The following is a 70693-nucleotide window of genomic DNA, read 5'->3' as shown; positions in this document are numbered from 1 at the left end:
AATATAACAGAACCTCAAAATACAAATGCAGTCTCATGTTTTGAGAAATTTTGAAACTGGCTTACCTCCAGGACATTCAGCTTGATTATTCCATCTCCATCTTTGTCAAAAGCATTGAAAGCTCCTGCAAGAGACACAACAGATCAGTCTTCATCCATCTTTCTACAAAATTTGAGCGGATGCAGTTGGACAAAGCTGAAAAAAGGGTAAGTTAAATTGCCATGCAAAAATTTATAAAATGAGTGAAATATTCATGATTTATATCAGCAGTGATCTGTCAAAACACCAGAGTATTGCTTACTAATAAGTATGCAGATCATATTTTTAAATAATGCTCAACTAAAGTGTGACTCATGATGATTTAATGCTTGAATTAATGCAGGATGTGTCATTAATTCCTGTTGCGTGAGGTAAATCATCACACCGATAACTTCTTATCTTTTCTTTAAGGTTTATAAGCTTGTTTTTGTTCGACAGGTCTCTTGATACGACACATCAGCAGGCTGTACTTACTGAACATGCCCTCTAGCCTCACAAAACAGCAGATGTAACTGTCAAAGTCGATGTTGAGGTGTTCGTCTGCATAGCGCATGGCTATGATGTCATATAACTGGTTGTTGAGGTGAAACCCTTCGAATGTAGAAAACAAAACAGATATCAGGTTCACAGATGAACAGTTGACCAGGCTGGAGAGTACGGTGTGATTTCTGCCAAATTTAGGACAAAGCTGCGAGCAAAATTTAGAATTTAACCATTATGCAGTCTTATTATAATACTTTATGCTAATGTGCAAAGCTAATGTGGTTTAACTTCAAATTACGTTGCACCAAACTTTAAATTGAGCTTCAAATTAAGAAAGATTGACTTTAAACCTGTCTTTAAACCGAACTTTAACTGTTGCACCAAAACTTTAAATTAACAAACAATAAAACCTTTTTAAAAAGTTTTAGTTAACTATTAAACAATGCAATGTTTTATTAAGGAATAGAGAGCAGCTGAAAACAAGCACGTAAAGCATTTAATTGCACTTTAGCTTGCATCACTAATCTTGGATCTACTAAACCAAGATTAGTTTTTCATTGGGAAACAGAGCTCTACTTAAGTTTAAATCTGGATTTACTCATTTTAAATGCAGTTTTGCAAAACTCTGATTAGAACAAAAAAAAATTCAAATTCAATTATTTTTTGTTGGTGCAACCCAGTCTGAGAGTCATGAAATTTACATTTCTAGCTCTGGACTTCCATTGACTCTAAAACTGGAAATAACACAATATTCATAGAGAAACATCCAGCAGGTGGTTCTTTCTTTATGGTATTTCTTATATAGTGCTCACCTGCATCATTAACTGCATTCCTCATCTCAAAACTACTGATGGTGGAGGTTTTGTCCTTATCGTACCGTTTGAAGATCAGCTGTAAACACACAAGGAAATCAACAGCCAGATGAAAACTTGTAGGTTTATTAAACATAAGCAGAGGTTAAGGTCGGTAAAACGGTCCTACCTGCCACGCCTTGATCTTTCTCCACAGGTGTTTGAACTCCTGCAGGTTCAGCTTCCCTGTCCCATCGGTCTGACAAAGAGTCAGTCATGGAAAAACCAACACAGCCTTGTGCCGTGCCAGGTACATGTGAATTTATGTGTAGTACTTTATTTCCCCAACCATTGGATGTGGGTGAATTTGACTGTGTCATCAACAATAAGTTAATTTGTTTTTTAAAAAATTGTACAAAGGTATTTCCAGTATTTCCACGATAAACGTTCAATATTTGAAAAGGTGGCCTCTATGTGGAACAGACCTGGGCAAAAATCTAGTTAACATCTAGACAGTCAGTAGCATTTTGGTTACCATCAACAGTTATCAGACTTTTATTTTGCTTTTATATTCATCTGTAACGTCATTCACTCAGTGCTGCACATCCATGTTGTTTAGTGTGTTCTTCTTCTACTCTTGCCACTACTATAGTTGCAACCTGTATGCATGATTTATTATAGAACATCAAGTTTTGGATGTTGCCAACTAAATATTAGCCCACCATTATAAACCACTGACCATTCCATTATTAGAAATTTGGTCATTATTAGGACCTTATATCATTTGTGTCTGGCCTACAGCAGCTTGATCAACTTCTCATGTGGCCCCCCATGAGACATAATTGCCCACTCCTGATGTCAACTGACTGTTGACCATCTGTCTCCCACTAAAGATCCTCTGTCGCCTGTGTTTATGGTAGGGAGCGGTGGAGTAGCTGCTTTTCTAAAGTTCAAGTTGACACACATTCCTCCAGCTTTAACCAACTGAGAGGATACATCCATGAGGGCGATCATACTCCGACACGTCTCGAGGCTGAAACCCTCTGACTTTATTTCATTATCTGTGGAAAAGGACAGCTCGGTATGAATGATCAGCACAGACTACGGACTATAATAATAATTACCTTAACGTTCACAGTGCGCTCACGTTTGGAGAGCACGTTCTTCATGACCGTCTTGAGTTCGTTGGCACAGATCTGCATGTCCTGATAGAAAGAGGGTGTTCAAATATTACACTCAGACATCAGCATCTGTCCTGTCTCACCCTGATTATCTCTGTCAAACGCTCCCCTCTCCTCTCTGTGCACTCACCTCACCAGCAATCTGTTGGTAAATCACTCTGAAATGTTTCTCCTCTTCAGTCTCCTCCTCAGGTTCCAGTAATTTTCCCTGAGGGACAGATAAAAAGCAAGTCGTTTAAACTGTACACTTATTTTTGAAGAGTTAGAGAAAATTCATCATTCAATATTTTCTAAAATATAAAGAATCAGTCTGAAGATCAATTCTACAGTGACAAGCAGCATTAACCACAGAAGCCGTGAATTTGAAAGAGGGTTTGAAGTTTGAGGGCTTATTGGAAAGTGGAAGAGGTGAAAAGTAAAGACACAAGACATGAAGTATATTTATTTAAATAGTCTACGATTTTGAGGTACTTTCTCCCACTTTATACCTCTACTCTGAAAACATTAATGTGCTATAAATAGCAAAATTCGGGGTAATAAGTAAGGAATAATATACAGTGATGGTGATTAAAAAAAACTTAATTTCACACGTCAGTGTCCTGCACCACACTGTTGGGGTTTATTTCACAATAGTGGCTGCGTTATGTATATTATCCTGAAAATAATAAGGTTATTTATTTACTAAAAAAACAATAATTTGACACAAATATTGATAAAAAAATAAATTTTATTGATTTGAAGATTAGTTTGTTGTTCTCCAGAGTCTATGTTCAGCCCATATAGGATCAACCCATAGCAACAGTCTATTCTTCATAGCAACGGTTTAAAATTCTTAAATTCTTTCTGCACTATAAATAACACTGCATTTAGTGATTGATTATCTGTGGATGCATTTCCTTAAAGCACCAGAGGAGAGCAGCACATTAGAGGAATCCATAAACAACTTGGCCTGTGTACACTGAGGTCTTACAGGAAAACAGGTGCAGCTGAGCCACATGAGATCTATTGGCTTCAAACTCATATTGTTTTATTCCCAGGGAAGTCATTTGACCTCATCGAGATTGCATTTCAGAGCCGTCAGTCTCCAGAAGTTAGGACAGGGCAAAGGTCACCGTGAGCAATTTGCTGTGTGGCTGCACATTTTGTCTCAACAACGGCAGTTTATCTGTATTAGATTACCTTTGGTTTCTTCCTCTTCTCCCCCTGAATGCCGTCATGCTCGATTTCTTTGTTGGCTCGTGCTCTGTCTGACACAAATACAATAGGCTGGTGTGTGGGTAATGGCAGAGAAGACAAACAGAACAGAAAGAGAAAGTTAATTTAAAGTTATTATACTGCAAATAATCTACATATGCAATGATGGTACAAACGGTAACGACCAACACTAATAGCCATATATGATGGAGAGAAACAGTGGGAAAAGCAGAGTTTTAAAAACAATCTAACAAGGCTATTGCCACATGTATGCATTACCTTTTCTTTCTTAATCTTGTCTTGCTGATGGCCAATAAGACAAGGAAAGACAGAAGGACAAAATGAGATGAAAAAGGTGGAAAACACGCAAGTCTGTTAGTTACTTTTGTAGGAAGAACAATGAGTGAATGTACAGTATGAAGTGGGACAAGACAGAGACATTTCAACAGCAAGGGTTGAAGAGATATGTATGTTGCACAGTTGGGGTTTACAATATATCAAACTGAGACTAACACTGCAGTTTGAAAGTGTAGTACAAGAGAGGAGCAAGTTTGCGGCTCAGTGTGATTGCCTCCTTAAGGATAATTGATGCCCCCTCTTCAAATGAAAATACCACCTCAATTCCAAAAGAGCTGAGGCATTGCGTAAAGTGTGAATAAAAACATTATGCAATGATTTGAGACAGGTCTGGACTGCAGGCATGACAGTCTTTTACCTGAACTATTTTACTATGAGTTACTGTTGTGACACATGCAGAATGTGTCTTGGCATTGTCTTGCTGAAATAATAAGGGACATCTCTGAAAAATCACCTGGATGGCAGCATACGTTGCTCCAAAACCTGGTAACAACCTGGAAATTTCCTTGAAATTGTGCATTGAGACATGTTGTCGTTAAACTGTTCGACTATTTGCCCACAAAACCGTGATTCTTGATCCCATCCTTGCTTATGAACTTTGGAAGATGCCCCTTCCATATCCAATCATGACAGTATCTGTTACCAATTAACCTGTTTACCTTTTGAATGTCCCAAACAGGTTTACTGAGCATTCTCCAACTTTTTTTGAAATGTCTATATTAGAAAATAATAAATAAATAAATAAATAAATAAAGTTAAAAATATAATTATAGTTTATCAGTTGTTTGTACTGTATTCAATTGGAGGAGTATTTGAAAATCACTGTATTCTGTTTTTATTTATATTTTACACAGCATCCAAACTATTTTAGAAAAAAATACTGACATTACAATCCCACCATCAACAAATCATAAAAAGTGAACCTACTCAACTGTTTTTTTTCACCACTGCAATATCAATCAGAATTATCAACATATATTTTGACCCCTCTGTTTCCTCAGTCTTGTTGCAAACCTGCGTGTGGTCGGAGCCGATTTCACTCTCCGTCTCCCTGTGAGGAAAAACAAACGCGTTAAGACTCCTGGAATTCATTGATGGGCTTCATGTAAATGCTTCGCTGTATCTTGTCATTTTACTGTCAACAATTCCCCAAATAACTTCAGCTGCACGGCCACATGCAGCCGGTGACCCTCTCAGTGATCCTTACTCAGACGTGCTCTTCTTCTCAGAGAAGACCCTGAGGATGAACTCTCCCTCCTGATGGGGTTCAAAGGTCGTGGGGATGATGACATACTCTCCCGGAGGCAGACGGAATCGCTCCGTCACCTCCCGCAGGTTAATGTAGGTCTTGCATTTAGCTTTGGAGGCCGTGTACAGGAAGAAATCCTTCGACAGGTGTTGGTTCCGTCCACGCATCTATGGATGGAAACAAATCAAAGACAGTGTGAAAATAGTGACAGTTGGTAAATCGTCCGTACTGAAAAAGTATTGAAAGATAAGGAACTGTTGAAAATTTTTGGAAAATACACTTATTTGTTTTCTTGCTGAGAGTTAGATGAGAAGATTGACTCCCACTTTTATATCTGAATAGTTAATATGAAGCTGTTTAGCTTAACTGAGTCTGGCTCTGTCCAAAGGCAACAAAATCTGCCTAAAACTCACCAATTAAGACATTATGTCATGTTTGTTTAAGCCTGTACAAAGACCTGAATGCAAGTAGTCTGAATGCAGTAATTTCTTGTAGTCTTGTTATCACCATGTGGTTGGCAGGCAACTAGTGGACACTCCTGGATGTGACTATGCCCTGCCATGAAATACACCATGTCCAAAACCATAAACTACACACTACATACCCAAAATGTTCAACCGTTCAATCATTCGACATTTTTTTGTGTAAATAAACAGCAGTGTGTATCTTTCTGGACACGCTGCTCACCCTGTCACTTTCATCTCATTACATCTACATTTAGGAGTAAGACCAATATTGATAGTGTGTTGTACACCAGGTCTCTGAAACAATGTGTTAACTAATCAATCAACTGAAAATTTCCAGCCCCAAATTCTAGTAGTCGATACAATCAGTTTTATCATTTGAATCATTCATCATGCCAAAAAAATGAAAAACAAACTTCATACAAATTCTTCTTAAAAATTCTAACAAATTTCATATCAGTGGAAAGGGAATATCTTTGGGTTTTTAGGCAATTAAAATAATCCTGTTATTTGTACACAAAAAGTAATATGGTTTGTATTATAAAGTGTAGATTAAAGTTTCACAAGAGCCTGAACTAATACTACTAGTTAGTAAGTGACTTGTTAAATTTTTACAGGCGGGATGCCCTGACCTTAACCCCTAACCGTATAGTAAAAACTATATCTGTAGTCATGTCTTCTCTAAGATATTTTGTTACAGAGGTGTTCTGGGAGATGTGTTTTCAGCAGCAGAGACGTTACTGAATGATCAATGTAACATCTAGGAATATTATAGGAATACTAGCAGCAGCAGCAGTGTGTCTTCCATGACTGCATGCTGTTACTTGTCACTTTGATCATGAAGGTGACACTACTCTATAGAGTATACAGACAAGAGGATATTATAGATCCAAGACAAAAACAGATAGAAGGGCAGGACTGAAAAGGCTCAGCATTAATCTGTTTGCTAATTCAGCACCATGGACAGCGCCATGGATTTATCAATACACAGCAGCGCTGCCTGATGGGAAATTTTAAAGCATCGTACCAGAGGCTTAAAATAATCATGTTTTGTGGAAAATGATCACACACAACTCTTAACCGATAAAACAAATGTGTAACTTTAGAAAACACGGTCTGATGCCACTGGTTGCGCTGGCTGCACTTTAAAGATGCACGGTCACACGTGACTCAAAGAAACATTTATAAATTACTAATATAAAATATCTTCTCAAAGGAGGCAAATCAAAGAAAAAACATACATTTTAGAAGCTACTGTGATGTTTAAATGTTGTTCTGGAAATCTAGACTACTGTTCAATTTGTTGTGACTTTCCTCTGCCCTTTAGATGTGAGTTTTTCATTTCCCACAGCACTGGAAGGCAGCCATTGTGCAACTTGTGGAACGAAGCATGTACAGGTTGCCCTATGCTCATTTTAAGTATCACAAAATGATGATCGATTTATTGTACAGTATGGGACTTTTTGTCATTGTTGATCACATTTCAGAGCCATGGTCAGGGCCACAGATTCTGACTTATACAAACGTCAGCCAGATAAAGGATCACTGAGGCAGGAAGACTTGACTAAAATATTCAAATAATCAAGCCCTCTGCTCTGTACTATAATAGAGAGGAGGGATGGAAGGGTAAAGAGGAGGACATTTTTTGTTTTGTAATTGTATTACACCACTACACACTACACACGTACTACTGATTCAAACACACACACAAACTCGACTCTCTGGTGCTGACAACATCAATCTAACGTCCTTCTCCAAGATGGTCATACCTCCTTTGGCACCTGCAGACAAAGAAGATAAAGTTCAACTCTAGTGAATGTTTGTCAGCTTATCCACTGTCAGGTAAAGTTGTGTATCATGTGATCAGTACCTCATAGATGGAAAATCCAATGGTCAGGAATTTGGCCCCTTGATGGCGCTGCTTCCTTCGACCTTTCTGCATCAGAGCCACAACGAGAGTGCACGCCACCTGCCCGTCCTCCGAGTCATCGTCCTCCTCGTACAGCTTCAGCCGATACTGAGGGTTGGTCCAGAACGTGTCTGTGAAACAAAAAGAAAATCTGAACGAGGGGGGCATATAATACATCCTGAGAAAAAGAATTTAATCAATATTTGTTTTCAGGAGAATAAAAGCTGCAGTAAAACCTGATTAGAAAAAAAAAAATGAAGGTCTACCTGGGAAGTTCCTGCAGCCGCCAGCAGAGCTGCCTCTCACCCAGCGACCCTGATTGACCGACACCGTCCAGCTGTGTCTTTCATCACCCTGCAGCGTGTCGGGGGTCAGGTTACACATCTCCAGCTTTGTGAAGTGCCTCTTGAAATCCTCAAAAGACATCCTGGGCGGGAGCGTTAAAGAGGAAACTTGTAGGAGACAAAGACTTCCTCTGTCGTTTTTCATCATTAAAGAAGTTTTCTGGCTGTGCTGTTTTGTTTGTTTGTCATCTGAATTGAAGGTCTCAGGATAGAGGGTGCAGTGTGTGGTACAGATTGTAAAGCCCCATGTGAAAATTTTGTAATCGGGCTAAATAAATATAAATTCACTTGACTTGACCTGAAAAATAAAATGTGAAGAACATAAAACACGACTAAAACTGCATAGTGGCCATGTATGGAGGTAATCATCTTCTTCGCCATACAAAGCAAATATGGCAAAAATAAGTGAAAATGAGGAGGTTTTTTTACTAGTAGTGGTGGAAAAATGTAAAGTACCTGCGAGTGAATTGTATTGTTTCAGCCTCAAGTGGGATTGGAGCTAAATGCTAACATGCTATAAGTCTTGATTGCTACATCTTGTGTGAGGCAGCGACTGGCCAGCAGGAAGTCCAGTAATTTTCCAAGTAGGCAGGTCTTGTGAACACCTACTTTATATAGCGTATACACAGATATTCAATAGGTCATCTTAGCTGCAGAGACAGAAGGACACACTTGTTGCCAAAACATGGATAGAAATAGAAAACCTGTTCCTGGCAGTGCAGAGAGAAAGAAAGAATTTGTTGGTGGACGCTGCATAGCTTTATTTAAGCTGTCTGCAGGCGATGACAAAGAAGTGGAATTGATTCAACTTTATTTTATTTTTATTAATTAATGATTAATGAGCATGTTGCGTCAGTTTGAATTAGATGCATCAAATTTGGGCTGCTCTACACTAAATTTCTGGTGGGAGGCATCTTCTATACTGGAGAAAAATGTAATTCATATCTTATTATGAGAAAAAAAAACACAACGGAGCATGTCAGACTGAAAACGTGCATATAGTTATTAGATAATGTTATTACAGAATTAAAAGTGCAGCTGAGGCTGATGGTCTGTGGTTTGAGGATTTCGAGTGAAGCAGAGATTTTGACTTGTCTTGTGTGGCTAAATGAATGTTGTGGTTCAATAGTTGTGAGATTTCACTCTGAACTAAAGCACTGAATTAAAGATGTGAAGACGAGTGTCTCACAGAGGTTTTACTCACCAGAACTCACTCTCCTCGACAGTCTGTTTTTTTAGGTTTTCCCTGTCTGCGATGGAGATCGTCGACCATTCCTTTGAACTGTGGAAAGACCAAATCATATCAATACACACTCAGCGTAACATATAGAAACACTTTGCCACAGTACAGCATCAATCAGATCTGGGTCGCATAAAATTTCTTTTTTTTTTTTTTCAACATCAGGACAAAAGCAACACTATCAGCTATTGTTAATTCTTTCATAATAATACAACATCTATGAAGCTGGCAGATGCAGAGACATCCTACGTCTTAGTTTCACATACATGAGGAGAATTATTTGCAAATGTTATATATTTTTACAACAAGATGAAAAGCTAAATTGGCATTTCTCCAAATCTTACTCGGCAGTCCATGGTCCCTTCCACAGCACCCAACCCCAGGGATTCCTCAAGCGAATCAGGCGAACTTTGGTGTTCTTTCCAACCTCGTCACACTAGAAACAACAACCAGCCTGTCAGCATTACCTTAACATGTCTTCTCTTACAAAGAATACAACACATGCATTCACAGTAAGTGGGCATTTAAGTGTACCTCCGCCAGGCCAATGATGGAGTAGGCATGACCCTTAACCAGCCCCTGTTCGGTCCGAGCCTCCATTTCACTGGCTGAGAAAATCTGACAAACACACATCAGAGCAAAAGTCAGACGGGATTTTGAGACAAAACATCTAACTTTCATTTATAAATTTATTCAAATTTATTTATTCTGAAGTCAAGTTTTAAAAAAAATGTACTAGTGGGATACAGGCAGCGTTGAAATGTAACTAAGTACATTTACTCAAGTATAAATTTGAGGTACTTCATGACACTTCTACCTCTGCCCCACTACACTTTCAAAAATAACTGTTCCAGAAGGGTTCTTCCTGAGGGGCTGGGGTTCTACCTAGAACCATTTGCTTCTGAAGAATCCTTTTTTGCAGAAAGCGTTCTTTGTAAGACTAAGGGCTCCATTAAGAACCCTTTTCATCCAAAAGGACCCTTTTTTAGAGGAAAGAGTTCTTCAAGAAGAACTTTTTCATCAAGGGTTCTTTGTACTACAATATAAAAGGATTCTCGGTAGAATCCCCCGAGTGTGTTCTAGATATAACCCTTGGAATGTAAAAATGTTCTAGGTGGATCTCCCTGGGTCAGTTACCGTTAGCATACTTAGAGGGTGGAAAGGTTTTGGATAGAAACCCCAGAGAGAGGTCTTGGTGGAACCATTACACCACAGAAAGGTTCTCTGTAGAGCCTCTCTTAGGGGATTCTGGGTTAAACCTTTCACAGATGGTTCTGGGTTGAACCTCGAGTGTGTATCGGTCATCGAGCTGCTCTCAGTGCAGTGTCTCTCTTGCTCATCTTTGTTTGTTTTACTCTATCCAGCGTAAATCTCTGACACCATTCCTCACATTCATCCATGCACACACAGTCAGCGCTGACTGGACTGACTATCACATGTACTGACACGTCATAAAATCAAGTTGCGCCACAGTTGCAGCTGTGACAACCTGTCACGAAACATATGTTTTCGAGCCTCGTTGGCGCAGCAGGCAGCGCGTCAGTCTCATAATCTGAAGGTCGTGAGTTCAAGCCTCACATGGGGCAGGTGTTTTAAAGCCAGATCACGACACAACAGCAGGGATGCATGGTACATGTCAACAGTACGGACTGCCCTGGGCAAGTAAAACACCATATCAGGCTAGTGAGTATAGCAACTCACCTGTTCAATCAGGTAAAGACTAAAACTCATAATGTAGACACATCCACTGTATTATTATTTCTTTGTTGTAGTCTATTGTGTGAGTTCTAGGTCATCACACAGCATCTGAGGCTGATCAAAGCCTTTGTGTGAAGATTTTGGCGTGCAGATTCCTTTTCATTGTTGAGTACAGATAATGAACTGTTATTCTTCCATAATTGTTGTTTATGAGGTCACAAATGAGCTGTCTTCTTGTCTTTGCACTTCGATTTTTTTGTACCTGGGTTGGTTTTTAACTGTTCTGTTTTTTTGTCTAGTGTCTAGTGACAGCAGGTCAAGTTTTTCACTTGAGATAAAATGTCTGAACTGAACTGGTGTTCTCTAACTGGCTTTCTGGCACAACAGGTAGACATGAAAAAAATCAAGTTAAGCCACACCTGCACGTTACAATTTCCGGCAATCATATGTAACACGCTTTTCAGGCCTCGTTGGCGCAGTAGGCAGCGCGTCAGTCTCATAATCTGAAGGTCGTGAGTTCAAGCCTCACACGGGGCAGGCGTTTTAAAACCAGATCACAACACAATACAAGAGAGGAAACAAAGGGAATCACTGCTCAACAGGGATTACCTGGGTCAAATAAAATGCCATGTTCAGCTAAAAACTAGCTGCTCACTTGCTTGATCAAGCTAAACCTAATCTCTGTCAAACTGATCAATGAACCAACATTAACAAGCACTTCATTACTTCTTTGTTGTAGTTGTGTTCTTAGTCTAGACTCTGCAGTCATTGCTTTAGTTCTGGGTCATAACACAAAGAATGTAACGTTGATCACAGCCTTTGTGTGAACATTTTGGTGTGCAGATCCATTGTTGTTTCTGAGCGCATAGAGAATGACTTGTTATTCTCTGACTTTTTTTCCATAATTGTTGTTTCCGAGGTCAAGAATGAACTGTCAAGGTGAAAAGCTATTGATAACATTCTAATATGTAAAAAGGACTCTAGCTGCCTTGTTGGTGCAGTAAGCAGACATTTAAAATCCACAGCTGCGAATGCAATAACTCCTCTTAATCACGATACATATGTTTTCAAGCCTTGTTGGCGCAGTAGGCAGCGCGTCAGTCTCATAATCTGAAGGTCGTGAGTTCAAGCCTCACACGGGGCAGGTCTTTTGAAGACAGATCACAACACAACACAATGGGAGAAATACATGGAACACATCAGGGGTCAACTATATGGACTGCCCAATCTCCAGGAGCAAGTAAAATACTACTTTAGGCTACTAAATCCAGCAACCTACTTGCCCAATCTGGCTAAGCCTACATTTTTGATATTTCAAACTCATCCATGCAACTGATTGTCACATGTACTGTATGATAATTTGTTGTAATTATATTCTTAGTCTAGTCTGTTGTCGTGGCTTTAGTTCTGGGTCAATAAATTTTCAGGTTGGATGGTTATTGATCATCTTTCAACATGTGACAGAGTTCTGACCGTCTCGTGAGCACAGTAAGCAGACGTTGCAACAAATCGACTTACTCCACAGTTGCAACTATGACAACTGCTCTCACCCTCAAAACTTAAAATTTCAGGCCACGTTGGCGCAGTAGGCAGCGTGTCAGTCTCATAATCTGAAGGTCGTGAGTTCGACCCTCACACGTGGCAGGTGTTTTAGAGCCAGATCACAACACAATGGGTACATATTGAAGTTAAATAATGAGGGTGCAGTTACACAATCAAGGGGAGGGGCCATCGCCTACTGAAGTGACTGACACTTGCGGTGTTGTGACCAGTCCAATTTCACCAAAGCTGAACCCCATGTGAAGTGAAAATGCAAATTTGTGCATGTGACCCTGAAATAAGGAGAGGCCTGGTCAATCTAGCAACTCACTTTGGGCAAGTGGTAAATATGAAGTGTTTTTTTTTTCCAGAGCTGAGAATTTAAGCTCAGGACGGAGCCATCTCACTTCTCATGCCGTATCGATCGAATGGCAGGTAAAGACAAGAGTATAAGCTGAAGCGCAAGCAAGCATTTCAGTCAACAGTTTAGTTGGGTGGCAGATAAAATGAGGCGTAGACTCTAGAGAATATTTTTACAGAGGGGGACTGATTGAGAGCTGAACATTATGATGTCACAGTGACGTTGACCTTAAAACATCATCACCCTATCATTTTATTGTATTAGAACTTTGCGTGAAAGTTTTAATTAGCATATGAACTCTTGAGCTATAGCCAAAAACATCTTTTGTAAAGTCACAGTGACCTTTGACAGTTTGACAAAATACCCTCATGGCGTTCTTGAGGTTCCCAACCCGGGAACTCAGCTGTTTTCTTGCTTGCGTGTTCGCTCCTGTAATGTTGGGAATTTCATCTCTTTTCCGTGCACTTTATTTTACTCTTTTCACTCACATCTATGGAGCAGCCCATCAGCGAGCCTCTCTCAAGCGCCTTCCTCATGATGTTGCCGAGCTCTTTCGGGGCCTCTGACAACTCAAAGAACTCGGTAACTCCTCCCGTGAAATCCTCCATGGCTTCCAAGGTGTTGCCCCCTTTCAGTGCCTCATAAGACCCGTGCAACCTGAGAGAGAGGTCAATCATTCTGGTCAATGCGCTGACATGTACGTTCTGTAAGGCTTAAATTTTCACAGTGTCTGCAGCCAAGTTGTGAAACATGAAGACGGAGGAGCTGTGTGTCTAGGTACACTGCAAAAAATACATACCTTGACAAGACATTTGGTTCAAAATTGGATCTTAAAACCTTGAAATAAGGTCAAGAAAATTTGTCTGTGAGGTGAGACGTTAGTGGTTTCAGGTTTCAATCATTGTGTTTGATAGATGATCCGAAAACCATTTACAGTGGATGGATATGAAGTCCGAACTTAGCCCGGTGAATTATTAGTAGCATTATGGAGGTGACGATGTGCAGAGCTGCATGACTTAACTTTGCAGTATTAATAAACGGTGCTTACTTTGCATAAGCTTTTTCCAGAAGAGCGCTCCAGAACTCGTTGTTTCTGAAAGATTTGGTGAAAACCAGCTGGTTGTTGCAGGTGGGGATGCGGTCGTCCACAATGACATCGACCCATTCGCCATAACGCCAGAACTGAGAGGGGACATAACAGAATTTAAAACAGGAAATAAATAGGAAATAAAACAGGAAAAGATTCATATCTGTTAAGCAAAGTAAATTACTTATTTTGTTTTGTCCCTTCAATATTTTGCCTGATATTAAAGGAATAGTTTGACATTTTGGGAAATACATTTATTTTCTTTCTTAACAAAAGTTAGATGAGAAGGTTGATACCACTCCCTCGTCTGTGTCGTAAATATGATGCTACAGCCAGCAGGTAGTTAGCTTAGCTTAACATAAAGACTATAAATGGGGGAAACAGCCAGTGCCAACAACCTATAAAGATCACTAATGAACATGTTATATTTTGTTTATTTAATCTGTACAAAGCCTAGTTTAAAAAGTACAATTTGCTGTTTTTCAGGGGATCTTGGCAGAAAGTGTACTTCCAGAAATGTTGAACTATGTCTTCAATATATTGAATTAAACACTAAAGAGGACATTTCACAGTTGAAAAACAAACTCAGTCACTGCTCTATAGTGGACATCCTATCAAACAATAAAAACAAACAACAGGCACATACATATATACATGAATGTTCAGTTGTTTATTGCACAGTGTGTCAAATATCCATTGAAAAACCTGGAAATGGAAGATGCCAGCATAGTTCTCAGTGAAGCTCTGATCCGGGGGAATCACTCTGTACAGCAGCTTCTCGTTCACCGTCAGGCAGGCGATGGCAGCCAGCAGCCAGCAGTCACCTGTCAACAGCAGATTCATGAGCTACGAAAACACTTGATCCACGCATACGGCTTCATAAAGTGCCGCAGTTGTCACAGATTAAAAAGACATTGCTGCGGCTGTCAGTCAACAACAGTGAGGTTTATCGGTAAGGTTAAGGCTGATGCTCAAAGTCATTGCGGCTGAGTCAAGTGGGATGTTGTCAAAATTAAGCAGAGCGGCGCACACTTTATTTCACATGTTATGACAGGTGTGCGAGTGTCAATGTCGCTCTGCCAACTGTAGCTGGCTGTTAGAGATATTTACCAGCTGCGACAGTGTAGCTGGTATTAATATCACCTTGTGTGTCATCATGGCAAAATGTGTTCCTGGAGACGCCCACTGTAGCAGGAACTACTGCTGAAGTGTTTTTGAGTACTTGACCAACCCACCCATGTCCACCCCAACTTTCTATATCCTGCAAAGTGGTATGACCAGCAAAGGTTGTGTTGTGGGGTGAAAACATTTAGTAATTGACACACGTGCTGATTGTCCCTGTAGATTTAAGTACTGTAAACCACATGAGAGCCTTAGTGATGGTGTAACTAAAATATGAGCCTACCAGAAAACACCTGCTTATAGAATGGAGTTTGGTTTAACACTCTGTCCACTTGAAAGACCACCAGGAGCAGAGGGTATTTCACTGTGAATAATTCACATACATTGAGCTGACCTACCTCCTAATAATGAGCCTTGTAAAGAGTGTTTTCTACTTCTACCAGAGGTGTGAGTAAGTCACACACGTGTAAGTCACAAGTTTCAAGTCACAAGCAAATTCCAAGTCACTGTGGTGAGAATCGAGCAAGTTGAGTCCTTGTAAATCAGTTAAAAGACAGTGGTCATGAAAAGTTACGTTTTATTTTAAACATTAACAGAAACTGTTGCAGCCTGCTTACACTGTAACAATCTTACTGATATTTGACATTTTATGGCATCAATAACAAACCTCCTAAATGAACAACAATGGAAAGTGTAGCTCTGAAATTAATGAAGTCCTTTCAGGTCATCAGTCTTAAGTCTAAGTCAAATCTAAAGTCATGAATACTAAGTCAAAAACATGTGACTCAAGACAACTCCCTTTGCACCACATGCAATCCTGAATGATTGTGACACTATAACATCTCTGTCGACAGACAGACAAATAAACTTCTGGAAAAATACTCAAAACCGCCTCTATGCGGTGGCCTGGAAGCTCAGTTGGTAGAGCATGTGTCTCATGTACTGAAGCTGTGAGTCCTTCACAGCGGCCGCAGGTTTGACTCACATCTGCAGCCCTTCGCTGCGTGTCATCTACCCCCGCTTTCTCCCCCTTTCCTGTCATATCTTCAGCTGTCCAAACCATAAAGCCATAAAAAGGCCCACAATACACCTGTGGTAGTTCCCACTACTGTGGTTGTTTCCAGGACCACATTTTGCCATGATGACAAACATTTCCCCCGCAGGACTGTTTCTGCTAATAAAGAAGGTATAAAGAGCCGTCTTTAGCTGAGACACATTTGTCATTTTTCACCATTAAAAACTTAACTTTACAACCTTTTGTAGAGCATCCATCAGGCACCAAAAGCAGCTGAATCTGAAACATTTTCCCTGTTATGTCCTTATTTTCTGTTGTAGTATTACTTGCCGCTTTGCCAGTGTTAGCCAGCTGGCTTACACTGGCACATTTACAGAAATGTTGATTAAGATGTGTTGTCCTTATAAAGATGATAAATGAATATGAAATTAAATATAAACATGCAGGCTTTTATAAGAAACAAAATGGCAACATCTTGTCAAAAAAAGGTCCGTGTGTGCACCATAAAAGTTTGATATGGAGGGCTGGTAATCAAGGAAAGTAAACCAGTTATTTTATGTATCAAATCATACTATGTCAGCCAATTTCACATTGCCAGGCAGTATGACATAGTTTTAGATCAAAAGCGGAAATGGGTCAAATGTTACCCAATTCTCCTTGACAGATGTCGGTCCTGTTGGCTCCTCCGACAATGAACTGGGGGTTTTCACAAATTTCCTGTCATAGAGAAAAGAGAGTGTCAGGGCTTTATTTCTGAGCATGTTGCAAAATGTCAGAGTGCCAGAGTTCACATCATTATTCTCATTGTGAAATACTGTGTAAGATCAAATGAAATATGCATTATTACACATTTTAGGTGTATTGATTCAATCTGCTATTTCCCATAACAACTCAGAATGCAATGGTTTAATTGTCAGGTAATGTTGCTCCTTGGTCAAAAAAGAGGAAAATGAATTACTAATTAACTGTCTTTTTACATCAACTAAAATCTGTAAAAGTTGGCTTTGAAAGAAGGAGAATACATTCTTCATTTACAAGTAACATCATCAAGGAAACTAATTTTAAGTTCATCCATAAATTCTATCTCAGTCCCTTAAAAATGCCTAACTGTTAAATTGAATAAGGAACATTCATGCAGATTTTTGGCAGTGTCAGTCCTTGGTGTATGACTCGGCACATTCGTGTTTATTATTGTATGACTCTGCACTTAGGCGTAGCACTTTATAGTATTATATCCAGCACTCATTGTATTTTTGAACTTTAATTGTATTATTTGTTTTGTGTTGTTGTATACTTTTGTGATGTGTCGTTAATTCTGTCACTGCTTTTGTACTTTTCTGTTGTTATTTTTTCATTTCCATTATTTGCTTTTTTTTCTTTGCCTGTCTGTCTGTTTTGTTTACTTGGGCATATGGGGGAGGGCAGGAATGAGAGACATGAGGAAACTCAGTCCACTCTGTTACGATTGTATGTTTCAGTATTGGTGCTGGTTTATGGTAAACTCATTGGAAATGAAAAAGATGTTGAGAAAAGGTTGGTTTTGAGTTCATAGTCTTGTTGCCTTATTTGTTTAAAACAGAACTGCCATGATAAGAGATATTATATTTAATAGATTTTAGATTTATTTAGGCAAAACTCTTGAACGGCTGTTTAGACAACATTTGACATTTGGCCTTTTTTCTTAAATGAGATATGCATAAGAAAATATTTATATTTATTTCTGAAAGTAGGCTATAAGTAGGGTATCGGTCAACATTTGTGTCCCATAACAATTCAAAATCTGTATTTACAAATCTACAACTGACATGATTGACAATATGAGGATTTGACCCTGAAACTGGAAGCGAGTTAGAGAAATTTCTCTGACTGAGTCGGATCTGCTGGGACCGTGAAACCCCCTCTGCATTTGCTGCATATTTATGTGGAAGCAGCTGCTGGAGGTCCCCTGGTCACTACCCTTTAACCGTCTGAACAAGTGATAATGTTGTGCTGAATACAGAGAAGCCCTCACCTCATAACTACAGGCCTCTGTCATGGTGGAGTGATTGACTGTGTCTTATCATCCATCTATAATATATATTGACACATTTACTGAAGGGATTTAATGAGTCAGTTTGACTTCAGGAAGGTATTAATGATCATGATTATGCTCCAACTGTGGAACATCTCTTTTGGAACATATATTACAAGTTGCTGTGACTGTCCCTTTTTTTAACACTTGGTGTGGGACTAAATAGACAAGGAACTAATGAGACACAGGTGGACAGACAGGTGAAACCAATAGCAATCAAAAAGAGCGGGAAAAGGACAAAGACAGGAAGTAAAGACAGGACACATGAGGAAGGACCAGGACCACAAAATAAAACAGGAAACAACCAAGAAAACCATGACACTGTTGGGCCACCGGTCAAAAACAACAACATTGCAATCTTTGCAAAAGGACGTTGAAGGGCTACATAGTCTTAAGAATGACAACATATATTTCTCTTGCACAGATAATGGTTATTTTTCTTGACTATCGTATATTTTTTTGCCCCTTTTCTGGAAAATATTGGATAATTTCACCTCAGTAGACCTCTACGAGTCCTTCAAATAAAGCAATTAAAGAAGAAAAAAGGTCAAACCGTCAAAAATCAAAATGGTTCAATCATCATGGGTTAAAAAAGAGGATAACAAAAGGATAAAGATATCAGAAATCAAGTTGACCATAACTAAGGCTGTTAAAGTGCAGCCTCATGTTCTAAATTTAGATCATGCTCTACTACTGACCCCTGGATCGGATTCATGTATCACCAATCTGAGCTACACGGCAAAACCAGGATTTGTCATCATCCATTAAGCAACAATCAAATTTCAGATTCATGTTACACTGGATTTTTTTTCATTTCCATCAATCATTTCTATGTTCAGTTTGTCATTTGTTTTTACTAGTAAGAATTAAACAAAAGTTCAGATCTAAATAATGCTAGGAGAATGTAATAAATTAATGCTGTTGTTTTTTTTTTATATATTCTCCACACCAATCACATCAAACTGTGAGGAATTTACTGTCATGCTAATACTGTTCATGTAAGTGACTAAATACTCAATACTGCACTTCAGTTTAATCAAAGGCATTGATACAAAGAAACTTGATTGTTCAACATTTTAGGAAATAAGCTTATTTGTTTTCTTGCCGAGAATTAAATGAGAGGGTTGACAGCGCTCTCATGTCTGCAAATTGAATATAAAGTCAGTTAGCTTAGCTTAGCATAACAACTGTACACAAGAGCAAACAGCTAGCCTGGGTCTGTCCGAAAGAAACAACACCTCCAAAGCTCACCAATTAACACGCTGCATCTTGTTTGTTTAATCCGTAAGATAGCTGTTCCTCTTTGTTTTGTTTTGTTTGTTTCTAGTCTTTGTGCGAAGCTAAGCTAAACAGCTGCCGGCGTCAGCTTAATATTTACTGGACAGCTGCGAGAGAAGTATCGATCTTCTCATTAAACTCTCAGAAAGTGAATAAGCAACAGACCATTCCCTTAATACATCTACTTCACTAGATTTATCCGACATCTGCAGTTACTTGTTGTTTTTGAAAATGGTTAAGTAGCTCCGTCTTGACTAAAAAAGTAGCTACAGAAATGCGAAGTATGATTTACTAACTGCAATAATCTCTTTTATTGCCTTTACACGACGGATGACGGACACAGTGGAGACTGTGTGTGTTGTAAATTTCCCACATTTCTCTCCAGATGTTATCAACATCTGTAACTCATCAGTATTTAAGTTGAGTGACCACCATTTTTGTGTGTTTTAATGTAACCAATAGTCTATGTTTTAACAAGAAAAAAACAACCGTTACAAAGTTGTTTAGCTCTGCAAGGTGAGAAAATTCAGGTCAGTTGCTAGGTAACAGACATTAAAGTTGATATAGATGTTGGATTGAGTATTTAGAGATAAAATAAGATGAAGTAAATAGGATTCCTGGAGTTAGCTGGGACTTACTTCTGTATTACCAAATTGGGAGAAATCCTCAGACTTCAGATGGTAAGTGTCTGTAATACCCCGTCCCCGTACTTTTATTTTAGTAAGATTTTGAATGCAGGGCTTTTATTTTTTACAGTATTTTCACATTATACTATTGCTATATCAGTGTTGGGTCTTGGGTGAGTGTTTATGTCATTTGTCGGGTCTGCATGTCTGTCTATGAGTGTTTCTATCTGTGTCAGTGTGTTGGCAGGTACTTTGAGTCACGGACACATGTCCCTTCATGCTGTTTAACGTCTTCTGCCCAAAGTCCTGCTATCCGGGCTACAAGTCAAAACTATCACATGCAGAGTGCTGGGAGACTATCAGGCCCACTTGCATACGTATGTGTGAAAACTATGAAACTCTGAAGCCAACACTGAGTTGCCACTATTTGTCCCTGCAGAGGCTCAGAGCGTCCTCCTGTGTGAGAGTCAGCTGTTTGTGATTGTAGAAGGTGACAACCCAGAGCAATGCATCCACAAACATGCAGCCATATCAGCTTGACACCCCACCCATGCGCTGTGGAAGAAGTGATGAGACACACAGGGATTTTAGAGGACAGACACTTTCGTTTTATGTGGAACTTGGCCTCAAGGGTATGATGACGAAAGACTGGCACTCACCGAGGGACGTTTCCACTCAATCTTCATCATGGGTGTGTGACTGTAGAAGAGCGAGGAGTTGTTTGCGGGGAACAGAGGGTCTTCAAACACCACATTCTTCTTCACGTATTTGTCTCGCAGTTCCAAAAAAGTCTTAAGTCGCTTGGCATCCTTGACAGCCTCATTTCTGCTTAGAATCGCAGAGTAGATCGAGTTAGTCCCAGCTGGAGGGTAATCAGCTTTGTCATCAGGCCCGAAGGATGCTTCAGATTCATAAAGTACTTTCACCTTTGTATCCTCAACAACAGGCACTTTACCGTTATATTCCTCGTCCCCCATCGTACCAGTGAAAGCCTCACCGAGCCTTGGCTGTTCCTGTCTCAAAATAAGTGTATAAATTGCAAAAACAGAAAACACAAGTCCCTCCTTATTTTGCAGAAACAAACCTTGAACTTGCAAAACAGTCCAAAGAAATTTCCTGTGTCCTCTCTGAGTCTGATAATCACTTTTAGTTCCCTTATTTGCTTGACATTCTGTCACTGGTCATGGGCAGTCACCAACTGACAGCGTCTTACACCAGCACTCCCACTGCCAGTGTTGTGTCCCTGGTGCTGTGTGGACCTAAATATAGGCCTCTTTAAAGGAGGAGGGAGGAGGCTGCTCAAAGAGAGACCCTTACCCGGTCCCAAATTTTTGTAGGTCGCAGTGTGCTGTTCAGCTGGGGCTCTCCGAAATAAAGATATGTGGGAACGCTATTGGAGAAATGTAAAATGTATGATGTAAATCAGAGTCAAGACATGGATCCAGGGGCATTTGCACTATGCTTTTAAATATATGTGAATGCCTTTGGGATATAAGGCCTATGTTTAGTGCTTATGATTAGCAACAAATCCCAGTTGCATAAAATCACTTAGGCTAAGGTTTCCCCTAAATATTATTCTAAGGATCCCTTTGGAAGATCAATTATAGAGATTCTCCCTGAGTGAAAGTGAAAAAGAATAATAAAGAATGAAATTATAAAACAGAATGATAAAGAAATAAAATAAAGAAAAAAATCATAAAGAAGTTCAGATATTTTATATCTGATATAGGCTTTATTTAAATTCTTTAAGAAAAAAATATTATTACATTTTATTTTGTTTTCAGCTAATGAGCTCATGAAATTTGTACGAATGATAAACATTTTCTTATCCAGCTTTCTTTTCCTGTCATTTCTTCATAATGCCTCTGTAAGGTTGATGATATTGAGCTTGGCATGTGGCCACGCAAAGGTCTTTTTAAGCAGTGTTCAGATTTCAGAGTGACTTGTTCCAGATTATCAAATTCAGGCAGAATTCTTCAGTTAATTTACTTAATTCTTATATTGAATTTAGGTTGCCAACTTTACATTAATACACATTAATTTTAATTGATTAACCCCACCCCCTGTCACCTGTCACCTGTCCATCCTGACAGCCGATCACTTACCGGTTTTCGTGTAGTTTGCCCACGTTACTTCGTTTATGATGGAGGTATAAGTCACATAATGGTATCTGAACACCGGCGAGTGAAAAATCCGAAAAGACCAAATATCTCCGGAACCAGCCAATCAATAATCTCCCTTCACGGCAGGTGAGTTGGTGAACGCCAGGTCTTCATCCTTCCCTCTTTTTTTTGCCATTTATTTTCTTCTTTCACAAACGTTTGGGGCTTGATATTTTTGTTTGAGCATGAAGTGAACTGAACTATTATCAAGTCTAGAAGGGAACCCTTGATTTGTGTAACTCTCACGAGATTTGTACATTTGTTTCTTCACCGTGCACCTTGTACAAACTAATTTTGTCTTAAATGTGAGAGCGATATGGTTAAATAAATATTATAGGTTTACATACAGAAAACACCCACAGGATTGTGGAAAAATCATGGTTTGAGTTAAAAATGATCACTCTCGCGAGCTCTTGCGTAGGTCTGGGGTTCTCTTATTGCGTATACTTCTGAGTTTTGAATTTGGTTTGCATCAGCGGGAAATCCCGAAGTGGAATTTTTGTGTTACCTTATAAACTGAACTGAATTACATGGAACTGGACTAACCTAGTTTTGTGTTCTTTCATATCACGTTTGAAATTTAAACTGAGGGTGTGGGTTTGTTTAATTCTTGCTTCGCAGATAATTTATCAATTGTTGTTGTGCTGCATTGTCACCTTGATTATTTGCTGTGATTATTGATGTGCTGTTGGTCTGGTGATTCATTTTTTTTTTAATGAAAAGTGTGTTTATGATGGAGTGTACTCATGAATCCATGTTGGGGAATGACCTTTAAGATGAACTCTGGCTGGCACCATTAAAAACCATGATAAAATATTTTGTTGACAATCAGTTCATCATAGTGATTTTCCAAAATGGTGAGCAGGGGTGGAAGTAATGAATGACAACTACTCGAATTACCATGATCTAAACATCTTTTCATAGACGAGGCCTCATTCAACAGAGTTTTTCCCACAATTTGAAATGTAGTTATCCACATCCATCTTTTTAGACATGATTTCTGATATTATTCCAGTCCACTGACCTACATTTTCTGTTCTTTCAGATGATCTTCAAATTCAGGGAGAACTCTTTCTTCTCCCACTCCTGCTCCTTTTCTTGGAGAGTCGTCTTGATGTCTTCTGTGGCATGAAGTGACTTTTCCTCCTGCCACCTGGTACGATGACTCTCCAGCTGCTGTTCCACCTTCTTTAGAGCATCTACGAAGGTGTTGTTCTCCTGTTTCTGGACATCAAGCTGAGCTACGTAAGAAGCTCTGGATTTATCTGTCTCTTCCTGTAGGACTGTAGCAGATCCTCTGCCTTTTTGAGGGAAGATACGACCTCACCGGTCTCTGCTCTCTGTTCCTCCAGCTGGACTTGATGGGAATCCTGGCCTTGTTTGATGGTCTTCTTCACCTCCTGTTCTTTATGAGAGTCTTTATGAGATCAAAAGTTCATGTAAAAAGCATTCTGGTTGGATATTCTGAATTGGGCCTTATTCTGAATGGAGTATATTCTGATTAAGACGTGTGGAATACGCTGCTATGTGGTTTTAGAAGCATTCTTTGAAAATGTAAACAGTAAATCCAGAATATGTGTCTCAGTTGGGGTTTTTACAGCAGTTTGTGACACAACCACTTCTGCTCTGTGCTGTAAAAGAACCAAATAACCAAGAGTTTGCAGCACTGGGGTAGAGATACATGCATAAAAGAAAATCTGACATTTGTGACTGGACAGAGAATTTTTGACATTTTAAACATTTGATATCAACATGTTTGTGGATATGGGCAAATATTCCAGTGCTTTTCAATAAGGTGATTAAATGACTGAAAGAGGGAGTCTTGAGTTTGCACACTCAAACATCTCCACCACCAGTGGAAAACTTTGAAAAAAAAATACTATTTTGACAGAAAAAAGCAACCATAATCAGAGTATACGCAGCTGCATGACTCACAAACACTTACTCATTCAGAGAACATTCAGCATTAAATTGAACTCTGATTAATGTGAAACGGTGAAACAAAACACCTTAAAATGTTAAACTTTACAGTGTGCCTTGGTGTTTTTGAAGCAGCCTTGCATTTTTGATTTTTTACTGAGACCATTTGAATAATTACTCTAAACTGCTGCTCCACATCTACATATCGACACCCAGTGGTAGGCCTAAAACAAACACCCTGACTTTTACTTCCTCTTCAGTGGGTCTAGTTGTGGGTGACTAAAGCAACCATTCATCATAATTCAGTGTTCAGTTGGCCTAAATCACTGTCAGTCTTTGCTCATATCAAATAAGAAAAGGGAGGCTGTCGAGCATAGGGTTGCCAGGTTTGATCAAAAACCTGCAATCTTGTTTCAGTATGAACCAGACTTCTGGACAGAATTTTGTAGTTGCGTTTTGTGTTACATGGTTATAGTTACGGTAAGTAAAAAAGTGGGGAAAAAAATAAGAAAAAAGTAAATGTCAAATGTGTGACTTATTAAATCAAAATGATGAGATGCCAAACTTTTAGTTTGTGATTTTTACTTGACTGGGCCTACAGCGGATATTTCAATTTTTGTCATTCCAAATGTTTCAGCAGTTTTTTTCCTGGCAGTTTTTTACAGTGCCTTCCACACTAAATCAATAAATGTACTCTTAAAAAGATAATTTAACAGAACTGGATAGAATCATGACCCTGTGAGGGCACAAAAATGTGCTTTTTTTTGTCACTTAAACATGTTTTCTCCACTGTAAGGGCATGCTGAAGGGCACTTTATCATGCTATTTTCAAAACTTAGCCACCCCAGAGGGCATTTAATCATGTTTTATCTATAATTATTACACGGCTTTGTTAATACCTGATTCTGACTGTGTAATAAGCAGGATAATGTACAGTGAGCAGGTTATCATTGTGAAATAACCCCCCTCAGGATGCATCAGATTGGGGTCCTGCATCACCCTGTCTGAGTTTATTTCACAAAAACAATGTGCCCACTGTACATTATCCCTTACATGGTGCACTCATGCCATGTTTTGTTTTGTTTTTTTTCGAACACTGGGGCACCAGAGAGGGTGATTCCCAGGAGGTACGAGGCCCCTGGGCAGCTGCACACTTTGTCCACATACTAATACTTGAAACATATACACTTAGAATATTATTGAATTAATATCATATAACCTCTCTGTATCCCTATTGCATTGCTGAGGGAGGTGGTTATGCACTGTAAAGGATGCCAACTGCCATAAAACCTCATCACTGAGAAAAAAAATAAGTTGCTTCAGATGTTTGAGTGCCGTGAGGCTGCATACAAGTCGACTGTCATGATTTACTGATATCTTACTTACTCATATCTACCTTCTCTCTTACTTTGAAAACATATATTGTTTGGTTTCACTGAATGTGACCAGAGTCTCTGTTCACATTAACAATCAATTATTACTTATTAGTAACTATGTTCTTGCATATACCAATCAATACCAAATGCATTTTTCCCCATCAATCAAATGATATTCTCTGACATTACATAGACCAGTGGTTCCCAGACTTTTTTCCTTGGAGCCCCCCATTTGTATCTAAGAAAGGTTTTTAAGGGTTTTGCAGAGCTTGGTATTAGGTATCAACATCATCTGATCTTTGTGAATGTAAACTAATGCCAAGAGTGTGAATAAAAATAAACCCACATTTGTTTTTACATAGGAGGACAAAATTGGAATGTGATGAGAGAATTAACACATTGACATATTTTACTATTATTATTAATCACAGCAACCCTGTTGTACAGAAAATAAAATATAACTTCAAGATGGAATATGTTTTAATCCATATCAAACATTTCCTACTGTACAAACACAAAAATGAATGGATTTGAACGCCGCAGAAGGGGGATCCGACAAACAGAATCTGGCAACCACACTCGGCTGTGACGTGCTCGGGCTCGTAGTGCAGTGTGCATCTGGAAGTTGTCGCCATCATATCTGGCTAAATGTTAACCTAGCTCTCAAGTCAGTCAGCTGTTGTGTTCGAGGATATAAAGTTAATGACATCAGTCACCTCTCTTTGTCTCTTCTGACGAGTTTCTGTGAACTGTTGTGATGATATTAATCAGTAAACGCGTGTAGGACTGTTGCAATATTGTGTCGTTTCCTCTCATTAGCAGAGCTGGAGTCTTCTTGAGAAGCAGCAAGGGGCGGTGGGCTGCTAAAACTGTCGCTAGCTAGCAGCGAACCAGCTAGTTAGCTGGCTAGCGAGTAAAACATCGGGAGACATTTAACTGTGGAGTGAATAAAGTCGGGGCTGTGAACGTTAGTATACTGCCGGTGGTTTCAGCTGCTGTCTCCTGTTTGTGAAGTTGGTAACGTCCCCGGAGCCAAGGAGCTAGCTTAGCTAGCAGCGTCACAAAGCTAGCTGCTGTGAAACCAAGAAGATTTGGCTAACAAAGCTAACTAAATAAAGTGGGATTGGTCTGCGGCGGTTTGAGTCTGTTAAACTGGAGCTGGCATCGTCACATTTCCTGTCGTTAACACGTATGTCCAACCATATATGTTACTTTTGCTCATATTTGTGTTACGCTGTATTTAATGGCCTTTTCCTGTGAGCTAGAGTGCTAAATCTGCTAACTTCTTCTGCAAAGTCCCAACGATTATTCCTCTGTTGCAACTATGTTAGTCAGCTACAACTACAAGTGCATACCACTTTTGCCAAGCTAGTTTTAAAATGCATCGTTTTGTATTTCGCTTAAGTTAACAGTTAATAGTTTTTTGTTATGGTGGTCTGTGATGTTGATGTTGTCTTTGTGCATTTCTGTGCGTCTCACAGCAGGCTGTTGTTGGGCCTGACAACTAAGACGATGTCTGAGGGAGAGAACAAGCAGGCCCCTGACACTGCCCAGGACGGGAAGTCGGACCCCGTGGCAGCTGCATCCACAGGTCAAGGAGTGTCCTCTGTGTCTCCTCCTGTGTCCATGGTGACCCAGCCTCCAGCTACTGCTGCCACAGAGGATGAGGAAGAGGAGAGCGAGGATGAGTCAGAGATTTTGGAGGAAAGCCCGTGTGGACGCTGGCAGAAACGCAGAGAAGAGGTAAGGGTGTATGTCAGTGGATGAGTCAAGATTAGCTTTACCTAAGGTGAAGATCAGGGGGGTCAAATGCAAGGTCCACAAGTTAAAACTGGCAAGCCAAAGAGTCCAATCCAGCCTGCTGGATAACTTTGCAAAGGCTCAAAAAAATCCAGAGCAGCCTTTCATTTCAGACCAGAATGCAATTGTGTGAAAAAACAATTAATACTTATATTTAAAATAAAGCCTGACTGATGTGGGATTTTTAAGATCGACGTGGTGGTTTATGTAGGCTGTTATGTCTTCATATGTTTCATAGGCTATGTATGTAATGCTGTCTGAGAATGTGCAATATGTTCCTGTGGTAATAAAGCTTTGATTGAGTGGGATAAAACATTTTTTATGTTTCCTTTAATAATGATTCATTGATTAATTGATCATAAAGTTTATCAGTGATTAATTAAGGAAAGTGCTTACAATTTCCAACCCTAAAGTAGATCTTTTCTATGGAGATTGTGCACTGATATGACTATGCAAAGGTATCAGAAGACTGTTTTCTTAAACAAATAACTTGATTGAAGAATCTTCTATATTTTATATAACATGTTAAATGATCTAACATATACAAGTCAAGTAAAATTTTATTTGTATAGCCAAATTTCACAAATCATTCTTTGCCTGAGGAGACTGAACAGTGTGTGACATTGGCTGTCCTGTACACCCTGAAATGAGTGAGAAAAAACTCCCCCAAAAAACCCTTTTAACAGTTTGCAATAGTTTGATGACAGAGACTCTGTTACATATAATTAAAAGAAATGTGAAGAATGTGAATCAAGGAAGATGTTGGACAACTTCAGATGTCGCTTCTCCACCGTAGTATTAAATTATAATGCCAACCAGTTGTAGAAAGGAACACTGAGAAAATAAAGAAAAAAATAAAATAAAACAAATAGCTTAATAAACATCAGTACTGTTCAGTATCAGTCAACTACTGAATATCTTAATACTGCCTGTCAGTTAGGGGCAGGTTATAAAACAAGAAGAAAACTTCTCAGCATTTACTCCTTCTCCTTTCTTCCTCATAAATGTTCCCCTTTGTACTCAAATCTGTATCACTCCAAGTATTGTTGTTTACATAATATCCTCTGTAAAAAAGTTTTCATATCAGTTGATTTGTAACTTCACCTTCTTCATGAGTCTCCTCTTTATTTGGTGTGGTGACATCAGCATTAGTACACAGGAGTGGGAATGTCTAGAGAAATTAAAAGAATTTCCAGATGTTGACCAGTTGTTAAGATATAGAAGTGAAATACTATGTTGTTGTTTTCCAAATACATAAATGTGTTGTGCATTTGTAGATCCACTGTCGACAGTAAACTGGCTGAATGCAGAAAAATTGACACATTTTTGAAATTGCACTTAATTTTTTTAAGACATCTCAGGCTGATCATCATCTGTTTTGTAAATGGATGGTTCATTAATTGTGAACCCTTTCAGAATGTACTTTAATTTGGTTACACCAAAAAAGGGAAACATTTTGGGGGTGGTGTCATTATGCACTGGTTTTACTGGTCAGGCCTACTTGATATTGAACTGGTCTGTATGTGACATAAAATGAGTTTGACACCCCTGTCCTAAAGTGTAGATAACACCTCGCCTGATGCATTATTTTGTTTTCTGCCTGAAGGTGAATCAGCGCAACGTCCCCGGGATCGATAATGCCTATTTGGCCATGGACACAGAGGAAGGAGTTGAGGTGGTGTGGAATGAGGTCATGTTCTCAGAAAGGAAGAATTTCAAACTACAGGAGGTGGGTGCACTGCCAGGTCAATGCAGTTAGTTGTGTCTGAAGAAGTAAGATGCACCAGTGCTGGGCAGTATGACCTAAAATTAATATCACAGTATAATTTGAAGCACGGATATTAAGAGCAAAGTCACCAGGGAGCCTGCAACAGAAGTGAACCAAGTAAAGTTAACTAGAAGAAGAAAGCAATATTGTAATCTGCTCTGCCTGCAGTCTGTCATCCACTGCTGCTCTGTTTTACACAAACCTAGCGTGCTAGCTTGGCTGTGCAGCGATCTCAGCCATTTCTCCGTTTCAAAACAAAGCAGCATGGGCTCTCTCCTTGTCCAGATGATTAGCTGGCACAGGCTGATGACGATGCCTCCAGTAGCAAGATAAGAGCTCTACCGGTCAGCACAGTACAGGCAAAATCCTATCGGTGTTCTTTCTATACCATTTATACTCACCACCCCTATTGTGCACCACAGTATAAATGAAACTTGCATACTAATGATTATTATGATGATTATACATGTCAGGAATAAAATGCTTTCATAAAACATGATACTTAATTTTGTGTGTTAGGTTTCTTTCGTTACTGCGATCTCACTAACAATGTAGAAACCTACTGCTTTTCATTCGCCCCCTTTGTGTTTAAGCTTCTTAAGCAAGTGGTCAGACTTGTTGCTGCCAGCAGCACAGCCAAGTACACGCTGTTCTTGCAGAGACATTTTTCAGAAATTTGGAGTTTGAACTTGTTTGCTTATACCTTTTGGAATTTTAGGCATTCATCTTGATGGTTTTGCATCATTCCAGAGTGGTTTTATTTCCTCACTCTTATTCTGGTTGCAGATCCAGTTGAGGATCCAGTGTGTTGCTTACGTTTTTTCAAATAAAGATAGTAAAGTAGAGGTAATATGTCTGTGTTAAATAGCCACTGAGTATAAACCTAGTTTTGCTAATTGCTGATTCAAACACGTTTTAGATTAAATTCATCTTTGTTGGTGCAAACCAGCCTTACAGCACTAATTTTATAATAGTTTAATAACAGTATAATCATTTTTATGACAGTTTTCTGCTTCTACCAAAAAATCTGTGACATTATGTATCAATGATTGATCTTTTCCATTTTTTTTCCCCACAGGAGAAAGTCAAAGCAGTTTTTGATAATTTGATCCAGCTGGAGCATTTGAACATTGTGAAGTTCCACAAGTACTGGGCAGATGTCAAAGAGAACAGAGCGAGGGTAGGAGACCATGCTCGTTTGAATGCCCCTTTTAATCAAGTTCAGTGTAATGGTTTTTATGCTGATGTGTTTGCATTTATGTTTTTTGTCTGCAGGTCATTTTCATCACTGAGTACATGTCCTCAGGAAGTCTCAAACAGTTCTTGAAAAAGACAAAGAAGAACCACAAGACCATGAATGAAAAAGTGTGAAAGCTCTGCTGTAACTCAACAGATTTTGAAATGAAGTTACTTGATGTTGATTAATAAACATGTTTTACATGAACTTCTGTTTTCTGTCTGACAGGCCTGGAAGCGCTGGTGCACACAAATACTGTCCGCTCTCAGGTGAGTTTAACAAAAATGTTCGTATCTGTAAGCTGTTCAGTGTTAAAGAATAAATTGTGTTGTGGGTCAGTGGCATGATTCACAGTCCAAATACAAAAATACGTTCACTGTAACTGCAGGGATTCTTGCAGAGATCCATTCAATTTTAGAAACTGATTTGTCTCCAATGTGGATTTTTACATTTTAGAATTTACCAGCTACAGCTAAAAAGAAAATAGCATTTTTTTTTAAAATTGACCTCTTAAATTTCTTTGCTTCTCTCACAGCTACCTGCACTCCTGCGAACCTCCCATCATCCATGGCAACCTGACCTGTGACACCATCTTCATCCAGCACAACGGCCTCATCAAGATCGGCTCAGGTGGAGATCATTTAAAATGGAAGAGATGTTTCAGGAAGTGTAATCAGGACCGTATAAAATAAAACGGAGGTGTGAACTCGAGTCTTGGACTCTGGTCAGATTTGAGTCAGCAATTTATTGACTTCAGAGATGACAAAAAAACAAAAAAAAACTTAACCTATCGACGTGGACACCAATAACTCGTGTCTTAACTTGGACTTGAGCATTCTGATTTGAAAATATTTGATGCTTTTGTACAAGTTATTTAAAAAAACATATGTTAACTTTAATGCTATTCATTCTCAGTCAGTAATTATTGATATTGACTGAAATCAAACGTTTTATTGTGATACATTTTTCAGCTATATAGCCCAGCCCTATTTGGGTCTTGACGTGGGACTTGTCTCTCAAATCTTTGCACTTAAGTCTCAGGTCGAGAATGACTTGTGACCTGCAAAACAATGACTTGGTACCTCCTGTGTTGTAAAGCCAGCCAGTGTTGTGTTTCTCTTTAGCCTAATTTTTCTCAGTAGTTTATTAGTGAGTCTTGCATTAGTGTTGTTGTTATTATTAAGACTTTTCCTACCATTTCAGTTGCTCCAGACACGATCAATAACCATGTGAAAACCTGTCGGGAAGAGCAGAAGAGCCTTCACTTCTTTGCTCCAGAATATGGAGGTAAATCGTCTGGTTTGTCTTAGATGCCGTCACGGTGTGCTTTGGTGTTTCTGTGATATTGATCAGCTTATTTCTGCTTTCAGCTGTCGCCAACGTCACCACAGCCGTGGATATCTATTCCTTTGGAATGTGCGCCTTAGAGGTGAGAGGAGACCTCGTTCTGCTCCGGGCAGAGCGTACTCATTCATTCTTTTGTGTAATGAAAATATCCCTGATTGGTCATGCACTGATGGTCTATGTGTCAGTGCATTCTTAACAGGATATTGTGTTGTTGGTTTGCTTTTTGCGTCAGTCAGAAATAGAAGCGAGGATGATAGTTATCTGTTTTTTTCCAAGAAAGGAAATGTAGAAATGCAGGTTTTAAGACTCCATGTTGACACTGTCAGATCTGCAGTGATGACCAGTGTCTTCAAAATGTGTTGCGTAACTGGAGAGGAGCTGATATTTACATGAAGGGAAAGTAAATCACTATATGAGACTCTGAGTGGACAGTCCAGACTGATAGATTCAGGTGCTCCAAGTAAAATGGCGAGTTTAGTTTTTACTGTCAGTAATAAAGACACTGGTATACAGTGATGATCTCTCAGCTGCACAGGATAAAACAGGTTTTGTGTGTTTTCATGTTGTAGGAAGCTAAGAACTGTACTGCTGTGGACAGAGTCAGCAGCAAAATGTATTTTAGCCATCGAAGGTCCACCTAAAAATGTGTAGGAACCTTGTTTTAAGACTATGTAGACACTATCGGGTCTGCAGTGATGACTAGTGTCTTCAAAATGTGTTACGTAACAGGAGAATGGCTGCTGTTGACTTGATGTTTGTGTTTAACTTTATGGATCACTTCCTGTTAACACCCTTCTTTGTCCGATCACTTCCTCAGATGGCTGTGTTGGAAATCCAGAGCAATGGAGATTCGTCGTATGTGTCCCAAGAAGCCATAAACAGTGCCATTCAGTCCCTAGAGGACCCATTGCAACGGGTGAGACAGTGAGAGACAAGCATTGGAAGCCTGTGTAGTTGTTCAGAAGAAAAATCTGTAACCAAAGGTTTTTTTTTTTGTATTCCCTCACGCTTTTTCAGGAATTTATCCAGAAGTGTCTGGAGGTGGACCCCAGTAAGCGACCCACAGCTAAGGAGCTGTTGTTTCACCAGGCCTTGTTTGAGGTGCCCTTACTCAAGCTGCTGGCTGCGCACTGCATCGTCAGCCACCAGCGTGAGTGAAAACACACACGCACACAAAAGATTTTTATCAGTAATGAATACTGGAAAAGGCTGCTAAATGTTTGCAACACTTCACCTGAATCGATTAGCATAAGATCTTGTGAGTTTTCTTTATTATATAAAGCTCAGATTGGTCCTTTCATATATTTTCATATATTTGCTCTTAATAAAATAAATGTATGACATGAAACTCCAAAACCCACTGTGCACAGTCGCAAAAAAAAATAAAATGGATGCTCTGAATGCTCTCACCTGATTGCTGTCTTCTCCGTTTGCCTGTAGATATGATTCCAGAAAATGCTTTAGAAGAAATGACAAAGAACATGGACCCCAACTTGGTGATTGTTGAGACCAAGAATGGAGTTCAGATGAAGTAAGTCTGAGTATCACAAAACCACAAAACACTGACATGTAAAGGTTATTAGATTTTTTTTTTCTTAAAGCCAAGGGAAAGAAGGAAGGCAATCTGTGGTGGTATTCTTGTTGTTTTTATGCCTCCTCACTGGTGACAGCCCTGGAATTATACATTTCAATATAGTGATTAAAAATACACATAATACCTTTTATTAAACTCCTCCTTCACTACATATACAGACATGAATTTCAACTAGAACTTTTTGGGGGCATTACGGTTAAATATATACGTGAACTTACCTGTTCTAGGCGAGTGAAATGAAAAGTTGCTCTGCTCTGCTTTTTGACTGAGTTGTTGATGTAGTCTCACTCTGGTCCTGAAAATTCAGCACAACTAACAGTTTTTCTCTTGCTTCAGGCTTTCTCAATTTCCTGCTCTTGAGCTGGACAAGTTCCTGGAAGATGTACGGTAAGACAACAGTTACACCACAGCTGTATTGTTAGGTGGGAAAAGTAACGTGAATTGCTCACCTTCTACTGAAACGACTGATAGAGGCAATAATTGTTGTTTTATTGCAGCTGAATATGTGATAAGTCTCTAAAACATGAAGTAGGGCATCGTATGTATGTAATAAACATGCATTGTCAGCAAAGCCCTTGTTTTAAAAATATCCTCCAGTGTTCAGGGCTCAGCTGCATAGAATTAAATCATCTGCAGTGTTCCTGAAGTTGTGCTTGTTTTTCCCATGACATTCCAGGAATGGGATCTATCCTCTGACTGCGTTTGGGATCCCGTGTCCACAACAGCCTCAGCAGGAGGCAGTGAAGTCGCCCATAGTGCCCCCCTCAGTGAAAACCCCGACCCCTGAACCTGCAGAGCTCGAGACCAGGAAGGTAAGAACTGTGGGAGCAAACAGAAGCTACATCTCTGTCAAATCATGTAAACAAATCGTGATAAGGAAAGTACATTTTAGGTTCCTTCTGTGTGCATGAAAAAGGGTTGTTGTTAACCTGTAGAATAAAACAACTTTATCACTTCAGATCATAAGTCTGCATGTCAGAGTGTCGGATGTATATTGAGATTTTTTTTCTGGTACTCGACAGGTCCTGCAGATGCAGTGTAATATTGAACCTGTTGACGAGGGCACCAAGCATCATGTAAGTGTCGGTGCTCTCTGTCTGATGAGTGTTTAAGATAATGTTTCTGTTAAGTCGTACCTCATATGTGAAAGCGCTTTATGTGTTGCTAGATTTTTGAAATATTTAATTTTCCTTTCAGCTGACCCTGCTGTTGAAACTTGAGGATAAACTGAATAGGCACTTAAGCTGTGATTTGTTACCAAGTGAGTATCTTTATTTCTTGAAGTCAAGTCAAAGTTTATTTGTGCAGCCCAATATCACCAATCACAAGTTACCTTAGGAGGCTCTATAATCTGTACCGTGTGTGTACGACAACCTTTTGAAGATCCCTGAATGGTTGTTAAAAGACTTGGCATGTGCACACAGTGGTAGTGGTGAGGTGACATGAACACTACACACACTTTCACACTGTCATGATGTTTAAAAGTATCTCATAGAAAAACTTTTATTTCATTTTTAAATGTAAAATGTGAGTGTAAATTATAAATTAGTATACCAACCAGAATAAGGTTTGCATTTGAGCTGCAGTTTGCTGTGATCCATTTATTGATCAAAAAGCTATAAATAAACAAGAAACAGTAACTCAACAAATGAGTAAAAGAATAATGAAAACTTGTTACAACTACTAGATGAAAGTTGTTATGAAAGTTGTATTTATACACAAGTGCAGGGATCAACTAGCAGAACTTTAATGGTGAACCAAAGTGAGTCAGAGGAGTGATGTGAAGTTATTAAACTATATTTGTCGCTGTATGTTGAATGGAAAAAATGGCATACAGTGGAATTTGGACAGAATTAGTGACTGTATTTGGGAGAAATGCTTTTTTGTTTTTTTTTAATTGAAAGAATCACCTTAATGAGGGTTCTGGAAAATAAATTTTAGGACTTATGAGAGAAGTGGACAGAAGATGCTCTTCTTCCAAAAAAAAAAAAAAAAAAGATTAAATATGTATAAAAATATATGTTTGTGATTATCTCAGACAAAAACACCCCATGTTCTATATACTATACTATATCTGTAAAATGCTGAAGAGTAGAAGGAGAAGTAGAGTAAAGTGAAAGTAGAATTCGGGATTTTGTCCTGCTTTTGTTTAGATTGCTGTTTTTCAGCTGAGTTGTCTGTTTTTGTTTTATCTGTCAAAGCACTTTGTAAACTTGTGCTATATAAATGAAGCTAGTTGTAGCGGTATAAGAATGTTAACACCTCATGAGTGCCTTTGTATTTGTGTTCAGATGAGAGCGTGCAGGAGCTGGCTGTGGAGCTCGTTCAGCTGGGATTCATCAGTGAGGTGAGTGGACTTCATCATCGTGACCCTGCTGACCCGAACAGTTCAGCTCAAGGGTAAAACAGCCCCTTGCGATATGATCTAACCTCGCTGTGTCTCCATTTCAGAGCGATCAGCCGCGACTTGCATCCGTTCTTGAAGAGGCCTTCTCAAAGTTCTACAGCCGGAACGGTTCTCTCAATCCGGTGACTGTTTCCTCATAGCGGAGGACTCACTCGGCCTTCTCTCAGCCCTCCTCGTCCTCTACGACAGGACTAGCTTTTTGCTCCACCTCTGAGTTGCGGGGAAGCTTTGCGAGGACGGAGGAGGAAGCCTTGGTCTGGCTGCAGGTCCTGCAGCCTGTTCTTGTATCTTCTGGTGGGAAAAGCTGCCACTAAGTGGTCGTCGCTTTCTATCTTTTTTTTTTCTCCTCCCACCCAATACAGCCATCTGCTTCTCTTTTAAAAGAGGAAATCCTAGTCGCAACTTAAAGGAAAATGCAAATGTTTTCACTTTTTGGCTTATTTCTTTCAGTTCTGAATGGTAGAGGTGAGCCACATAAAACTGGATAACAGCAGTATTTTCCTTAAGTCAGTATTAAAACTGTATTTTAAACATTTTTACTTAAAACTGTTAAATAGTTGTCTGTATGAAAAAAAAATCTCTGTCCCGGCATACTGAAGTGTGTGTATTATGGTGTTGTAAGGTTAAGTCTGGTCCTTTTAAACTCTCTCTTGAGCAGCGAGTGAGGCATCTTCCTACCTTGTATCAGTTTTTCGAAGACTCTCGAATGCATCAAGCTTGAAACGCAACAGATGCAGCGTCACTTTTACTTCAAAATTCTGTAATTATACAACATAGTCATCAAACATGCAGCTGCAACACAATCTTAAGAGCTGCGGCTAAAATGTTAAAAATCAATCTATTTATTTGTGTATCTTCTCTCGAGTGTGTACTGTAATTCACTTCCAGCACTAAGGTCAGTGGTTGTTTGAATGTATGCTTTTAGTTGCTGTCTTTCTTTAAATCAAGCTGTTATTTTCTATGAAGACGGGGGTGTCGTCACTTAACTGTGGTCCAATTAAACTACTGTAGCTTCTGTTTTTAAAAGTAGCCCATTGCAGCACTTATAAATTAGAGCTGAATCAATTAAACGTTGTCTTTAAGTGGCTTCTTACACAGTAGAAGTTGGTTAGATCCACGTGAAGATAATCTGACAGGTGTTGTCAACAGGTTTGGTGAATGCATGTACGCTTCTCTGTGTCTAAATAGAAACTGATGCATGCAGCAAACTCGCTTCTGGAGTTGGATTAGTTCTCATTTTAAAGGGATAGTTTAGATTATTTGAAGTGGGGTTGTATGAGGCTCTTATTGATAGTCAGTGTTTTACCTACAGTAGGTGGCAGTCGGCACACCCCTAGTTTGAAGAAGCAGCGAGGAGGAGTACAGAAGAATAACAATAACCCTGGAAATGGCTTTTTCTGACAGGAGTCTGCTGTTAGACATGCAGAGTAACGCTCTCTCCAACCAAACTCCATTGGCAAAATCAGTAATTTTACCTCACAGTACACTGGAGGCAGTGGTCCACCCCTGCCTTGATATGTTAGTTTGTTTGTGTTAGTGTGTGACTTCTGTGTGTTAAAAGCTTAGTTAACGTTCACCAAAGACACACAATAACACAAACAAACCAACAGATCGAGGCAGCGGTAGCCCTGCAAGTGCTGTACTCTGCGAGGTAAAATGATTGTTTTTGTGTATGGAGTTTGGTTGGTGACCCTGCCTACAACAGTGCATAGCTTAGCTTCATACCCCTGAACTCCTGCTGCTTCTCCAAACTGGGGACGGTCTGACCGCCATCTGCTGTAGGTAATACACTGACTATTGATTACTACCTCATACAACCCCTCTTTAAATAATCTGAATTATCCCTTTAAATAATTTATCATGCAGAGAACATTTGTCAGCTGTAGGCGTGTCAATATTACAATTTTCGTGTCTGAATCATTTCTTCATGGCTGAAGTATTCCGCGTAACACCAGAGCTAAAAGTTGCCCTCCCACATGCGTAGATATTCAGTTATTGGCTCAGACCACCCTTCTCTGTTAACTGGGGATCTCTCTGCTAGTTTGCACTGCTGTACACTTTTATATCCTATTTGAGATGTCCTGTGGCCTCTGGCTCCTTCATGCTAACAGGAGGAACTTAGATGATTTGAAAATGGCATCATTAAAAAAAAAAAAAAAAAAAAAAATTGTCCGTGATGATCCAGTCTTGTCTACTCTATGCTGTGACTACCTTCTGACAGGGTCTGTAGATACTGCGAGATACAAGTGTGGGACTGCCTGGCATGCTTGTAACCATCTTGTACACTGTATGCTGGACACTGTGCTCTGTTTCTGCAACGCATTTACCCTCTTTTTTCACTTCCTGAAATAAAAATTTACACTATCAGCACTTCAGGTCTTTGTTTGGTGTTGTCTTGTGTTTATCCCAAGTTCATAATTGCAGCACGAGAGGATTTCCACCAATACAATCCACACAAAAAACTTTTTTTAAGCCTGATTTAAGTTGTTTTGTCTCATGTTTACGACTGCGGAATGGGTGAAAAAAGAGACTTTGCCAAGATAATGAAGTCATTTTTGTTCATCAGTGTTTGTTGTTGTAATACTCATCTTGGCCACAAGAGGCTGAAGTGCACTGACCATGATCTAAGTCGAACTTTGAGCCTTCATGGTTTTTATTTATTGTGAATTTTAATCTCCCTATGAACTCTAAACCATAAGCCTTGAGAGGCAAATGAGAAACAAAAATCCCTGTTGATCCATTTCCTAAATCTGACACATTGTTTCCTTCCTTCCTGAAACAATAGCTCAGTTTCTCGAAACACAAAACTGTAAAGTTTTGTCAAAACCTCAAAAATCACTTGTGACAGCTATCATATGAATATATCTCAGAGCATCAATTTAAACACTGGTGTGATCAATTTAAAACACAATTGTCAAACTACTTTTTGTCCTAATTCAGGATGCAATGTCATGTTACATCCAGTATAAAGACTGTTTATATATTCCATGAATATATCATATAAATATTGCATTAACACAATAATTGTATTAGCATAGGATACAATGCGCATTTGTTTATTAACTGAACTCCAAATGGGTTCAGAGTAACTCAACCCAGAGTTCTGAGAGCACACAAATGTTTGCTATGCTGTAAGAAAATGTTGAGACTGTCTCTCTGGGGGTGTGATGATCTGTTTGGGTGAAAAATTAACTGTGCTCAGAGTTAAGCAGTCTTGGAGTCTTGCTGTTGATAGATCAGTTTTTCAACTTTTTAGCATAGTTGCAATTTTTGTGTATGCATTGAAGAAAAAAATGTTAAAACAGGTGAAAGGATGATCTCTGTAACCAAACCAACTAACACAAGAGAGGAAAACAAGATGGATGTTAACTTGAACTAATGTAAAGGAAAAAATAATTAAACTAAAAATAACTAAACTCCCCCAACAGGGCAGCAGATGGTCTGACCTGATGAACTGCCACAGGATTTAACAGATCTCTGCACTTGGCTGCACCTTTTGCTTCTCCAGGAAGGGACCTCCCACCAGCATGGTAACTCAAACTAAGGAAGACAAAAATGATTAATTTAACAGAAAATAGTTTGTTCTAACTCTACAATGTGGAAATGTGTGCGCTCCATTTAAACAATTTAAGACTAAAAGTAAAGAAATAGACTATAAATGAAATAACTGAAGAAGAAGAACTTCTGGCATAGTTTTATCTCTAAGATTAGAAAATGAAGTTATGTATTTAGTAAAATTATGTAAACAGACAAATAAAATTGAGACAAAATTCAATTGTTCAAATTATTTATACAAAAAAACACATCCTGGTATATCAGGAGCGTGATCTCTACCCTCAGAGCATCACTGTTGGAATTAATTATTTGTTCAAAATTTTAAGAAACTGTAGCCCTTGTACAAGTATATTCATGTACATACTTAAAGTCACAATGTGTGCTCAAATAACAGTTGAATAAAACACATTTCATGCTGACAAACACGTTGCCGTACAAAATTACAGCAGTATAATAAAAGTACAGCAAGACTAAAAAATATTTTTGATATAAAACACCCTAGAAACACACTCTAAATAAAAAAGCTACCAAAATGGTGACATCCAGTTCATGAGTGTTTTTCAGCTGCGTGGGTATTTTCAATTCTGTACATCGTGAGTAAAAAAAAAAAAAAAAAAAAAAGAAACAAAAAACTACAAAAACAGTACATAGCACTTCAATTCAAACACATTACTCTTTCACATTAAATTTGTGTTTTTACTTCCCAGTTTGTAAGTAATGTATAGAGGCACAGTAATTAAATTCATGAACCATGTTTGGTTGACACCAGTCCTTGTTATTCACAACTCCACTTTAACTCATGGACGAAGTCTAATTCTGGCCGACCGAACCAAGTGGCAGCCGTTCAGTTTGCTTTTTTTTTTTTTCACACTTTCTCTCTTTCCAGGACTTTGCCACGGTGAAGCCGAGAGCTGCCAAACATCAGAATGTACTGTAGCTGTCAGGTGAGACAAAGAGAGACGATCACAGCTCCGTTCACTGCATCGACTCAACTCTATCGGGTCACTCCGACAATTAAACATCACTGCAAACTGTTCCCAAGAAAGACTGCAGCCAGGAAGATTCGTACAAAAAAAACAACACTTGTTAAATCGAGATGTCCGCAACTCTGAAGGGTCTCATTCCAAAATACTGTGCGTTTAAGATTTCAAAAAGTGTTAACTTTGATGAGCACGACTTTCATCTGAACTCAACTAATCTTAATCCACTATTTACAGGCACAGACAAGAGCATCCTGTTGCATACTTCCCTAAAAATGAAGAATATGCTTTGAGAGATTGTATATACTATATTGGTTGGGTGTCATGTAGCTAATCCAATAAAGCAGCCACTCCAAAACTTAAGAATGCCACGGCCAAATTTGAAATCTGAAACTCTTCTGTGGCCCACCCAAACCAATAATCACAACTCTGATCAACACACGAGACTAACTGTATCAATGACGAGATGTAAGACTTGTTCCAATGTTCACGTCACAGGGGACTATATTTGGTGTAACACCTGTTAAACTAGGTCAGATAAGTGAAGAATAACTTTTTAAATAACTTAAAAATGTTGTATTTATTTATTCACTTCTAATGACCTTTCAAGGCCCACCAGAAGGCGACGGCGCGCACTTTGAGAATCACTGCAATAGAGATTTATTTTATTGTTAAAATTCAAAGGAAGCCTTTAAACACAGCTACTGTGAGTCGGGCTTGGAGATAATTCTATTCCATATTATATTTTCTCATCTCTCTGTCATTATATTAAATTGACACGTCATGTCACAGCACGAAATCTTAAATGTTTAATTTGACATTTTTAATTATAGGAAAAGCATAATAAAATTTCTGATGGCTGAATTCCATTTAGCTGCTTCGGTTTCAGGGTCCGGGTAGTGATGTATTACAGTAAATATATTCTCCTTTAAAGAAGCCAGTTGATGAGAAACTAGTTTGTTATTCTCGTATTTGTTCTTATTTGGTTGATGAAAATTGACCATTTTAAGCAACAGTTGCTGCCTTCAAATGGAGCTCATGAACTCTTAATTACGACATATTCAGTCACGTACACTCGTTTTCAGGAAACGTCCACTCACGAGGTCATGTGAACTCTTAAAACATGAACCCATTTGAAGGCTGTTTATGTTCAGTACCTCCAACATGGCTGACCTCTGGACTGATGACGTGTCGTGAAAACACGGCTGGCTCACTGTCACGGGACACGAGTCAACAAATCTGCTGATTAGATCCTTTTGTTGTAATATATATATACTGAAGATCATTTGGCTCAAAGGGATGAACAACAATAGCTCTGCATATCAGACACCTTATTCTGGAGTGAAACTCTTCAACCCCCGATGTGTGATGATGAATCAGGAAATATGTAATCAATAATGTCACGTTAGCACCATCAGTGCGGCAAAAGGCATTCGACTTGTGGAGGATCATTCTGGTTCCACTCATGGCTGGAAGTAGATGACCTTGTGGTGTCATTTAGCTCTGTAATAAAATCCATTAGCCAATAAAGGTTTTTGGCTAATGTGGTCTGCCAGAGAGGTCTGAGGATCTGAAAAAGGCGATGGCGTCCGTTACTTCTTCAGACACTGGTACATCAGTGCTCGTGGATTCAGCATGTAGCGCTCAGAGTTGAGTAACTTGGTGAGATACTGCGGCACTGGAGGCCGAGGAGCCATGTAGGAAACACCAGGACTGACAGCCATCACCTCGGCAATCTTCTGCTTCATCTCCCTTATTTCCCGGTCCTGCTTCATCACTTTATCTGCCAGACAGAAACAAAAGTAAGATATGAGCGGGTGAATTCTGCGGGACGCCGCAATTTGGAAAACTCCAAGTCATTTAATGTTTTCATATTAAATGACTTGAAATATGGGCAGGGCTGCACCAACAAGGATTAATTTTTAAATTAAATTAAATCATAGTTTCCATATGTTTGTCTTTATATTGCACCAATCTTTTTAGCCACCTTAAAATCAAGAAAGATTAAATTTAAACCTCTCTTTAAACTCTTTACTTTAAGCCTCGATTAAATTTAACTCTGTCACAACTAAACATTAAACTCAAATGTAATGTGTGATCTTGTATTAACTCTAAACTTACACTTGAGGAGGTTCAACTCATCTCAGATTAGATTATTCTTTGTTGGTACATCTCACTCAAAATATAAACATCTTAGCATTTCTTCTCTTCCCTTTCACAGCTATAAAAACTATCCTTATATAACAGGGCTGTCAGTAGCTCAGTCTGGATTTGACAGAGTTGGTTGTTCAGCATGTTCAGATGCCAAACATTGAAGTAGAGTAATATTGTACAACACATCTGTGGCATCTGAGAAAATAAATGCATAAAATGTGGAAGGTTTATTTCATTCATTTCCATAATGTATCATGTCTGTTGAAGTCTGGATTAAATTTGTAACGGGAAAAGATAAAAAAAAACTGCTCAGGCAAAAAAAAAAAAAAAAAAAAAATGTAATGGCAAAAAATGTGTTTATTGCCAGTCTTACCAAAATTTGTTTTAATTATTACTACTAATGTTCTAATTCCATTTTTGGGGAAAACTATATCTTAATCAGACATGAAAAGGTTTAGCTATACCCTAAGCCTAAGCACTGGTAAATTTTCTTTTTCAACAAATTCATTAAATAATTGCTATCAGATGTATCAGTCAAGTCCGTATCACTTCCAAATCAAAGCTAAAGAAGAGTTATGGTTTTAAAAATTTGTATTTTGATAAATATTTAGAGAACTCCTAGCAAATTTAAAAAATAAAACTGCTAATCATGTCAACTATGCTGTTATATTGATTAAATGTTCATAGGGACTGATCTAACGTTTGTTCTTTGCGTTTCATTATTTTGTGTCTTGTGGAACTGACAAAATTCAAGTCCTTGGCCACAAAAAAATGCTATTTAATACAAAACGTAATTCCTAAGAGGCCTGTTACAAGGTTTAATAACCAAGAATTCAAACAAAAATCGTAAACAAAGAAATCTTGAGGAAATAATTCACTGCACATCTAAAGATAAAAGAGTGGAGCCAAACTATATTGCTTTATGGCCACATGGTGGTGCTGTTGGATGCATATTTCCACCAAAAGCTCCTCACTTATCCCTTGGTTCTTGGTCTACTTTTCATCCAAAATAACTTCCTACTTTGATGCCAATTTTTGAGATTTCTTCTCAACAATAAATTTTTAAAAGTAACCCCTTTAGTGGAGGCATGAAGTTGCATAAAGAGACGGTGGGAACCTTGAGCGATTTCCAGCTGCCTGCGGGCGTCTCCCAGAGCTGAGAACAGGTCCAGTTTGATGCGAGTCTCTGCGCTCAGGTTGTACTCCAGATGTTGAGCTTTCTCCTGCATGGCTGACAGAGTGGACAGCAGCATGTCTGTCTCTTTCTCCACACAGCGGTATTTTCCCAAAGCCTGAGTCGAAAAAAAAAAAAAAGACATTAAACCATAAGAACGTGTGTAAAACATCAAACATCAGTGGAGCTGGTGCTTTGGTTTCCTGAGTACTTTTGTCTTTTTTAAATTTTTTTTTATTTAGTGATTGTCAGTGATGTTTCCTTTGCCTTCATGTGTTTAAGTTCATTCACTTAGAGAACCAAAGCTCCATAGAGAAAACAGTTAACACACACTGATGATGAACTGGCCAGCCATTCAAAAAACACAAAAGCTGCACATTATTTCAGAGATATCCTGAGGGATGGTTCTTTCTGTGTTAAACATCAACTTTAAACAGTTTCTAACATTTTGAGGGAGGTGACCTATATTTTTTTATATTAAAGGAATAGCTTGGGTCATTTGAAGTGGGATTGGATGAGGTTCTGATCAATAGTCAATGTATTACCTATACCTTCCGGTGTGAAGAGGCAGCAGGAGTATCAGTGTAGGAAGCTAAGCAATGTACTGCTGTCTAGATGGTCAGCAGCAAAATGGATTTTATCACCTGAATAAAGGCCTACCAAGAAAAAATAAATTAATATTAGTTTAAGTGTCCACTATATTTAGAATATTTTCAAAGATTTACCTTGCCGTCAGACAGCCTTATCCAACCTGAAATCTGAATTTTAGGCCTTAAATGTCTTAAAGTGAGTTCAATATGAGTTTTTTGAAGTTAACGTTATATATAAAGTTACACTGACAGTCTCATTTTTAAATCTGTTAAATTGGAAAATATCTGTATTGATCATGACATAATAAAACTACAAAACAAAACAAATACACAACCAATAATCACTAATGTAAACTATGCAGGGTTAAGTCTTATATTGCCCGATCTGGATTGGCAGATTTCATTAAGAGATTAATTAATATTAATTAGTAAATAAGAGATTCATTACCATACTTTTTGATTTATATATGGATATGAAACAGGTCTTAAATTGTGTTCAGAAATGTCTTTAAAAGTCTTATGAAAAGTCACCAGACTCCTTAAGGAAAATAGTTATTTTACCTCTAAGGTCACAGGAGTTGTTTGTGTACCATCGCCTCAATTGCTTAGTGTTTTTGTCTTACTGTGTGACTTTGGTGAATCTGAACTAAATATTTAAAACACCAAAGTCACGCAATAACACAAACAAACTAAGCTTAGCTTCCTGCACCAGTACTCCTGCAGCTTCTCCAAACTGGGGGTGTGTCGACCACCATCCACTGCAGCAAATACTAATCCCTTTAAAGCAGTGTAATGTTTTTATGAAAGACCTGGCTTCTGTTTCAGCATGCTTCATGGAAATCAAATACCAAACAACACAACAATGTACAACACCTGATGCCAAAACAACAGAAACAACCAAACAATATTACTGCATACTCATATGATGTCAAAGTGCAATATGCTGACTGCAGGTAGGGCTGGGCATTTTTACTTATAAATATTATCAGGATATTTTCCCATATATATCTGAATATACACATTTTCTCTAAAATACCACACCGTAAATTCTCAAATAGTGCAAACACATGATGATGTTACAGAATATGATGCATTGCTGTAGATTAACTACCCAACAGTAGGGCTGGGCAATGTGGACAAAACCAGATATCATGATATTTTTGACCAAATACCTCATACTGAAACTGATGTAAATTGTAGGGATGACCATTGGTGCTCTAATAAAACGTTAACATAGTGAGATTTTTTGATAAATAATCAGTAATGTGGATATAATGACTAAGTGGTCAAAAGCAAATAATTAAGTTCAGAAAATTACATCACTTTACTGTAATACAGCCTCTAAAACCAGGATAAGACAACATTTATCATGAAGTATTGATATCCAAAATATCCAGAATCTAAGATGATATCTAGTCTTATATCACGATATCAATATAATATCAATATATTGCCCAGCCCTAACTGCAGGCCAAAAAAAAAGCATGTCCCCAATGAAAACCACTCAGTTTTGTAAAACATTTTACAAATAAAATGAACTAAAGAAATAAAAATCAGAAATAATTCAAACAGCAAAACAACTACATGACCAAACTGAGGACAACCAAGTACAGTACTGCACCACTGAAGACTCACAGACACTTAAAGTCACAAGTTCATTCCCAAATAGTGTAAAAAAAGATACCTCAACATCACTCTCTAGATCTACCACACGACTCTCTTTGACTTGACACTCCAGCTGTAGTTGTTTGTACTCTGTCTCTAGATCTTTAACCCTTTTCTTTAACATTTGGGTTTCACAGTGTTCTTGCCTGGTGTAGGAGATGGAGAAAATAACAGTTTTGAGCTGTCAGAGAGGGGTTTTAGTGGAAATGAACACCAGTTCACACAGAAAGAAACATGACATTAGCACTTTCATATTAGACTTGTAATGAAGATGGTTACATTTAATGCAAATAAATATATTACTCTGCAAAAACTAGTGGTGAAACGGAACATAGTTGGTCTGTAATACACCTTGATCATGTCCCACAGTTTGTAAACCGCAGATTAATGCCAATATTTAACCATCATAATGTGAAATACAGTTGTAGTGCCACTGTTACTATTTATGTGTTTTACTCTGAAGTGCAAATTTTCCCGGTGTGTAACTAATAAAGGATTATCTTATCTTGTGATTGGGTTAAGAGCAACTGATTAAAAGGCTGTCACTTTAACCTCTATTGAGTGAAATCCCGGGGCATTTTCATGAATGTGACAGAAAAACTGGACATGCAAGATTGTGATGTTTATCTGCAACATTCATCTGCTCTCTGTCTTGTCTCTTTGCTTGTCTGTGACGCAGACGTTAGTGTTGATAGGCTATTACTCAGGACATCTACCCAATGAGACTGTTAGTAAGTGAGAAGAGTATTAATTGACCACATTTTCCCTTAGGAAAAAAAACCCACTTGAAACTCCACTTGGGAGTTTGCCCTCATCGGTAAGCCCAGGAGACTGTAGCAATACAGACCTTTTTTCTTGTAATACTCAAGTCACCAGTGCACTACTGCGAATTGTGCTGGAGCTGCCATTAGTTAGTAAGCTCAGTTAGCAGTCCTGTTAGACTACGACACAGCCTCCGAGACAGACGGAGGCCAGTTTGACGGCCAGGAATATAGTACCTGAGGGGTTTCTGAATCTGAATCTGAATCCAGGTATGATGAAGACATGGTGGGTTCAAGCAGATCAACGGTACTTGTGTAAGGCTATACAGCGTTGAAATGAGCTAACAAAATGTTCAGTCTCCTTGCTGGTTGTTCTGAAACATTCAGATTCGTTACCACTTTATATACAATCTATGGTGACAACAATGGACAGTGTAATTATTTTAAAGTTTGCCCCTTTTTTGCTGATAATGCGATGCAATCTGAACCGTTAGTTTTGTGATCCGTTGCACCCCTGGTACAAAATCATCTGTACATTAAACAGTTCAACATATGAGAAAGTTGCTCATTTACTCTCTTGCCAAATGATGAGATGAAAGGATGATAACCACTGTCATAGTTGTCCTTTCAATATAAGGTTACAGTTGCAGTTAGCTTAGCACAAAGACTAGAAACAGAGGGAAACTTTTTAAACTTTCATTTAAGTGAGATCTCATTTATTTTAATATGTTAAAAAAAAGTGTATAAACAAGAATGTGTAGTTTTATGGGGGGTCCCATGACTATTTCTTTCTGTTTCCAGTCTTTATGCTAAGCTAAGCTAAACAGCTGCTGGCTCTGGCTTTATACTAAATGCACAGACATGAGAGGGGAATCAATCTCCTCACCTAATTCTAAACAAGAAAGCGAAAAAGTATAATTAAAATTATTTTGTCAAATGTTTGGTTACACACTTCATTTAATTACACTTAGTAGCAAACAACTGCAGATCCAGCTTTACTTTTGAGGCACAAAGCCACATCTGGAACAAGGGATTTGAAAGGTTTGATAGGTGTCATTTACCTGTTTGTTAGACTCCGTGCTGTACTGGCTGCTTCCTCCAGTTTCTGAGCCTGAAGCTCGGCCAACTGTTTCTCAACAGAGAGTCTGGCCTCCGTCTCTGCTCTGGTCTTCTTCTCGAGCATCGCACTGCTCTGTTTGTCCCTCTGCTTGGTTTTAGTCAGACAAAGAATCCTGAGGGAAAAGCATAAAACTAACTTTTAATAATATCAATTAAGTAACCTGCTCAGTCTCATACGTCATTTAAACATTGTGAGATGAAAACAAGCACTACAGAGCCAAGCCACTCAATGATTCCCACTCCTATCCACTTTTTAATACTAGAATTGACTTTCCTGAAAAAATATCAGCTTCTACCTGCTACATAGCAGTTTTTCAGCATTTTACTGTTTCTCTTGTTGTATAAGTGCAGACTTGCTGACTGCCAACTGATGACAGGTTGCCATGATACCAGGATCTGGTTATTTTGACAGATATTACAATTACAGAAAATAGGAATGATAATTTTTGCATCAAAATTTTCACTTATTTTTCTTTCTTCTTTTCTTTTTCACTTTTCACTAAAAGAAACTTAAGTTAAATCATCTTTAAATAATTAAAAAAAATAAATTATAATCATGATGATACAACATTTGTTGTGGTCTTTTACAAACAAACATGTTTTTTTCAATTTGGGGACAAGATTTGTAGGCCAGGGCATCTCTGCAGCACAACAGAAATTCATGCAGCTTTTGCAATTTTAATATTGCACTTGGCAATTTTGCAATTTCAATAATTTTTCAATTTATTGTCTGGCCCACAAATGGACTAAATGAACAACATCTAAATCCAAAATCAAAAAGAGTGGATGGTTGTGAGAGAGTGGGTGTTAATACTGTGAAAATTAAGAAACAATTACCTTGATAAGTCACTAAAATAATCAAAGCATCCTGATCAAAACTCCAACTCATGCTCATCACACTGATTCACAGGGTCAGATTGTGTTAAAGTCGCCCCAAATCATATGAATAAAAATGAAATACTCACATGAGTTTAAGATCTCATGTTGTGAAAGATTAAGATTCAAGTAGTCATCATTGATTTATGGGCGTGAATTATAGATGAGAATTGTGAGCCACAATCCCTCAACATGAAATATGTCTTTATGTGATATTAATTATGGCCCAGCTTACAAAGAGATCCATCAGTCCTTTTGAGGACTAAAACATCTGCCATGAAAACATTTGCTTTTACAGACAGCTGCAGTTCTAGCAGCATTTCTGCTTGCATTCATCCCAGTCTTACTTTTTTATTTATAGACTGATGTAATATGTAAAACAGCCCACGGAGGGAGCCAAAGACAGGCTTTCGGCGGTGGATCTGGTGGCCGACTCACTTGCTCTGGAGCAGCATGTTTGACTGTCTGAGCAGGGAAACCTCTGGTCTCAGGCTCCTCTCGCTGTTTGTCAAGTTGCAGATGTGACTTCGCAGCTCCTGCTCGCTCTGCCTGCTCGCCTGCAGCTCGCCCTTCAGCCTCCTCAGCTCCTGCTCCAGCCTGAAAGTCACAGGCAAAGAAAAGGATGTTTTAGTTTGGATTTCACCTTCACATGCCTGATTTCAAATGTACTGAACTAAAGTTAAACTGACAGTTTGGTTTATTGGAAGTGGGGTTGGATAAGGTCCATAGTCAGTGTATTACCTACAGTAGATGCTGGTTGGCACGCCCCCAATTTGGAGATGCAGAGAGGGGCACCAGCATGAAAATTAAGCAATGTCCTGCTGTGGACAGCAACAAAACATATTTCAGCCACTTAAAAGAAAGTCCACCTAAAACAAATAAATGTGCTGAAGTGTACACTACATTTAGAATATTTTATTTAATACACTGACTATGGAGAAGTACCTCATATAACCCCACATCAAATAATCTGAACTATCCCTTTAGCAGTGGCATACTTGGTTATCTGTTCAGCATGATAAGTCTGAGCTGCTGCAGCACTCTTGTCTGTTATGTCCCGGTTGGGGCTGACTGTTTTGGAGTTGGATCTCTGTTTCTTCTCAGTCCTCCCTGCAGGTGGTGAAGGAGTGTTCGTGCTGCCTCTGCGGGCTTTTGGCGAGGAGCTTTTAGCCGACCGTGTGGCTTTGCTTCCCTGCTCATCTTGAGGTAGATTTTCCGGGTTCGTAGAGGATTCTGGCCCTCCTGCCCCACAATGGGGCAGCTCTCTGGACTCAGGAGCAAGTTTGGATGACGATGGCCGCCGATTTGATTCAGCTGACCTCGCGTCCTGTGATCCCTTCTCTGATGCTCTCTCCTCGCTGCGGATCTGGAGGCACTCCACAGTGTGTCCCTCATCATGGGCCACTACGGCGCCATTCTGACACTGATACTGAGTCGACTCAGGCTTCATCTTCCATTTGGAGCCTGCAAGTAAAGGCAGAAACAAAAAACTGTCAATATCATCACTGATCTGAATTCTGCAGCTGGGATGTGAAGGTGAGGGTGGAAAGACATTCACAGCAGGACTGACTCATTTGTACTCCTTCCATAACTGATATTCTCTGATATTTATAACTGAAAACAATGCATTACAAAGTATGAAAATGAGCAGCCACATATTACTGTTGTGCTGCCACAAATCAACAACACCTTTGCAGACACTAGTGTTTTGGAAAATAAAACTGTGGCTGTCTCTACAAAATATTTGCTGCCACGTGAGTTCTGTCATCATTTTCGATTTTGGATAAAACAAAACGGGAGTTAATTGCATTGTGTAAGACTCATTTGCTGAAAATGACAACACATTATCTGAAGAGTGTGTGCAATAAACGGTTAGTTTGGATTATTTGAAGTGAGGCTGTATGAGGTACTTATTATTAGTCAGTGTGTTACCTACAGTAGATGGTGGTCGGCGCAGCCTCAGTACAAGCAGAGAGAAGTACTAGTGCAGAAGCTAAGCCATGTACTATGGACCATGGACAAGTTCAGCAACAAAAGGTATTTTAGCCACTTACAAAAGGCCCATGTAAAAAAAAAAAATACAAGTTTAAGTGTGCGCTATATTTATAATATTTTCACTGCTTTATCTTGCTGTCAGACAGTCTTTTCTGATGGGAAACTGCTGTTCTCTCCAAATCAACCAGACTCTACAGGTGAAATAAATGATTTTACCTCACAGAACATGAGAGGTGCTGGTCTGCCACTGCTTTGATGTGTTAGTTTGGCTGCGTTATTGTGCGCCTTTGGTGTTTTAAAATCATTGGATTGGATTTACCAATTTACCAATTACCAATTGTTTATAATAAAACAAGTGCAAATTCATAATAGCTGTGACCACAAACTAAACAATTAAACAATAAAAACTGAACTGAAACAAGTGTCCAACTCTAGAAACTAACTGAAACTCAGCGGAATTGAAAACAAAATAAAAACAGAAACTAATGAAAAATACTGAGCTATAATAACTTTGGTCCGTATTTGAAAAAGTTTAAGAAAGATACTGGCAAAAAAAAAAAAAAGATGAAACATTTCATGATGTATAAAAATGGTGTGTGTATAAATAGATGGTGCACGAGACTCACTGCTGCTGCCATCTGTGCCAGTCTTGGGGTAAACCTGCAGGCCTGGAGGAAGCGAGTGCTGCAGGAGGTGCATGTGAAAGTCATTCTCACTCTGCACTGCTTTCTGTATGCGCAGCTTGAAGATGTTGGTGAAGTAGCAGGTGGCATAAAACCCCAGATATACTACAGGATATCCAATGCTGAATGTGAATACAAACGGGAAAAGACACAGTTAGAAAATGTGATATGAACACATCTTGGCTGAACAGATTTCTATTATTAATGCTTATAGCTCTATTCATAGATTTTCATCTTCATCTCGTGAACACACTTTCATCACGTACTTGATTCATCATTAGCTAGTAGCATAAAAGTGATTTACTCCTGGAATCTGTGCTGCACAAACATCAAGGCAATTCCATTATATCACACAGGGGATTAATAAAAGTTTAATACTAAATCAACTGAAATGATTTCATGTAAGAAATCCAAATTCTGAAAATTCCTCAAAGGAAGAAGAGAGTGATTTTTATTAAATTAACATACCAGTGTGCAGCAAAAAGATGAGACAGGTTGGCATGAGAGGTTTTAAGGTCTTTGAGTCGTAGTGAAGCCTCTGTGTACACGAGCAGAATCCACAGGGACACCGTCGATATGCAGATGCCTTTCTCTGCAGAAACGTATGAAATAATCAGATGTGAAGAATTCTGTCACATTTGTTCAAATAAAATCACTACTAATTCAATTAAATATTGAGCAACATTTCCATTACAAGCTAGATTTGTCCCAATTTTAAACTTTGATGCAATAGTCTAAAAAAAAAAAAACTTGATAACATGGCAAAAACAAAATAAGTCCTTGGCACACACAAAAGAATTTCCTTCTTTTTTTTTTAAATTAACAACCTGCACACAGTGCTGGAGCAGAAAAAGTCACTGAACACTATCTGGTTTTGCTGCAAGCCAAATTCAGGCAGAACAGTAAAAACTGAACTGAACTGAGGTCTTGAATGAGCAATTACATGTTTTTTTTTAGAGCTTTGGTGCTTTCAACACTATAATTTATGGATTAGTATCATTTTAAACAGTTGGCATTGTAATAAGTATTGACATGTCAATACTTTTCTTCAAACAAAACTGCAAGAAGTTTAGGGATTTTACCATCTACAATCCATAATACCATTAAAATATTCACACTTTGGAAAACTGATGTCAGTAAATACAGTTTGTTGCTACATTTACAAGTGCAAGTTACGACTCCACCATGCAAACCAAAAGCCATATATCAACATCATTCAGAGCGCTGCAGACTTCTCTGGGCCCGAGCTCATCTGAGATGGACTGATGAAAAATGGAAAAGTGTGCTGTGGTCTGATGAGTCCACCTTTCAGATTGTTTTTGGAAATCATGGATGTCGGGACCTCTGGGCTCAACAGGAAAGGGACCATCCGCACTGTTACCAGCACTAACTTCGAATGCCAACATCTGTGATGATATGGGGGTGCTGGTAGTCCCCACAGCATCATGGGTAACTATCATATCTATGAAAGCCCCTTTCATGTTGAGAGGTACATACAGGTTTTGGAGCAACAATACCAAGACACATTCTGCACGTGTTACAACAGTGTGGCTTCATCAGGTAATAGACCTGTCTCTGTCTCCTACTGAAAATGTGTGGATTGTTGAGCACCCAAAGATGTATTTAAGGCAAAAACAACTTTCAAAATTTCAACAATTTGTGTTCTCAGTTCCCAAACACTGCAAAAAGGTAATGTATAACTGTGGTAAACACACCTGTCCCAACTTTTTTTTGTTGCAGGCATCAAATTCAGAATGACTGTATATTTACAAAAAACAATAAAGTTAATTAGTTTGAACATTACATATGTTATCTTTGTACTGTATTTAACTGAATAAAGGTTAATTATTGCATTCTCGTTTTATTTCCGCAATGTCCCAACTTTTTAGTATTGGGGTTGTACAAACAAAGCATAATTTGAATGAGAGGAGCAAAGTTTGGCGTTGTTTGTCATATGTGTGAGCAAAACAGAACAAAACAAACAATAACTCATACTCACCCGTGTGCCATATGTAATTGAATAATACATAGGTGCTTGCCACAAAGAACAGCCAGTGCAAAGGAACAAAAATTAAACAAAAGATGTCCAGAGTGAAGGCAGCACAAACAAAAACAACACAAATAACCTGCAAACAAAGAAAACATTAATTTCAGTGAGAAGGCTCTGAATTCAATATGTGGGATTATCATCATCTGGGCCACTGCACACAATATGAAATCACAAAGGAGGGGTCCTCACCAGCCCATGGCAGTGGAAAGTGGTGTATACACTCCCAAAGAACAGCCAGCATGGCCACAGATACTCCAGTCTGAATTCAAGGATGAAATCTGCCAGCAGCACCAGCGTCCACATCATCATAAACTTTAGGACGGTGTACGCACTGCAACGAGACAAAGGAATCGTACAAAAGTCCATCACTGCGACTATTATATACCTCAAACATCAGCTGGGGGGTGTGTTCAGTTTGGACAAATGAGACACAGATTTGTATTCTAGCTTCTGATTCTAGTAAATAAAGACACTTCAGATACAATGACGCCTCTCAAGCCCAGGCACTGAACACAAACAGAAGCCAAAACAAGACTGGAAATCGGATACACGTTGCTAAACCTATAATTGAGCAGCTGCATCCTAAAAAATGCAGTCCGTCCTTTTAAGTAGAGGCCTTAAAGAACAATGACTGTTCCCTCATTCGTTTTATTAGGCGACCACGAGCCAAACAGGGGCTGTGGTTTCCTCCTTTGTTCTGCTCATCCATAGGCTGCTATCACATCACCCCTTCTTTGTTTGGTAACCATGGCAATATTTCATCTGGAGGAGAGAGGGAGCACCACAGGATCCCACTGCGTGTTATAGTCCAAATCTCACTTTTTAATATTACTGATATAAAGTGCATTTGAATTTATGCTATGTGTATTTTTTATGATAAATACTACGTTATTCCACAAATATAATTAAGCATTTTATCTGAAAGAGTGAGGAGGGACAGGAAAGGGAGGACCACAGCATCTTAAATTCTTCATACGAGTTTATAATTGCTGTATAATTTTAGGGTACTGAAAGAGTATGTTTTCATGTATCTAATTTTAAATAGAACTGCCAAATATATAAATTATTCCACAACAACAACAACAAAAAAAATTAATGGTAAGGGAGGAGAGAAAAAATTAGGACTGTAACTAAAGATTATTTTCTTGATTAATTATTTGCTATTTCAGTTAATTGTTTATTCTATAAAATGTAAAATAATTGTGAAAAATGCTCATCACAATTTCCAGGAGTCCAAGGTGACATCTTCAGATAGCTTCTTTTGTTCAAACAACAGTCCTGAACCCCAAAACTCTTCATTTACTGTCATAAATGGCAAAGAAAAGCAGCAGATCCTTACATATAAGAAGCTGAAACCAGCAAATGTTTGACATTCTTGCTAAGAAAACGACTAAAATGATTAATTGGTTACCAAAATAACACACAACTAATTTATTGTTGCTAAAGCTGTGTTTTAAATTATCTAAAGAAGCTTAAATTTGCCTTGAAATATTACCAAAAGATTGTATTTTAATTTATCTCACAGGTATTTCTTTCAACCATAGCTCCCAAGTATGCCAAAGTTATTACACAATAAAGTGAGCAGGAATTGTTGCAAATACATGAAAAAAATAAAATAAATAAAAGAGAGCAATATTTGCATTTTTGAAACAGTTTATTAAACGGTTTCCAAGTGGTTCCTTTCCTCTGAGGAAATATTTGCTTGTCTGGACTCTGTCTGGACGTTTTTAAAATGTATTTTATTTTAGCTTACTGTAAAATACAGTTATTATTTTACAAGATAAGCATAATGTGTTGAAAGAACGTGTGTAATGTGGCCTGAGGATGAGAGGAGACAGTGTAAAAGCAGATAAAACAGCCTGAGGAGAAGCAGGCCGACGTTAACTTGCACAGCTGCTGCTGATTTCTGTCTTTCTGTAAACAAATGTCGGGGATGAAGTAACTCGCACCACATTTCTACGCCTCTGTCAGCCGCACTGAAGCCTGTTAAAGCTCCAGACTGGCCCGTATTAAAACGAGACACACGGATGAAGTGATGGGATGTGAGGCAGACAGGTGACGACGGCTGAAATTCACACAAAGACGGACGACGGGCACCACAACAAAAGCATCAACCTCCGCCAGGCGACTGGCTACCTTTCAGACAGCTTCTCCGTTATTTTCAGTTTTTTCATTTTCCGTAGCCTGTTCGCGTCCACATAACGTTTCTTCATCTTATGGCTTCTACTCCCTCCGTGCTGTTAGTTTTCACACCGCGGCAGCGGCAGCGGCAGCGGGGAAAGAAAAAAATGAGCACAAATAAACGGAAAAAAAAAAGATCCCTCCTGGTGGAAGAGGATGTTCAGTTCAACCTGTGATGATGTCTGAGGGAACAAATACAGGCGACCAACGGCTCTGCGCATGCGCAGTGGGGGCTGTACCTACAAGTGTTCATCACAGGAGGGGAGTACATCAACACACTGTACGGAAATATAACTCAGAATTTTTATGTAAAAATAGTTTGATTATAGGTACATTTATACATATATATAAAAGTAGATTTTAAGCGTAGATTTTTGAATGTTTTCTAACATTTAAAACGCCTGAGATTTTTAATCCTAAAGAAAACAAAGAGGAGTGCCTTAAGACTATCTGGTTTAATTGCATTATGTAATGTTTAACCTTCCTTTGAAGTTAATTTGATTTAATAGTAGAAGTGTTTTTATTTTTGCCACTTGGATTTATTATCAGACAAAACGAAACGTTTACAATGATACTGATTATTTGTTATTTGAAGATGTTTAATAAAGACTTTTTTTTAACTCACTTGAAACACCCATTTTTATCTTTTTATTTTTTAGTTCTTATCTATATTTATTTAGATTTTTTTTATTGCTTTCGTTGTATATTTTTATCGTTCCTGTCTCTTTTATTATTCTGTCTTCTCTCTACTATGTTGCTGGGTTTTTTCCTTTGTGTTTCAATTTTACCTACCACTTTTACCTAAAGGTTTTATTGATAACATTTTTATATAAATACATAGACAGAGCTTTTATAAGAAGTATAATTTTCTATAATTTAAAAATATACTACTACTACTACTACTAGTAATAATAATAATAATAATAATAATAATAATAATAATAATAATAATAGCAAATTAATGGTTTTAAAAATGTTGATATAAAATTTTGATGGTTGTCACTTGGAGATGTCAGTGATGTTACCTTGTAACAGAAATATATTATTTTGAAATAAATATAACAAATTCTCATGATTTAATATAAAGCTTTTAGTTTGTTTGTTTTTAACACCAGTGAACATCAATAAGATCAATATTTTGTATGCCACTGGTGTTTCATTGTGTCACTGGTGTTATTTGTATTACTGTGTGTTTTTGTTTGACTTATTAAATAAAATGTGTCAAATTTGATATGATAGATAACTTTACATTCATTCAATTTTATTAAATTCAAAGAGTTAGGATTTTATTGATTGCATCATTACTTGTTGTTTGTTTAACTGATTTTCTAATATTTTCATTGATACATGGTTGCAGACATTTAAAAAAAAAACATTCAGTCACAACAACAAAATAAAGTAACTCTAATCTTCTTATTTCTGGTATCATCATTATTCTTATATTACTGTCATTACATGGGAAATAATACTCCATAAAAGCTTTTAATATTGCCAGAAGAGTAAGGTAACAACTGCGGAAAAAAAAAAGACAGTACGGTCTTAATTAAATAAATGCACAAAAAGGGCTAATAAATCATTACACTGTCATTTATGTGCATTCATAAATTCTGTGTGTTATATAATAACGTGGTCTACGGTTAAATGTTAGAAAAAGAAATATATTTTTGACATCTTGCCACTCCAAAATGAATACTTTATTCAAGTTGAGGATTTTTTTATTTCTTTATTTTTAGGGTGATGACATCACAAAATATAATGACACTCAAAGCTCCAATCAAAAACTTTAATAAAAGCCTTAAATCTAAATAAAACAGACAGGAAAACAAAGACATTCTGTATAGCCCTACAGCTCGTCGTGAGTTGTTCACAAAGTGGGAGGAGCCGCGCGCCATTATTTAAGTGTCAGTGGTTGGCACCAAATATGCCATCTCCAACAAACAGGGGAGGAGACAGTGAAAAGTCAATGAAAGATAGATTTATCAACAACAAAACAATCAAACAATCATGTTTCTGTTCTTTGTATTACCTATTTTCCCAGACACTGTGTTTTGCCTCTGACATCACTGAACTCACCATCAACTACAGTTTTCACCTGAACAGTTCATGATGTTGTATATGGCATCATCATGATCATGTGTGATCATGTTTGGTTCACATAAAGGTGCTTGACTATTCAAGTCTTTCTAAAAACAAACAGTAAAGTTAATTCTAGAGCTCATAGGTAACCAGTGGAGGGCAGCATGGTTTTGTGTGATGTGGTTGCTTCTCTTTGTACACGTAAAAAGCCTGGCAGCAGTTTTTTCTACATGTTACAGTCTATGGATGTTTTACCACCCAATACCAGAGTAAATTTCAATGCAACGGTTCAGTTCTGGAGGAGATAAAATCATGGCACACCTCTTAGATCTGGAATGATCTGATCTCGATTCAAGCTGGGCAAAGCAGGACTGCATTACTTTAGTCATCTGAGGATCAAAAGACAGCTCTGAATCAAAAATAACACCTAGATTACATTACATTACTTTTTTAAGGTATCATGTCATCAAGGTGTCAGGGTTATTTATTATCATTAATAAAGGACTGAATAACAAAATGAGAGTTGTGGTGCCTTCATGCTACACACACATGCAACATATACAGATAATGAATTAAATTGAGAGTAACATAGGATAAAATAAAAAACTAAATAAAATTAAGCAATATATAAAATTGTTTACACATACAGCGAAACATATGCACGTATACAGCCAGAAAATAATTCTGAAATGCATTTAACTTGCCTCAGATTGACTGTAACCACCAGCAACAAGATCCCAACTCGCCACATACTGAGGAAATGTCACCGCCCCTCGGGATCTGATACTGAGGCAGAAGGTATTCTTTGGCTGCTGTGTCTGACACGGTCAGAAATCCGTTTTTAACATGTGATTAATGCCGAGAAAGGGTCACAGTTTGGTCACAAACAATACATGGACAGGTTTAGGATGACTATGAAAGTCTAAAGCGACCTACAACACAAAAGTGACGTGATATATGTCACACATGTCATTCTATGCTCGTGACACGAAAGTTGCATGTAACATTATGTACCTTACAATGTTTAACAACATTTTGGTTTCACACAGGACTCAAACTAATGAACTATGACTGCGGCATCTACATGCACAGTGGCTTTTGTCTGAACTGCAACAGATTTGACTCTAAATAGAAACATCTGGGATGAAGTTACACCTTTGGACGGTCAGTGTGAGAGTTTACCCATTGGCCGATGCTCTTTCAGAATGAGTATGGGGGGTAGAAACATATGGGCTCCACAACAGCACCATGTGTTGACTTCTCAGACTGGAAAGCAAACACTAAACTCTGAATGACAAAGTGAGAGAGTGTGTGGGTGACTACACTGAAGCAATGTGTGACAGTAATTGTAAAAGTTTTTTATTCAGCAATAAAAAAAAAAAAAAAGCCATAACGTGGTTTTCTCAATGTTGGAAAATGTGTTTAAATGTAAGAGTTACATTTGTGAGCTTTATTGGATTTTTATCCAAGATTTAAACAGAAAAATAGCTTCACTGTTTGGAAACTTCTGAGGAAACCACTGCAATAAAATTGAATTAAACTATTATACTCCTCAAGCTCTTGAAAGGAAGTTATTCTTTGCCTCTTTCTTTACCTTAAGGTTTGCCAGGGAACTGTTGGGTCTCTGTAAATATAAAGAATGATCAAGAGATGCTTTACATGTAAAGTACGCTGAGATGACTTATGGAATGATTTGTTGCGATATATATAAAACTGACTTGACTTGACATGACTAACTAAAGGGAGTGGCGCTGAGCTCTCTCCTCCTATCTGGATCAAGTTTCAGGACAAAACCTGTTTGGATTACTATGCCTGACAATATTTCAAAGTGTGGATGATGGTCTGCTACAGTTGGTGTGACATAAATTTAGCCATCAGATGGTGTACACGAAGGCTCTGTGCAGACATCCATGTACGCCCAATGTGACGCAAACCCCTCAGTGGACTTGCTCATGCAGCCACTACAAACACTGATCTACTGCACGAGTGGGATGCATCTTCCAAGCAGAAAGTAGCTTAATCAAAACGAACATGTGTTGGCGTTGTCCAAAGCTGTGTGTGTATGAGTTTGTTCAGGACTATAATGGAGTCCTACATCCTCAACGTAAGGCGCAATGAGGTCACTTTTGGCATGTGCAGCCTCAGGGACACTGCACTGAGCATAAATTAACAAAACTTTACAGCGTGGCATGAACAGTCCTCAACATTTCTAATTTTTTTAAGTTTATTAGGCTCCAGAGTGATGATAGGCTATTATTTGTACATGGCAGAGATTTAAAAATGTCAGTGTTGCAAATCCTGGTGAAATAGGTCTTAATGCAGATGTTCAATCTATGTTGTCTTAAGTCTGAACATCTTTTCACTTGTGACCTCTGTTGTGTTTTAAATGTCTTTTTAACAGGAAAAGTAAATGTCCTGGATTGAAAATGCTACTCAAGAAAAAGTGCCTAATTATAACAAGAAACATAAGTCAAAGTACACAGAGCAGAATAATTAGATTTGTTATTACACATTATTGATGCATTAATATGTAAGCAGCATTATAATGTTCTTATTGTGTGAGGTGAAGCTATTTTTTTTTAACACTTTTATATAAGGATACCTGCAACTATTATTTTAATTATGGAATATTCAACTGATTATTTTCTTTGATTGCAAAAATTCTGAAACTACTGAATGTTGGCCAAAGTGACACCTTCATGAAGTTTCTTTTGTCCAACTGTCCAAAAATCCAAATTATTAAAAAATAATTGCATAAGCTCATAGCTAGTTTAATCCATATGTAAGTATAATATTTAACAAACTCTTCAAGTACCAAAAGATTGCCCTGAAGTACTTGAGTCAATATACATAGTTAGATTCCACTACAGCCCGCCACACAAAAAGCAGCAGCACTACAAACAGTCATATCCTGCGTATATTTTAATGATAACACCAAACACCATCAAAGTCACAATTTTAAGGTCATTACAAAGTGAACCTCCTCTCAGCACTTTACTATAATACTATATTATCTCAGAAATCTTTACATAACACTGTAACAGTGTAAGGTATTGTACAGAAGGAGAAATACCAAAAAAAAAAAAAATACCACAATGTTCTGTAAGGTCACATTTACAAACCTTATCATGAGATTATTAGAGTAAGAGCAGAACAGTGTATATACGTTAGTGTTGACAGTACATGAAAAAAAAAAAAAATCTCCATAAGCTAGCAAAGACGAGAGGGAGAAGTGTTTTTTAAATCTTATCAATGCTCCAGATGTTAGGTCCCAGATGTTCTTTAGGGTTGATTGATATTTTTTTGAAGCATGTGTAGAGATAAGTCATGTCTTTCATGAAATATTGTAGTGAAACGAAGCTATTAAATAAATAATGTAAGAGTTGACAGCGCACAGGGGCTGATTTTTGTTACTGTTGCTCACCTCTAATTCCTCTAAATCTGTATTAAGGTGTGAAAAGCAGCTAAATGAGAGGTTACAAGCAGGAAGTAGGCCATGACATGTTTGGACAATGATGGCTGGATGTACACTACAGATTTTGGCCGGGTTGCACCAAAAAGGATTAATTAGATATTTCCAGTGGAAATTTGATCATTTACAGATACAACAAGCAATTCTGGAGGAAGAGATTAAGTGATAAATGCTTGTGAGGCGGGTATTAGCTGATGTCCTGACCAACACTGAAAGTGGGGCTTATTATACCAGTGTTTAAATCACTGCACTGACATCCTCTGTGTGAAAAGATAGATTTTAAAATCTGTAAAGCACTAAACGGTCTTGGACCTAAATACATCTCTGATTTGTTTGTACGTTATGAAGCATCCAGACCCCTCAGATCACCTGATCACCAGGTTCACTCAGTGTTCCCAGGATCAAAACCAAGCAAGGTGAAGCAGCCTTTAGTTTCTATGCTCTTCACCTGTGGAACAAACTTCCTGAATACCTGAAGTCGGCTGAAATGGTCATCTCATTTAAATCGGGGCTTAAAACATTACTGTTTACTGCAGCTTTCCAGTTACGTAGATACATAACTCCTCATTAAGATAATCTGCAGCTATTGCTTTTATATTTGTTAGCTTTCAGTTTTGTTGAAAGCAGTTTCTGCTTTTAACTATTTATTGGCTTACTTTTAGGTTTTGTTTTGAAGTTGAGTTAAATCTGAAAGCTGAAGGGCCTGAATATCAAGATAATAAACGCTATCTTTGGTTACTGTGGGTAAATATAATACTATAATCATACAATCTGTGCACGTCTTCATTCAGCTAACAAATTCTCCCACTGTAATTATAAATCCAATGTTTATCTTTCCCTCATTCGTGAAATTTCCAATTTGGAAATCATGCACTGTGCCTTGCCACATAAAAAAAATCAAAAGGGGGAGAAGTATTTTTAAATCTTATCAATGATCCCGATGTTGGTTTAACCTTTTAATTATCAAGGTTTAGTTTAGATACCATGTTCCATTCTCTGAAAACGGGGATGCCCTTGAGTCTGTGTGTTCATTTGTCACATGTCTGTGTGGTCCTGTGTATATAAATCACACCTGTGGCTCTCGGAGGTCGACAGTCCTGGACTTAACCACGACGATGTACACTTTGAGCTTCCTGTGTGCCTTGGGCCTCTTTGCTGCCCTTCAGGTGCCCTGCACCTTGGCGAAGGATATGGAGCCAGTAAGTGGGATGAAATGTTCTCTCTGATAGGAGATTATATTGCCATCTTAATATTATAACTTTTTAAAAATCCTAATGTGTGATAAATTAACTATTGTTTCTCTCTCTTTTGTGAAAACCAAACCTGAAGGAGGGTGAGTGTTTGTAATTATTATTCACATATAATCTTCACTAAGATTTCATTCATACACTTCACAAAATGTTTTTTTTTTTTTTTTCATTAAGGCACCATCCTGGTCTCCAGCTCAGACAAGGCTGAGATTGTGAACAAGCATAATACCCTGAGAAGAGGTGTTTCACCCACTGCTAGCAACATGCTGGAAATGGTAACATTTCCCACTTGATTTAGCCTATTAGCGTTTAACTTGCTGTTACACACGCTGCCTCGTGCTGCATATCGGTAAAAGATAAACTGATTTTCCAGGCAAGCACACAGCACTTGCAGATTTTCTGGTGTGTTTAATACTGTAGCTGTCTAAATGTGCTAATGCTGTCTGCTCTGTCCACTGTTCCCCACAGAGCTGGAGCAATGAGGCCGCTGCCAACGCTCAGAGATGGGCCAACACCTGCTCCATGAGGCACAGTCCTGCCAGCTCCAGAGAGATCACCAGTAAGTTCATTATAACACCTCTATTAAAAAAAAAGTCATCCACGCTGTCAATTTACAGACACATGTAGGTAAGCAAGAACTACTGTGTTATTTAACAAGTTTAATAAGTGTTTTATTCTCATCATGAGCATAAAATCAGCTGAAACAGCATTTTACACCATCATGTGACATTAAACTTTGCACTGATGTCCAGACTAATGAAATCAGATTAAGGCACTGAATCCACCATAGCTACAATATTTAATGGCAGGACAACTCAGGGACATATTAGTCACTGCAGTGAACAAATATGCAATGTAAATCAAATGTCATGGCAGGTTTTGTGTCAGTTTATTGTATAATTTCTCTGATGCAGTGGTTCTCAACCTTTTTGAGTTGTGGCCCCCACAAAAAAACGTATTGCAGAAAATCGAGTTAAGCAGAGGGAGGACAGAAAAAGACCATGATCTTTCCCGAACCCGAGCCTAGCCTAGTATTTTCTTTCTTATTCTTTCTTTCTTAAACCTAAACCTATATTAACCACATCATGTTTTTTGACAGACACGATGCAATTCAACATAGTTTCAATTCAGAGTATGAAACTGATGTGTTGCACAGAGTTTATAGCTATTACTAATTTTCAACTCTTGTCCCTAGTTGGCCTACAGTGTTATTAAAATCTATCACCAAAATCATGAAGACCTCAGGGGTTGGTATCACAAGATCACACAAGAATCGATCTTTGCCAGGTATCTGTTTGTGTCAGCACCAAAAGTAGTCCAGCCAATCAGCATCCTGGGAGCAACTACTGGCAGCCACAGGCGTGGTTTTAGGTGTGATGACAGTCAGATGCATCCATAGAAGTAAAATTTCTTGAACAAACGATGGCAGCTTCTCAAGAGCTTAGCATAGATACTGCAATAACATCAGTTATATCAGAACTGGAGACTATTTCTTCATTGGAAGAAGAGCGATTGATTGAAGTTAGTCTGTGTTAGACGTGATAGACAGATGGTTCATGCAATCACCTGCCAAGTGTTTTTTAGAGTACCTGCTCTTTTTCAAATAGTTCCCAGATGGCTCTGTGTAACAAACCATCTGATGTGTCAGGGTACTGCTCAACACCTGATTCAGTCTAAATGTGGCTTAAAGCCTTGTACCATACTTCTAATTTTTCTATGAGCTGACTGGCTCTTGAAACAGGAGACTTTCTAAAACAAACCACTTGCAATTCTGCATGACACCATCCAAATATTAAGAGCTACCCTAAAGGCTTGGGATTGTTTCTGCAGTGCAGCTTTTTTTTAAACTCTTATAGTTTCCACACAGCTTTAGACACAGAAGCTAGGAGATTATCTTCTGTCTCTACTGAGCGAAGCGTTTAGAGACTGACTAGTGAGTCTCAGGGTGGTCAGAGTTCAGGTCAAGTTCCCGGCTTTCACAAAGACAGTGTGCAGTGGTGACAATGAATTTCCTTTCATAACGGGTTTTTTATATATTTTTTTTTGTTATTTTTGCCTTTTATTGACAGTGACAGCTGAAGGTATGACAGGAAAGGGGGGCGAAGAGACAGGGGATGACATGCAGCAAATGAGCCGCAGGCGGGATTCGAACCAGCGGCCGCTGCAGAGGACTAACAGCCTCAATACATGGTGCGCACGCCCTACCGACTGAGCTATAGGGGCGCCCCATAACGGGTTTTAAGATGACCAAAGTATCTCCCTTTTATCCTCTTTAACTGTAGACATGGGCTGCGGAGAGAACCTGTACATGTCCAGCTTCAAGAACACTTGGAGCAATGCCATCCAGTCCTGGTACGATGAGGTGAAGGACTACCGCTACGGAGTGGGAGCCATCAACGGAGGAGTGATTGGACACTACACACAGGTGCACTCAAATCACAGTTTGCACAGCACTTGTTAAGTCTGAATAACTTGTCTACTGATGGGTCATCATTCAGCCACCCAAACAGTACATTAACGCCATGACCTGATGATTTTGTATTTTATCTTTTGTTCTCTATGCAGCTTGTCTGGTACAGGTCCAACCATCTTGGCTGCGCCCTGGCCTACTGTCCCAATGCTCAGTATAAGTACTTCTATGTCTGCCATTACTGCCCACCGTAAGTACAGAACATTTTTTGTTTTTGTCATTTGAAAAAAAGAAACAAAAAAAAATATTTCACATGAAAAAAACTTAAATTGAAATGATTCATTCTCACTTAAAGTGAAAATTGTGTCAGTTGAGTTCACTTTGAGAGACTATTAGGGCTGAATACCGAACTCTTTTAAAGGGAACCGACCAATTGTTGGTACTACCAAGTACCAATTTGTGTCACATCAATCTGTGACAAGTTCTGATACCTTGCAGCGCATCTTGGTGAAAGAGTATCACAGAGGACAGTTAGCACATTTTTTAAGACACATAAATACTTCAAAATTCACAAATGGAGTAAGCTTGTTTTAACCACAGACCTTTTCAGGCATCTAACCAAAAACCCATCACAAAACTCACTGACTTCCAGCCGAAGTCTCCAAGATTTTAGGACTTACTCTTGCAGTAATGTTAGCATCTCCTTCATCGTTCCTTACATTGCTGAGTGTTTTGCCTCCTTAGAACATATTGGGGCTGTGTTAGTCTTTGTGTCTAATAATATTTGTTGCACTATTTTACAGTGGAAACTACCAATACACTCACCCCTACCAGGCAGGACCCACCTGCGCTGACTGCCCCAATGCCTGTGACAACAAACTGTGCAGTAAGTGGCAACTACAGCAATGGAAAACTTCACTTCTTCACTTCTGTTTAAATTTCTTTTTCCAAATGAGAACAGCTGATTGGACTTTGGCCAACGTTTTTTGGTTGTTTGTTTTGTTATCTTCATGCATCTACTGACTTTTTCCTCTTGTCTGTCTCCTCCAGCCAACCCCTGTCCCTACTCTGATAAGTACAGTAACTGTCCTGATCTGAAGAAGCAGTGGGGCTGCAGCAACAGCGACGTGGCCTCCTGGTGTCCCGCCTCTTGCAAGTGCACCACCCAGATCATTTAAATGCCCACATGGGTTCCGGCTTATCAGTCAGTTTCAATAAATATACTCATCATCATTCAAGCTTGTGTCCCTCTGATTTATACTTCAGGCTGTCCGACCTGCTCGGTATCAGCAAAGTGGTATCAGCAGAGATTAAAAAGGAAATTTACTTTGGAATGGGCAAACATTGCCAGGCGCCCTTTGATTAAGGTGTAAACTCATAAAGAGGAAGGAGAACACAGGGTGACAGGGTGGATTTGGCCGGAGAGGGGAGGAAAAGTTCAATTCCACAGATATTTCCCAAAGCTGAGCCAAGAAACAGCAACAATTTGAGACCACACCTGCCTGTTATGGTTATTAATACTGATAATATGTAATCTCTTCTCACTTATGGATTATTTTTACCTAAATTTAAACAGATTGAATTGTTTTGTGTAATATGCAGGCTAGTGTGATAGAGCCTATATTCATTTTATGAATCATAGTTTCCTTCCTGTCAACTCTACAGTAACACTAACTAACACAACTGAAGTGATTTCATGCATTTCACCCTTAAGTTAATTAGTTTCTTTTCACAGTTAGCTTTGTACTTGTTAATTCTATTCACAATTTCATTTCCATATGTGTTTTTGATCATTTTGATAATCACCTTAGTATCTTAACTGTTAGCAATGTGGGCTAGTTAGTCAGTGTAGCACCAATTTTAGCCTGATTTCCTCAGTTCTTTTTTGGACCCTGTGCCTGGAAGAGACAAAAATTAAAAGTGGCTGATGTATGCTGTCTTGCAAATGCAGGATTTTAAATGTCCTGCTAATATTAACATAACTTAAAAATTAACCAGCATTGAGCCTCATGCAACAACTTAAAGAAAAAGCATTATGCTATTCAAAATATCATGTTATTCTGTTACTTAAGAGAAAATTTGTCACTTTTCATGTAGAAGTCCAGTTAGTGTTGATGGTAAATATAGTCAAATGAAGCAATAAATTCCTCAGTATGTGCTTTATTGAGTGAGAAAGCTGAGTTCACGTGCTGCACTCTCTGTTGTTGTTCTGCATCCTGTGAGGTCACAGTGATGTCACTGGATGAAGGAAGAACTGCAGACTGATTCAGCTTTGTTTTCCAGTCTCTGGGTAGCCAGCCAGATAGATGAGCATTTTTGTCACCTGCTGTGCTGTGTTTTGGCAAACTAATACCTATAGATCATGGTGGTGTCACTTGTTAACGTCTGTGGGCATCAGAAACTCAGTGCATCATGGTTCATGTTCGCAGTGCTGGCACGGCTCCATGAGCAGAGGAACTTGGCTTTCTTGGTCAATGTAGCACGCATCAAGGAATTTATGGCTTCAACTGACTAAATTTACCATCAACACTAATTTGACATGGATAAAAAAGTGACAAATTTTTCTTTAACAAGTTTAAAAAACATTTTATTCCTGTCCAAGCATAAAATCATCTGAGACAGCAATTTTAAAACATCATGTGATATTAAACCCTACACTGACATCCAGACTAATTTGGCAGCCATTTAAGGCACAGCGTCCTGTTTTTAATTCCACAGTGATCCCTGCAGTGAATAAATGTGAAATGGCAGGTTTTATAGAGTACTTTAAGGAGTTTATTGTGTAATTTCTCTAATGTAGTTAGGTTGAATCAAATACAGGTAAGTATATTGCGGAGTATATGTATGGATCTAAACTAAAATGTCCAAATAAGCCACCATTAGGGCTCGGTCAGACATATGCAAATGTGGCAGACACACACACACACACACACACACACACGTCTTTACTATTGGTTGAGGCTGTGACTCCCTAAAAGTTCACCAAAGTTGAACTCAACACAAAGAAAGGATGCAAATACATGGCTGCTCCACTAAATTTGCCACCATGGCCTTTCCCATGGTTTAAAGACATTTCCTGAAACTTCAATTATCTCAAAAGTTCAGCAAGATGGTGGAACAGATTGGAGTGTAGTTGGAAAGGTGTCTCTGTCGGGGGTGCACAGCATGTCCGTGATCTCCACAGCTGTCCACGAGTTGGCTTTTGTGCCTACTGGCTTCTGTGTAGTCTAGAGCACTTGTAAATTTTGATCTTACCCGAGAACAAACTGAAAACTTAAGATGCAGAAGTACTGATGAATGCCACAAAGGTTCCTAGATTGTTCACGCACACAATTTAAAATTTAAATCTGTCTGTATGAATGATTTGTGCATGAGGCCCGATGGCAATTAAAAACAGAGCGGTAAACAATAGAGGTTTTTCAAAAATTGTGAATCACAGAGGTTCACAAAGGATATTAGGCTAAAAGGTCCAGTAATACTAAATTCAATAAGGAATATCCTGTTTTTCTGCCCTTGACCACACAGTTGCTTTTACTGTATGGGACTGATGAGTTCTGTCCTCCTTCCTCAGGTAGACAACTTTCATCATCAGTATATGTACGCACATTCTGACCCAGCCCTCTTTTGTCTCATTTGCCTCAAAAAAATTAATGTGCATTCTTGGCTCATTATCAGCTACTTTTACACTATCTCTCTGTGTGACTGTGTGTTAAAAGACAATTTTGGTCATTGTGCCTGTCCTTATTTTCAGATTTTCCACCACAATACAAACACCTATGATGTAACTTTACCAGCAAACCCCTGCCTTATGACAACTCTGAGGGGACACACTACCTCAAATACAGAAGACTTTAAAATAAGGATGTTAGGCTCAGCGGTCAATGACTGTCATTAAGTGGCGATGAGTGATGGCATCATACATCAACCCTGCACTGCTGGCAAGGCTCTGCAAGCAGGAGAACTCAGCTATCTTGGTAAATATAGCACAGACCGAGGAACTTATTGCTTTAATTGACTACATTTACCATCAACACTGATTGGACATCCACATTAAAGGTTCAGAAATTTCTCGTTAACAAGTTTAACGGGCATTTTATTCTTGTCAGAGCACAAAATCATCTGAAACAGCATTTTAAACCATCATGTGACATTAAGCCCCACAGTGATATCCAGATTAATTTAGCAGCTATTTTGAGGCTCTGCGTCCACCGTATGTACAGTGTTTCATGGCTGACACATGAATAACTGTGAAGGTTTCATAGAGTAGTTTCATGTAGCAATTTATCGTATGATTTCTCAAATCTGGGCTGAATCAAGTGCTGGTGAGTTCATTGTTTAGGTCTTGTGATGGTGATAAAAGCTGAACCTTACTGAATGAAGCGTCTAAATATGTCACCATTAAAAACTGATGAGATTAATTAATTGGGATAACGCAATGTGAGATGATAAATTATTAAAAAGACAACAAAAATGTGTATTATACAAGAATGTGGAGCTGGAGCTGCATAAAATGATAGATATGGACAAATTAATTGCACTGTGAGTTCAAGGACTGTCACCAAAGTACATTATAAAATGAATTAAAAACCGCATCCATACTGGCATAACTCAGCTTTAATATATACATAATATATACATATAAATAAATGAAAGTCTGTAGAATGAGGTCAAAGAAACACTAAAGATAAAAAAAATAACAAAAATCAATGATTTAAACAAAACAAAACTGAGGTTATAACAGTACTCTAGATTAAAAACTCACATTAATAATGTGAATTATTAGTTTTGAAAGAGAACAAAAATAAATGTATTGCTTCATTCTCTGCAATGTTAAGTGTTTGGTTGGTTTTGTATTGTTGGGTTGTCTAACTATGTTGGTGTTATTTTATGTGATTATTTATATGATTTTCCATTACAAAAAGTTTCATGTAGTGCTGGTCAGGAAGGAGCCGCCATCATGTGAGCGTGTGTCCAGTGTCTGTATATATGAAAGCTACTGTTGTATATGGTTTACATTCTGCAGTTCAAAAATGATATTTTTTTTTTTCTAATGAAGAACTACATGAAGGCTGAGTGGAAGGAGCCATAGACCGTTTTTATTGATTCGAACAACTGCACATGAAGTGGCCATATGTCTTCAGGAGTGAGGGTTAGGGTTGGTCAGGGTTCAACTTCAGGTCAAGTTCCTGGATTTCACAAAGACAGTGTGCTGTGGAGATGAATTTCCTTTCATAGTGGGGTTTAAGAAGAGTCAAATATCTCTCTCTCTCTTTCTCTCTATCTCTCTTTACGTGCAGCTGACAGCTGTGTAGAGAACAAGTACATGTCCAGTGGTTTGAAGTCCTGGAGCCATATTTCCAGTCCTGATAGGAAAAGGTGAAGAAGTGGAAGTACAGAAAGAGATCTGCCAACAAGAAAATAGTCAGACACTGCACACAGGTGAACTTAAATCACAGTTTGTACAGAACTTGTTAATTCTAACTTGCATATGAATGGGGTACCTCCAAATACAAATACATCTATGTCTGCCAATATTGCTCAGCATAAGTCCAGAATATCTTTGCTCTTTTACAATGGATTGATTAATTAATTAAAAAGCAAAGTGTTGTTTTTATTGCACAGCACACTGTAACTGTGTTTTGAAAGGTGCTATATAAATAAAGTTGTTATTATTATTATTATTATTATTATTATTATTATTAGCAGTAGTAGTAGTAGTAGTAGTAGTATTATACTGAATCACAACTGCAAAATGTTACTCATCTTTACCTGATTAACCTGATAACAAGATAAGCTGGACCTTAGTGAGCGGAGGGGAAATTTTATTTATGCATCCGTAAATATTTTCCAGCTCCAGCCAGTAAGGAACTGTTCTTCTCTGAAGAAGTATTGCAAGCAGGAAGGCGTGGTCAAGTCATGTCCTGTCATTTAAATGCCCACATGTCCACGTGAGCTCTGGCACAACACTCAGTTTCAATACAATAATACAACAATGCAATAGACTCAACAATACAACAATACACTCAACATTAAAGGTATTGTC

The 70693-nt window shown here is 38.4% G+C and overlaps 4 protein-coding genes and 4 non-coding genes across 8 annotated transcripts in view; 6 read left to right on the top strand and 2 right to left on the bottom strand.

Annotated features, from left to right (window-relative positions):
• capn3b (calpain 3b) overlaps positions 1–21223 on the bottom strand; it is a 21968-nt gene extending 745 nt beyond the window's left edge. The window contains exons 1-22 of the mRNA XM_084738107.1: positions 20708–21223; positions 16721–16790; positions 14642–14760; positions 13898–14031; positions 13338–13506; positions 9786–9869; positions 9596–9687; positions 9216–9293; positions 7934–8094; positions 7629–7798; positions 7528–7539; positions 5253–5461; positions 5060–5096; positions 3968–3991; positions 3674–3760; positions 2625–2702; positions 2461–2518; positions 2310–2374; positions 1504–1572; positions 1335–1413; positions 514–630; positions 66–124 (exon numbers count right to left, since the gene is read on the bottom strand). Coding sequence (XP_084594233.1) covers positions 66–124; positions 514–630; positions 1335–1413; positions 1504–1572; positions 2310–2374; positions 2461–2518; positions 2625–2702; positions 3674–3760; positions 3968–3991; positions 5060–5096; positions 5253–5461; positions 7528–7539; positions 7629–7798; positions 7934–8094; positions 9216–9293; positions 9596–9687; positions 9786–9869; positions 13338–13506; positions 13898–14031; positions 14642–14760; positions 16721–16790; positions 20708–21025 — 2289 coding nt within the window. The 5' untranslated portion in view covers positions 21026–21223. The remainder of the gene's footprint in view (positions 1–65; positions 125–513; positions 631–1334; positions 1414–1503; positions 1573–2309; positions 2375–2460; positions 2519–2624; positions 2703–3673; positions 3761–3967; positions 3992–5059; positions 5097–5252; positions 5462–7527; positions 7540–7628; positions 7799–7933; positions 8095–9215; positions 9294–9595; positions 9688–9785; positions 9870–13337; positions 13507–13897; positions 14032–14641; positions 14761–16720; positions 16791–20707) is intronic.
• On the top strand, positions 10765–10837 carry trnam-cau (transfer RNA methionine (anticodon CAU)). Its single transcript has one exon. It is a non-coding gene; the product is annotated as a tRNA-Met (tRNA).
• trnam-cau (transfer RNA methionine (anticodon CAU)) lies at positions 11414–11486 on the top strand. Its single transcript has one exon. It is a non-coding gene; the product is annotated as a tRNA-Met (tRNA).
• Positions 12021–12093, top strand: trnam-cau (transfer RNA methionine (anticodon CAU)). Its single transcript has one exon. It is a non-coding gene; the product is annotated as a tRNA-Met (tRNA).
• On the top strand, positions 12521–12593 carry trnam-cau (transfer RNA methionine (anticodon CAU)). The gene has a single exon. It is a non-coding gene; the product is annotated as a tRNA-Met (tRNA).
• Positions 21224–26111: 4888 nt separating the features above from the next.
• nrbp1 (nuclear receptor binding protein 1) lies at positions 26112–38029 on the top strand. The gene is made up of 18 exons (XM_084737341.1): positions 26112–26695; positions 26988–27249; positions 28913–29035; positions 30153–30254; positions 30350–30439; positions 30540–30580; positions 30847–30941; positions 31515–31598; positions 31682–31740; positions 32476–32574; positions 32676–32808; positions 33099–33189; positions 33589–33639; positions 33929–34064; positions 34275–34328; positions 34450–34513; positions 35544–35599; positions 35704–38029. The coding sequence occupies exons 2-18, from the start codon at positions 27019–27021 to the stop codon at positions 35797–35799; spliced, it is 1605 nt and encodes a 534-aa protein (XP_084593467.1). The 5' UTR covers positions 26112–26695; positions 26988–27018; the 3' UTR covers positions 35800–38029.
• A 3228-nt stretch (positions 38030–41257) lies between these two features.
• LOC146314439 (macoilin) lies at positions 41258–55732 on the bottom strand. The gene is made up of 11 exons (XM_084737447.1): positions 55398–55732; positions 53451–53592; positions 53211–53337; positions 51680–51803; positions 51155–51333; positions 49532–49997; positions 48972–49130; positions 47600–47770; positions 45797–45923; positions 43466–43640; positions 41258–41977 (listed from the first exon to the last, which is right to left on the bottom strand). The coding sequence occupies exons 1-11, from the start codon at positions 55472–55474 to the stop codon at positions 41787–41789; spliced, it is 1938 nt and encodes a 645-aa protein (XP_084593573.1). The 5' UTR covers positions 55475–55732; the 3' UTR covers positions 41258–41786.
• Positions 55733–62387: 6655 nt separating this feature from the next.
• LOC146314438 (cysteine-rich venom protein-like) lies at positions 62388–65888 on the top strand. The gene is made up of 6 exons (XM_084737625.1): positions 62388–62515; positions 62709–62799; positions 64523–64665; positions 64806–64900; positions 65454–65536; positions 65701–65888. Exons 1-6 carry the CDS (start codon positions 62504–62506, stop codon positions 65826–65828), a joined length of 552 nt encoding a protein of 183 aa, XP_084593751.1. The 5' UTR covers positions 62388–62503; the 3' UTR covers positions 65829–65888.
• Positions 65889–70693: the final 4805 nt, after the last annotated feature.

This window comes from Lutjanus erythropterus, chromosome 15, assembly GCF_056507025.1.
Source record: "Lutjanus erythropterus isolate fLutEry1 chromosome 15, fLutEry1.hap2, whole genome shotgun sequence".
Taxonomy (NCBI): Eukaryota; Metazoa; Chordata; class Actinopteri; order Lutjaniformes; family Lutjanidae; genus Lutjanus; species Lutjanus erythropterus.
The sequence above is the reverse complement of the archived record's forward strand: the minus strand, read 5'-3'. Positions and strand labels throughout refer to the sequence as shown.

Coding starts and splice junctions, on each gene's coding strand:
- nrbp1 (XM_084737341.1), top strand. CDS start 27,019: ATGTCTGAGGGAGAGAACAAGCAGGCCCCTGACACTGCCCAGGACGGG. Junction 32,809..33,098: donor CTGCATCGTCAGCCACCAGC/GTGAGTGAAAAC, acceptor GTTTGCCTGTAG/ATATGATTCCAGAAAATGCT. Junction 33,640..33,928: donor AAGTTCCTGGAAGATGTACG/GTAAGACAACAG, acceptor ATGACATTCCAG/GAATGGGATCTATCCTCTGA.
- LOC146314438 (XM_084737625.1), top strand. Junction 64,901..65,453: donor GTCTGCCATTACTGCCCACC/GTAAGTACAGAA, acceptor ACTATTTTACAG/TGGAAACTACCAATACACTC. Junction 65,537..65,700: donor CTGTGACAACAAACTGTGCA/GTAAGTGGCAAC, acceptor TGTCTCCTCCAG/CCAACCCCTGTCCCTACTCT.
- LOC146314439 (XM_084737447.1), bottom strand. CDS start 55,474: ATGAAGAAACGTTATGTGGACGCGAACAGGCTACGGAAAATGAAAAAA. Junction 53,593..55,397: donor ACGGAGAAGCTGTCTGAAAG/GTAGCCAGTCGC, acceptor GTCTCGTTGCAG/TGCGTACACCGTCCTAAAGT. Junction 53,338..53,450: donor CTTTCCACTGCCATGGGCTG/GTGAGGACCCCT, acceptor CTTTGTTTGCAG/GTTATTTGTGTTGTTTTTGT.